The 72089-nt window shown below is 43.8% G+C and overlaps 1 pseudogene; it reads right to left on the minus strand.

The window, feature by feature from the left end:
- Nucleotides 1-4506: 4506 nt before the first annotated feature.
- Nucleotides 4507-38495, minus strand: LOC111963934 (phosphatidylinositol 3-kinase regulatory subunit alpha-like; annotated as a pseudogene).
- Nucleotides 38496-72089: the final 33594 nt, after the last annotated feature.

Here is a 72089-nt window from a genome sequence, read left to right on the forward strand (position 1 = left end):
TATGGCCTGCTGGCACGTCACTTGTAACAGTTAAGACCTCTTGTGTTAAAAGAGTGTGGATAAACTTGTTTCACAAAATGGTGGATCGCAGCCAATCTCTACTGGGTTGTGGTTTAAGATTGTGCTATGGATGGAACCATTGGTTTGTTAAAATAATGATTCACAAGACCATTTTGGTGGGTCAAGGCATTAATAAGTAAAGGAACACTGTGCTTATTGGGGTGCATGCACAAAATATCTTTAAATGAAGTAAGATCTGATAGAGGTACACCCATCTAGAACTGCATCACACCCCCTCTGCCTCTAGAACAGCCTGAATTATTCGGGGCATTCTACAAGGTATTAGAAACGTTCCACGGGGATGTTTGTCCATGCTGACGCGATGGCATTATGCAGTTGCTGCAGTTTAGACAGCGATACATTCTTGCTGCGAACAGCCTGTTCCATCTCATCCCAAAGATGCTCTATTGGGTTGAGCTCTGGGGACTGACCAGGTCTGGGGACTGACCAGGTCTGGGGACTGACCAGGCCACTCAAGTAAACTGAACTCGCTGTCATGTTCCAGGCGCTGTTTTTCCACTCCTCAATTGTCCAGTGTTGGTAATCACGTGACAACGAGCCACTTCTTCTTGTTTTTAGCTGATACGAGTGGGATCCGGCGTGGTCGTCTGCTGCAATAGCCCATCCGTGACAAGGATCAACAATGTGTGCGTTCCGAGATTACCGTTCTGCACACCACTGCCGTTATTTGTCTGTTTGTGGCCCGCCGGTAGCTTGCACGATTCTTGACATTTTCCTTCGACCTCTCATCAACCAGCTGTTTTCGCCCACAGGACTGCCGCTGACTGGATGTTTTTTGTTTGTCGCACCATTCTTGGTAAAWCCCTAGACCCTATTGTGTGTGAAAAGCCCAGGAAGGGGGCCATTTCTGAGATACTGGATCCGGCGCGCCTGGCACCGACTATAATATCACACTCAAAATCGCTTAGGTCACTTGTTTTGCCCATTCTAATGTTCACTCGAACAGTAACTGAATGCCTCAATGTCTGCCTGCTTTATATAACAAGCCATGGTCACGTGACTCACTGTGTGTAGGAGAAATCCAATTTTGTGAATGGGGTGGTGTACCTAATAAACTGTCCGGTGAGTGTATATGGGGCGGCAGGTAGCCTAGTYGTTAAGAGCGCTGAGACATTAATTGAAAGGTTGCTGGTTCGAATCCCTGAGCCTACTAACTGAAAATTATATCTGTGACCTTGAGCAAGGCACTTAACCCGAATTGCTCCTGTAAGTCGCTCTGGATAAGGGCATCTGCTAAATGACTAAATGTAAATGTATATTTAATTTAATAAAATTATAATTAACATCCTATTTCTGCAAGTAGACATGTATCGGTTAAAAGTAGGAACTGAAAAGTCCATTCTAGAATTAAGTGATATGTTAAAATAGCAAAAACCACATAGGKCTCTATAAATTCAATTACAGTGTGAATGTTCTCTGAGGGAACAAAGTGTTCTGTCTTATCACTGATGACATCAATGCTGTGCCATAATGCCACACCATTCAATTTGCATAACCTCAAAAAGACACCCAGCTGTACACAGTTCTGCAACTGAAAAGGAGCCTTTTGTCTTTCTTTTTTGTCTGGTATGGGTACATGGATGTCACAATGTGGAAAATTTGCTATTTACTTCAATAATAACACTGAAAAGTTTCACTTTTTTTAAACAAATGTTTATTTTCTTTAAACAAAGCCCAATACACGATTGAAGCAAAACTGGGGAATATTGGTAAATTGCAATCAACATTTCTGTAACAATCACCTCACAGGTGAATGTGTCAACTGAGGGAAAAAAGAAAAGTCTAACCCTCAAAATGGTGCAGGTTTTTCCAAAGAACAGAGTGTAGAACAAGACGACATTTTGGACAAATGTAAAACAAACAAGACCAGCCTGGGATCAAACTACATTTATACAACAAACTTGAAAAGGTATAAAGGTATACTGTAGTACAATGGTTATTTGTCCCAGAGGTGGCATAGTAGTTTGAATCCAAACTTGCTTTGTTTTAGCTGGTTCAGAAGTTATTGGCCTTGAGTGTACCAATGTGAGCAAAGCAAAAGAGAAACAGTTAACGTCAGATGTGCGAGAAAACGATTCATCTTAATGTGTAAAAATAAATTCCACATGATGATCATTTTGGTCATACACTGACGCAAAACTGTTACACAGTGTGAACACATCTCGTACACATTGCACTGACTATTTTGTGCGTTAAGTTTGTTTACGCCTCCCAGGGAGGCTCACAAAAGGTAATGGGGTCATACATGTTAGGGGGGGAAAAATGCATTGTTGTAAACAGAACCCACACCAAAAGGCACCGCTCCCGTTGCCCTGTTTAACACATGCATACTATTCCACCCAGAGAGAAGAAAATAAGTTTATCCAACATTGGCAACACTTCTTTCCCCCCGAATGAAACATATCTAATGCCTCTCTTTCTCTTCAACCTTTAAGTATACCATGAGATTTGTGGAAATTTACTCCCTGCAAATATACAGGTATAATAGTGGTGCCAGATTGAAACCTCTCACTAGCCATTTATGTCAAAGGGGAATTAAAAATACAATTTAATAGGTTAATCCTCACACTACACATTTATTTCATGTTTCTAATAGGGATAGATGATGTAGAGGGTTATATTTGACAACAATGCCAGCCAGTGTTGATTTAAACAAATTACTTTCAGGCGAGTAGGCCTACTTCTGAACGAAAATGTCACCAAACTAAAATAATTTGATTTAATTTTTGAATTGACTGGGCTTGGATGATAGTCTAATTCAAAGTTAATCATAATATTTTCTAATGAAAAATCCATACATGCTGACGGTGTAGTATAGATTAACACTAATTTAGACTCATGGACATTTACATCTTGGAAAAAAGTCAGGGTCGAAAAATAGTTTTGGGGAATGTGCAGCGGTGACACCAATGTTTACTAGTGGGTTGGCAGCTAAATTTGGGTACTTTCTCCAAGTAACAGAACCACTTGGTATACAATGTCGTATGAGAATAAGCAATCACAGACTATTTGAAATGAGTTGATCCACCTACGTAAACAACTCAAAAGATTTTCTGATACAGAAAAAATACAATGTGGACAATGCATAGGGGAAGATAAAATGTCTCCCAATTGATCTTTTTAATAACAATTTCCATCATTTCAAGACACCGATTTGCTGTGATTTCCTTGGGGAAAGGTTATATAACAAAATAAATCTATACTGTTGTTTCCATGGAGATGGTTGAAAAGGTGAGTACAACATGCACCATTATGATTGCAGTAATCAACAAATATTCCCATCATTCTAAAATGGCACCCTATTCCCTGTATACTATAAGGAATAGGGTGCCACATGGGATGCTACCGTTGTTTCGACAAAGACCTAAAAACACGTGGCTATGTTAGAAATATTTCTTGTGACTGAAGCAACTGTCAAATACTCAAAAAGGCTCTGCCTGAGAACATCAGTTTGAAGCAAAAAAAACTAATAAAATACTCATCTTTCCCCATCTTTATATCCGTTGCTGATAAAGTCATTTGTAATAAAGTATATGTTACTATTATTTACTTTCTTAAAAATCGGAAGCAGTTTTTACCGTGGCATTTTGACACAAAATATCCTCTTGGATATTTACATGGGAAATACACTTTCTCAAGCATTAATAACAAGCTTATATTATGGGTTTGCAACAGCATAAAAACAACTTTGTAGAAATAAGGGAGACACATAATTGCATAGCAGATTAGGACATAACTGAACAGTAACTGAGCTTTTTTTTTTGGTATGGTGCGGTAGGTTTGCTGTGTACTGACGTTCCCCTCTGTATATATACATAATGAAGTATTTCCATTTCAAGTCTGTTCATATTTTCACTCATCCACAGTAGAGAACAGTTTAGAGTCTCTGCACTGTAAGTCCATAGGAGTCTTTTCAAGAAAACGATTATACTTTGTCAAAAGTGCCATTTTGCTACATTTATCAGCTGATCCATGGTCTGCCACTGAACACTTACACGTGTGTTAGACACCCCCAACAGCTTTCAGATACTGTGAGTTTGTCACATGGACACACACTCACACACAGACACCCGCAGGGAGATAGACTTGAAAGTAAAAACGCAAGAAGGGGGAAAAGAAAAAGAAAAATTATGCACTCAAGTTTTATCTGCGTTTTGACATTCCAGCTGGTAAAGCTTTGAAAAGAACAAGCACCATTAGGAAAAGGCCTCCAATGTCCTCCGCTGGGGAGAGAGTTCAGCAGTTTCACCTCGACTCTGTGCTCCCACAATACGCACGAGAGACAAAACTACATTCAGGCTCTCGCCACTGCTCACAGTCAGTTCAGTCACTGAAATGTTTTCAGGCTTCGCTTTGCGTTAGTCTCTTTAGTCCTTTCCTCTCTCGTGAGTCAAAAGTCTGTTAGTAGGCAAGACACGGGCCTAGTTTTTATTTTTTATCTTTGTGTCCAAAGTCCGAGCACAATATATAAATATACATTTTTAGGAAAACAAGTCTCATGTTTTTGCCCAACTGAATGGCCAGGAGGGTCCTCACCGCTTCTGCTGTGCGTAGACGGGGTGCGCTAGCGTAACATTCAGAGAGTCATTGTGCTGGACCAGTGACGTGTGCTGATAGTGGAGGACCAGTTCTTTGAGCGAGTTGTACAGGTTGTAAGGTTCGGCGAAGCCAAACCCTGAGGGCGTCTTGTTGATGACACAGTGCTTCACCTCACCTTCCACACTGGAGAGGAGAGACGGAGAAGGAGAGAAACGTCAAGACAAATTCTATTAGGCCAGGTTGTACTTTTACGTTCCCAGCACTAGGGCACACCTGACTCTACGACGTGACTAATCATCAAGCCCTTGGTCACACAAGGTTCACTCTAGACATGGTTGAGCTGCAGTGTCTACACTGAAGGCTACACCAGTTCCTGTAAAGTCTACAGTCTCCGAATTTGTGTTTGCAGTGCCAACGACACTGTGCTGAACAGTGTAGAAGCAAACAGCTTGACTTCAGGTTGAGGTAAACAGAAAGGGTGTAGTGCAGCACAGTCTGATCCTTCAAGGGAACACTGTCAAGCTACAGCCGTACAAACGCTGAGGTAAATTATGTTGCATCAGTAACCAAATGCTGGTAGGATCAGTTCAGGATCAGGTAGATGCTTACATGACTATACTATAGTACGAAAGTAGAAGGAGTACAAGGTCTTTATACGTACACAACACTGCAGGCGTAGCATCCTGCCTTGCTGCTGTCTCGGACCAGGAATGTTCCGTCTCTCTTCCCCCGGAGGAGTGCCTCAGCCTGCAGCCGGTTGATGTTGCCCAGCTTCCAGGAGCGCTCGTCGTGGTGGGGGAGGTCCTCATCGTCATCCACCATAGAGTATTGACTGGAGAACATAGATGGACGGAGGGAGTTAGATACTTAAAGTTTGATATCGAATGGCAAACTATTTAACAATGGTGCGATGTGATTCCCCATTGCTTGTCCCATAACTTTGTCAACGTTAGATACCAGGATCATAAAATGTATGGAAGGTCAGTCTATAATACTCACTCTTCTGTGTTCTCGTTCTTGATTTCCAGCCACTCGTTGAGCTTCTTCTGCCTGACACCCTTCTGGGTCAACCACCTGGAACACGAGAACCATGACAAGACCGATTAGAGACTGGAAGTATTGAGACCTTTACAAGACATTCCCATCACCAGAAAAATAAAGTTAATTGATTTGAAACTAGGAGGTGATACTTACATGAGGTACTGGTCCCTGGTCTTGCGGAGCTGGATGAGGTCGGGCTTGATGCTGTTCATCCGTTTGTCGATCTCTCGGTAGTCAGCGGCCTGCTTCTTCAGATCCTCCTCCAGACGCCGCTTACTGTCCACGATCTCACTGATACGAGACTTCAGTTTCTCATAGTTGCCCATGATCCTGAGGAAAACAATAACTCAGTTATGAAGAATTAAGAAATTGATTAGATAAGAAAACAAAATGTCCAAATTGTATTTTTTTGGCAGTTTTTGGGGAGTCTAGATCAAGTCCTTACCTCTGGATCTCCTTGTCATTGCCTTCCCTCCTGAACTTCTCAATGTATTCTTTGCTGTACCGCTCTTGCGTTTGGCACTGCTCCTCGAAGATCTTGATGGTTTCGTTGAAGGCTTCGATCGCTGTCCTCTTCATTTGGATTTCCTGAGACGTCCTGGTGTACTCCTCGTAGAGGCGGTCGTACTCTCGATTTTTCTCCTGGTACTGCTGGTGGTACTCGTGGAGCTTCTTCCCCACAGCCTCGATGTTGTCCTCCTTCACCACCTGATCCTGAGGAGGGGAGGCGAAGAAATGGAGTAGAGCTGTAGATTGACACTGACTAATTTGCCAAGGCTTTTGAGCTATGACGCATTGTGTGAAAAGTAAATAAATAACGTTTATGATCATGCTGACGGTTACCTGCTGGTGTTTGGAGACGGGGAACTGCAGCTTGACGTCTAGCTTGGGGTTGTATTGGGCCAGCGACTCGTTGCGGTAGTGGTTGATGAGCTCCACCACTGAGTTGAAGGTCAGGGGGTCCGAAAAGCCGTACTTCCCATCCCGGTGGAATATCTTGATCAGCTTATTGTTACCCCCTTTTCTGTAAGTGGAGACCAATAGGGAGGGGGGACCAAATACAAATGAAATATTCAACAAACACTAGTTATAGAGGATGTGTGAAGTGAGTCTTTTTCGAGGGAAGGAAAAAGACTTACCTCAACGTGAGCGTGTAGTCGCCGTGCATCTTAGTGGAGGCATCACGGACCAAGAACGTACCGTCGGCCGTGTCCCTCAGCTTCTCGTTGACCTCCTCGCGGGAGATGTCTCCCCAGTACCATTCGCCGTCCTGCAGCGCCATGTTGTTGTTCATACCGTTGTTAGTGACAGCAGGGGCCGTGGGTTTGGGCGGCTTGGGAGGTAGGGCTGTATTGTTCGAGAGGGGAGAGAGATGGCTGCTTAGTTCATGTGATGATGAGACAGTCAATTGCCTAGTGCATTAAACAGGAGCATGCCGTTATCAGGAGTGTTGTCACTCCTGGCATAGTGTATATAATGTAATGCTAAGCCAGTATGCCAGGGGGGAGCTGAAAGGGGTTGTAGATAATATATATTACTCTATTTCTGCGAGTGGCAAATATTATTCCATTTGCTTAGTGGATGATTAAGAGAGAGCCATTTGAACCTGATCGAACGTCTGCGGCAGTTAGAACAGTGGGAGGATACTGCTTTCTCCCTCCAATCCTTTCCACTAGATTACATTGGGCTGAAATAATACCACTGCTCTCCAACATTGAGAGAGAGAGCAAGAGAGAAAGCACAAGCGAGAGAGAAAAAAAAAGAGCGAGTGAGTAAGGGAGAATGGATTACATTCAAGAAAAAAAGAGCCCCTTCACTCCCCTGTGTTGGGACCGAACCATAAATCGCAACAACGAGAAATCAACCCCATCTGTTGCCCCAATTACATCGTAAACAGATAATCTCTGCCTTTCTGCAAAACGGCCACAAAAAAAGGGAAAAAATTAATGACACTGCAAAATGTCAGACCTAAATGGAGCGCAGCTTTGAGCCTGCAGCTCAAATGCAAAAAGCTGTAAACCATTGCAGAATCATCCTGTAAATCCTATAACTCAGCCACATATCCACCAATATAACCGCCAATGAACCCACCAAGCTCCATTGACGAAAAAACCTCAGACATCACCACGTTGAACACATCCAGTCCCTTCTCTTCCAAATGGTTTCTTCTTAGCAACAGCATTCTCCCTAACGCAGATCCCCCATTCCTATTTCATGCTGCTAGCACTCAGAATCAATAAGCCCTAATCGCTGCATTGGAATGGTTAATCACACGAGTGACTCAGGCTCACTCGATATAGCTGCCACTCTTTCAGAGGAGCAGGCAGGAGGGAGCTGAGCTGAAATGGCAGAAGGCTATTTTTAAACCACTAGAGCTGCTTCACTCCCTTTGTTCCCCATCTGCCTGCTGTCCTGCTGCAGTGTACCTCAGACTTCAACGTAGCAGGAGAGACACCGAGCCATGGGCATAATATACATATTTATAACATGAGCCATATCCATGGCGATGGAATAATGTACGCAAATGTGCTGTTCCCTTTAGCTGTATTTCTCCAAAGCTGGATCTTTCCAACAGCCTACTGGTTGCAGCAGTGCCTAAATCCACGGATCCAGAAGAGGTGATCAGAGATGGCCAGAGGGTATGGCAATGCAAGCAGCAGTTTGGGCTGACAGCCAAGGTGACATTTCACCGCCACCAGAACTCACATTTGCCTTGGGATACTTCCTGCGCTGCTGCTGCTAGCCTTAGACCATCGTACCCCTGCCATACAATGTCTCAGCACGCATTGAGACAGACTTGTCATGCAACACCCAGCGCTAATGAGCTAAGTCAGTTTGCCTACCTGGAGGGTCCAGCTCTAGGTAAAATAAAGGTTCAGAACCGACGTCAAAATCGGGTCTCGGACAAGAGTCCTCCAAATCCTCCCATGTTTCAGAGACAGCCTTGTTGCACATTTGAATGATACAATCGTAATCCGTTCTGAATGGAACCCTGCTCTCTTCGTAAAACCACCTCAAAAACCCATTTTAAAAAGCCGTCTTTAAAGGCAGCTTGCCTGCTTCCTTGCTCAGTAATGTGTTACATCACTTACCACAGCCAATAGCGCGGGGGGGGACTGTCAACAACAACTCCTGCATCTTTCATTTCCTGAAAGCGATGATGTCATTTTGAAAGCTCACTGGCCTTTTCCCATTTTAAGTTGCTGCTGCTATCCCTCAACGTGCACAGTCCATGTAGTGCAAATCAGTGTCTATATAGACTAGAACACACACAGGCTAAAATAGCCCTATAATAATCTGTTTAAGTACACAGCATCCTTTCCAGATAGATCCGACTATAGCTGCTGCGAACATCTTCTCTTAGCTCTAACGCAGCTGGAGTGAAACGAATCTGCAGCCTTCTCTCTGTCTCTCCTGCTCTGTAGCTCTCAGCCCTCCCTCCCGCAGATTGCTCAATCCCTCCTCCCCGCACGTGTCGTGTACCGGTTTAGTCCAGCCCACTGTTGGCACAGAGACAAAACCAGATCTGCTGCTGCGGCACGTAGGCAGGCCAGGCTGAGCAGCTCCACTACACGTCCTAAAGCCTTTGCCCCGGTCACAGCCACCCACTTACCACCACCAGTCACCCGGAGGCTCCAAAATACACCAGTAATTCTCCGGGGGGGGGGGGGYMMWTTGGGYGGAAGAGGGGGGAATGGAGTCTTTCCAAAGGCAGCTTGGGAATGATGAAATAGGCCACTGACTGAAAGTATACCAGATAAAAGCTTATCGGAGTGATAAGGGGGACAGTTTAGCTTGGTATTACCTTTTTAAGGGCATGTGATCTCATTTAAAGAATAGCTAGCTACATGTACGCACTAAATTCAAGTAAAGAAAATCCTACAGTATTCAACTTGTGCTTCATATTCATGGGCTTATTTATTTTTGCTCGGTAGTAAATCATATTCCGATTGAGGCCTCTAAAATTGCCTCTGAAACGGTACAGTCTAAATGGAAAATGCTGCACTGTTGTCCCTAGATAAATCAGCGTGCTGTCCTGACCACACAGAAAGACAGCAGGGTGATATATGGGGCCTGTATGAACCAACAGCGTCTAAAAGTACAGCAGCGGAGAGCGCGCGAGCAATGGCTTGAGGAAAACCTGTTCTCTTGACAGCTCCAGGAGATTGGCCATAAAAAAAAAAACCTGTCAGTCTCGTTTCTGTCCCATAGCCTGCTCCACTGTTACCCAGCACATTTACTTTCCATTTTCTATCTGGCCTATTCATCTATCTAGCAAATTCATTGTCTCAAGGTTTTGCTGAAGCCCTTGCATTAGCAATAAACCCTTTAAACTTATCCAGTGTGTCAGATTTGCAACGATTCAAGATCTCAAACTTACGTTGCAAATTGTGCATGTTCTGGTATAAGGCACCAGTGGTGAGTCTTTGTTTAATTCTCCCAATAACGGTGTGTAAAATCCAAAGAGACAGAGCTCTAGATAGAAAACTCAAGTCCTTCTGAAAATGTCCATTCCGTGGCTTAAACAAGATTATTTTACTTTGGTTCTTAGAGAGGTGACGGTGCGTTCAGCGGTACTTAATGAAATCCAGGTAATCCGGTAACTCTCTGGCTTGGCTTGGAGGCAGGTGCTTGCCTGACTGCCTGGCTTGCTCCTTGATCTGACACGGGTGGTGTAACAGTGAGAGAGTGTGCCTCTCTGTACAGCTCCCCCTCCCCCTCTGCCTCCCCCCTCCCACCCTCCCTCTCTAAATGTTATGCCAGGCTGAGGAGGGCTGTGCGCGTGGGGACCGCTGGTTAAAGAGCAATTGCCTTCAAAAAGCAACGAAACCCTTTGAAAACGACCTATGTGACATCGATATGAGTCAGAAACCGTTATTCTAGTGTCAAAATTTACTTCAAGGTGTAAATAGGATAATTTTGGTCACAACAGGTATATGAAGGTTGGGCTGTGATTTGACGATTTATATTTGCCGACTAACATGGGGTGAACAGCTGCAGTGACTGCTCTATATCCAAAAGCATAGACAGTGAGACAGACCTGCCCAGTAGCCAGACTTTGTTTACATTGTTTACACATCGTGCATCTTTTAACGTGAGAAATACTGCACCCACCAAACACCTTAGTTAGATGTAAAATAGCTCAACTAAAACATCCTCCGCAAAATAGTCGAAATTAATTACAGATTTCTCGAGTTACATTAGATTCATTCAGGGGATTTTGAGGAATAGGAAATAGGCTACTTCCAAGACTGAAATGTCCTTTTTCTAATGAGCAACAGAAAAGCACACGTGCCAATCGCCGTGTTCAGTGGCTCTAATGACTGGCTGAGCTGCTGCCTTGCTGTTGACCCTGTCTGCCCACTCTGAAACCTGGCCCTAGTGCCGACCGAAGGGGGGGTGGGGGGGTGGTGGTGGGGGGGGGGGGTTCAGTCTTATGATTAACTCGCACAGGTTCAAATATTTGCTGAGCTGGGCACTTTGGGGCTGGGGGGGCGTGTGGAAGGAGCCAGCGGGGAGGGAGGGTTAGAAGGGTGAGGCAGAGGGGAGCAATGTGGGCCTAGGAAGTAGGAGCAGCCGCCGGGCTAACACTCCAATCTCCCCGACAGTGTCATTGCATCAATGATGTGTAAATAAATTCAGCAGTCAAACATTTTTTCAATATGTAATCCAAACATTTGTGAATGTGTGTGTAACAAAAGTTCAATATTTCGCTTTATTCTACTATTTCTGTCAAGTCGACACATACAATTTCATACGTGTTGGATAAATACACGTACGCGCCACACAGAATGCACTGAAACTGCAGCGCTCCATTGGAAATGAATGTACTTCTGGTGTACCAAAACACAATGACGCCGTCAGTCTGATCGTGGTGTAACAAGAGGTGCTCTGTGCAAAGGACCGAGTTTCCAGCCAACCAAATCTAAGTGGCCTTTGGCTGCTTACTTAAAATAGGCTCCCAGTAACTGGAGGAGGCACACAGACAGGCTATCATTCAGAGAAACACGTATTTGCAGACAGTATACATACCCACACTTCGTAGAAATCTCACACGTGCTCTCAAAAGATCCCCACGTACACACGTGGTGTTAAACTGAATGCCAAACTGCTCCCCTCCGAGTCCAATCTACCTGGCATGTAGCGTGTTTCACGAGTGTCGGTGCATAGTGTGTGTGTGTGTGGTGTGTGTGTGGGTTCGACACAGGAAGGGACCTGGCTGGTTCAGCGAAAGAGAAGTCAAAGCGTGCGGTGTTGAGTGTTCGTGCTCGTCCTTGCCACCAGCCCGCCCACCCTCCGCCGGCCATTTGCTCCTGCAGGTGCGAACTACAGACAGCAGCCCATGCGAGGTGGATGTTATAAATAGGCCCCGACAGATAATAAAACGTTTTAAAACAGTGACAGCCAGGCAATGGGCCCCCGGGCTGCCTAAAGGCTGTTTCAACAAGCAACTGTAAGAGCACAACCGTGCCACGCAACATTGTGCACTCCCACACCAGACTGCTAGTTTCTAGAGAACGCTAGCTTAGTCCACACCCCACCGATTATGTATATATAATAAATATATATTTATTTAATGGTTTTATTCCGTCACAACCTGAATTTATGAAATGTTAAAACTTTAGTTCTCAGTGCATATCTGGCCACGGTACAAAGTCTAACATAATTAATCGAGGGTTCTTCTGTGCACAGCACGTTTGATGGAATCTACCTAAAAACCTGATCTTTGATCTCAACAAGCCACTGATTTCCTGTTCAAAAGGGGAAGGTGGCTCTATCCTCGGCACCAGACCAAAAATGAACACAACCCCTTCTTACGCAACACAGTTTAAGATCCCATTATTGAGACACTACTATGGGTTAAAGGGACACTTTAGGATGTTGGCAATGAAGCATGTTATATGCTTCCCCAGAGTCACATGAACTTGTGGTTACCATTTTTGTGTCTCTGCATCAAGTATGAAGGATGTTAGAAGTAGATTTGCGAGCCAATGCTAACTAGCGTTAGCGCAACGACTGGAAGTCTATGGGTATCTAACTAACAGTTATGCAAATTGCAAAAACATTCAAGTGGTATCCACGAGTTCAACTGACTGGGAAGAAGATAAAGGGCTTCCCAATCCCTTTAACCCTGCAGCCTTAGTCTAAGATACAGTGCTTTCGGAAAGTATTCAGACCCCTTGACTTGTTTCACATTTTATTCAAAAACTTTATTTTATTCTAAAATTGATTCAAATGTTTTTCCCCCCTCATCAATCTATACACAATATCCTATAATGACAAAGCAAAAACAGGTTTATAGACATTTTTGCAAAAACAAAAAACAAACCTGAAACATCACATTTACATACGTATTCAGTCCCTTTACTCAGTACTTTGTTGAAGCACCTTTGGCAGCGATTACAGGCTTGACTCTTCTTGGGTATGACCCTACAAGCTTGGCACACCTGTATTTGGGGGAGTTTCTCCCATTCTGCTCTGCAGATCCTTTCAAGCTCTGTTAGATTGGATGGGGAGCATCACTGCACAGCTATTTTCAGGTCTCTCCAGAGATGTTCCATCGGGTTCAAGTCCGGGCTCTGGCTGGGCCACTCAAGGACATTCAGAGACCTGCATTGTCTTGGCTGTGTGATTAGGGTCGTAGTCCTGTTGGAAGGTGAACCTCCGCCTGAGTCTGAGGTCCTGAGCCATCTGGAGCAGGTTGTCATCAAGGATCTCTCTGTACTTTGCTCCGTTCATCTTTCCCTTGATCCTGACTAGTCTCCCAGTCCCTGCCTCTGAAAAACATCCCCACAGCATGATGCTGCCACCACCATGCTACACCGTAGGGATGGTTCTAGGTTTCCTCCAGAAGTGACGATTGGCATTCAGGCCAAAATAGTTCAATCTTGGTTTCATCAGAGAATCTTGCTTCTCATTGTCTGAGAGTCCTTTTGGTTCCTTTTGGCAAACGCCAAGCAGGCTGTCATGTGCCTTTTACAGAGGAGTGGCTTCCGTCTGGCCACTCTACCATAAAGGCCTGATTGGTGGAGTGCTGCAGAGATGGTTGTACTTCTGGAAGGTTCTCCCATCTCCAAAGAGGAACTCTAAAGCTCTGTCAGAGTGACTATTGGGTTCTTGGTCACCTCCCTGACCAAGGCCCTTCTCCCCCGATTGCTCAGTTTGACCGGGCGGCCAGCTCTAGGAAGAGACTTGGTGGTTCCTAAATTCTTCCATTTAAGAATGGAGGAGGCCACTGTGTTCTCTGGGATCTTGGTACCCTTCCCCAGATCTTTGCCTCGACACAATCCTGTCTCGGAACTCTACAGACAATTCATTCGACCTCGTGGCGTGGTTTTTTCTCTGACATGCACTGTCAACATTGGGATCTTATATAGACAGGTGTGTGCCCTTCCAAATCATGTCCAATCAAATGAATTTACCACAAGTGGACTCCAATCAAGTTGTTGAGACATCAAGGACGATCAATGGAAACAGGATGCACCAAAGGGTATGAATACTTATGTAAATAAGGTATCTGTGTTTATATTTAATACATGCGCAAAAATGTCCAAAATCTACTTTTTGCTTTGTCATTATGGGGTATTGATAAGGATTTGAAATTATTTAAATCAATTTTAGAACAAGACTGTAAAGTAACAAAATGTGGAAAAAGTCAAGGGGTCTGCATACCTTCGGAATACACTGTATATTTAGCAATTTGCATAACTGTTAGTTAGATACCATAGACTTCCAGTCATTGAGCTAATGGGAGTTAGCATTGGCTCGCGAAACTGCCTCTAACATACTGGACAGTCTCCACAAGCTCATCTGACTCCGGGGGAAGTAGATAAAGAGGCTCATTACCAAAATCTCAGGAGAATGCTTTGCAGGTTCCAACGCTAAGTATACACGAAGCAAACCAAATGCTAGGCTAGAACCAATGGAAAATAATGTGTTTAATAAAAGCTTTTAATATTAATATTTTAATATTGCTTTGTAGTCATTTGCCGTGGTATATCAAAAACAGCGTAGTGATATTTAAAATAGAAAAATGTTATAAAAATTGAAGTAGCGATTTTTGTTCCACAATAGCGACCTGTTTGTGCACAGTGCAGTGTGATTATGCAGTCTTAACTTTCTATAACACAGTACAGCACATGAACGTAAATCGCTTTCACAGAGGCAGGGATGGGCATTAGTTTCGCTTTAAATATAGAACTGAGATACAGAGACAGTCACTCTATAGCTCTGCATACACCCCCAACCAGAAGAGCATTCTACATGCTGAATAATAGAAGAGGAATGTGTGTTTTCTTACCTGGAGCAGCCTGGGCTTCTGTCCATTCGCTGGTCACAAGGGTCTCGATGATCTTGATGTGAGCATCTGGGCTGGACTCACAGCTGATGATGTGAACAAGTAGAAGAAGAGAAGAAAAAAGGACGAAATGAAAGTCAAATTGAGTCTGTGATTTTCCAGCCAGCTGACTGGCCCTGCTGCTCTGGTTAATCTGTGCTTGGTCTCTCTCTCTCCCTCTTTCTCTCGGTCTCTAACTGACGGGACTTCAAGCCTGGCTCCTATAATTGCTACATCACAGCTAGCAAATAGAAAAGCTTCCCAACCTAATCCTTTCACAGCCAGTCTGCGAGCGTGCGTGCACCAGTCAGTCAGTCAGTCAGTCAGCGAGCGTGCGCCAGTCAGTCAGTCAGTCAGTCAGTCAGTCAGTCAGTCAGTCAGCGAGCGTGCGCCAGTCAGTCAGCCAGCCTGCGCCAGCGCGTCGTCCAGACAGCGTCAGCCAGACAGCGTCAGCCAGACAGCGTCAGCGCGTCAGCCAGACAGCGTCAGCGCGTCAGCCAGACAGCGTCAGTCAGATCTGTCTGTGTGCCTGTCTGTCTCTTCCACCCACCTGGCAGCCTGCTGTCTGAAGAGCATCGAGGCTGAAGATCTCACCGAGCGTGCGGGAGCTGAGTAGGTTCTTGGGTGCATTGTGACACACCCGGGACCAGTGGCGCAACAGGCAGTGGGAAGGTGAGCCAGTACTGGGCCGGAAGGCTGGGTGCGCTGGCGATGTGACGCAGCTGCTGGGCACACTCCTCAGGGCTCTGCACCTCTGTGGACCAACACACAAACACACACACAACACACACACACACACACACACACAACACACACACACACACACACACACCACAACAGGTGTCAGAGAAGAAGGAATGTCACACTGACAAACCCTTCCAAAAGGTCCCCAGTTGTAGCTACAGAGGTGTGAGGTGAGCCGGCTTCCCTTCGACCAATGGGCTGGCGGGGGGGTGGGGGGGGAAGAGCTCTGTGTGCAGTAGTCGGGTTTGAAAACCACATTGAGATTGTGTGTGCTCGACAATGAGTGAGGAGTGCAAGGTACACTTGCAGATGATTGGCTAGCACTGAAATGTGGGAGATAAACCCTCAGGCTTATTTTAGTTGCTATTAACCACAGATATCCTGTTTCTGGCCGTGTGACAGAACGATAATCCAGCGAGCACTGAAGAACAGAACAAAGGGAGGGAGGGAGAAGGAGAGAACCCACGACAGATGTAGAGATACAGAGAAGGGAGGGACAGAGGTTCAGAAGTCGAGAGACAGAAGGCGAGKGAGAGAGAAACAGACAGACAACCCAAGACAGAGAGAGCGAACCTAAGAAATGGGGGAAGGGAAAAAGAGAGCGATAGAGAAAGGGATAGTGTGTCCTCTCTCTGTGTAAGGGCCAACGGGTGGATATTGACACTAGTTCTAAGTCCTCTGGGTTCCCTCTCCAATCTCAAAGTACAGAGTGTTCCATCGTCCGGCCAATGGAAGATTAGGTTAGGGCTGCTGTGTACCTTTAGGTTGGGGCACGGCCCACTGAAAGCCTATATTCAAATATTCGGCATGATTGCTGAGAGCTAAAACAAATTTCAACCTCTAACCAACATGTTGATTTTGACTCGACACACTTTCGAGTAAAACAGCAAGGAAACACTGGGTGCTATAGAATAATGGTTGTAATCATGTGGTGTATTCTGACGAGAGTGAATGGCAGTGTTTATAGTGTGTGTGTGTGTGTGTACCTTGGGCGGTGTGGACCAGCTGAGTGTAAATGGCTGGTAGGATGACAGGCTGGGGAAGGTCCTGCAGGTACCGACTCAGACCATCACACAACATCTGCAGGTCCATCTGGTCCAGGTCTGCTGAGGGAGGATCTGAACACAACACACACATTAGCTCAAGGTCTAACTGCTATATATATATATAAAAACACACTTTTTTTTAAATAAAAAGAGACGTTGAATTTGGGTGGAAATAAGTGAACAAGATGAATTCCGCTCACCAGTGTCAAAGCACTGTCTGACATCTAGTCCACCACCGGCTGTGAAGGTCCTGTACAGAGTTGGATTGTCCAGACCTACGCCAAATCAAGGAGCACATGATAAGCCACTAGCTAAAATCCAATTACTTTGATTCCTGGAAAGCGCATAGCTGACATGCAATTACTTTGATTCCTAGAAAGTCCATAAAAATCACTATGAAAACTATTCAGATTTAAGTAGAAAAACACATTAAAGGATATATATATATATATCTTTTAAAATGTTTTATTTAACCTTAATTTAACTACGCACGTCAGTAAAGAACAAATTCTTATTTACAATGACAGCCTAGGAACAGTGGGTTAACTGTCTTGTTCAGGGGCAGAAAGACAGATTTTTACCTTGTCAGCTCTGGGATTCGTTCTAGCAACCTATCGGTTACTAGGCAAACGCTCGAACCACTAGGCTACCTGCCTCTAACCACTAGGCTACCTGCCTCTAACCACTAGGCTACCTGCCTCTAACCACTAGGCTACCTGCCTCTAACCACTAGGCTACCTGCCTCTAACCACTAGGCTACCTGCCTCTAACCACTAGGCTACCTGCCTCTAACCACTAGGCTACCTGCCGCCCCAACAAATTGAAATCATATTGTTGATAAACAAGCAGTGAATCTTCTAGAATGCAAATATAGGCCATTTTCTGTATTAGTCCGGTGTGTACTGGCCGGCTCAGCTCACCTTTCTTCTCAATGGCCTCCAGCAGCCTGGCCAGCATGGGGGGAGCCGTCTCCGGGAGGGAAAACTGCTCCGTCAGGTCCAGTAGGGCTGAGCCTGGAAGACAAGAGAAGAAGAGAGGAATAGTGGTTCAGTATTTTAGTTTCTGTCATTTTCACTTAAAAAGGTCCTCTTCAGGATTCAATAGGTAACAACATGGTGAAGGCTAAGAGAAAGACAGACTGGGAGGTTATGAGTTGGAGGTTGGTTGGGGTCAATTTCATTTAAAACGTATCAGGAAGTGAATTGAAATTCAGTCTTTTTTTTATTTTTAAAATCGCCCAACCCTTGTTTAACCAAGCCCTTGTTGGTTATATGCAAGAGTCAATCTCTCCCACCCTCTAACAAGACACAAAGGGGTCCATTTTGGGCCTCCACACTTCAGTTCCACCACCAAGATGGCCTCCATCCCCACCCCTTGCCCTCAGGCAAGCTATTAATATAATAATCCCACTATGCCATGCGTTCACATGGTGGGCAGAGAGCGGCTGTGCCTTTCAAATGGGCAGGAAGGGCGATTTGGGACTGGAGCGCAACTTCAAAAAGGTATAGAGAAGACACCAGACCAAAGGAGTGGTGGAGAGACCAAACGGCAACCGTGCACAACCGACCGATTCAGGTTAGAGAGGTGCTGAGCAGTAGATACCATTAAGGTTACGCTGGGTTGGACCAAGCAAACACCCAGTGATATACATGAGGCAAGCCAGGTCTGAGGAAAGCCAGGTCTGAGCCAAGCCAGGTCTAGCCAGGTTTTTTTCTCTTCTTCTCATTAAATCTTAGCATTCAGGTGTGGTGGACATGAAAGGCTCCGGGGGCTGGCACAGATTTTATTTGGATTTGCAAAAAAGGTTATTTTTAAAAAGGGCACTTTTCTGAAAGGGCCAACTGTTCGAAGCTTTGAGTCTGCAGTTTCAAATGCAGACAACCATGAATGGAGACCCTTTTACATTTTCTTTTCCCCCTCTCTCTCTCTACCCTGAAATTGTTTAACTTTTTTGTAAACGGGCATGAAAGTGGGCATCTAGCATTGCCATCTACGGATACACGCCGGTCATTAGCCTGGAAACGTTCGCTCCCCCAGGAGGCTGCTTGCTAGGCTAAATAATTATCTGCCATATGTATTGCCATGTCCTCGTTTCACACCGGACACTGTGGAAAAACTCTGTCCGGTTGCGTGTGAACCGACTGGATCAGAAGAGAGAGAGACCTTTAACCACCAAACATGCTCTCCCGTGTAGGCTAGAGACAACTGTCATCTGGAAGACATTACTGTGTGGAACGCGCCACACGGACCAAAAAGAGGAGCGGTTTTCTCAGAAGCAGTGAACTTTGAGCTAATGGAACACCAGCGTTTCCCCAAATAGAGAGCTAGACATCCAGTGCCACCTCTGCACAGCTTGGAAGTGTAACCTTCCTACCCAGAGCGACATCCTACACTGCTGTCCCCCCTTTACTGCCAAAGCCCTACCAGCCTTGGCCTCCCGCTTCTGGGAAACTCACTTCACAATATGGGGCTAAATTTACACCTGGCCCCATCGCTACAAAAAGTCAATATGCAGGATAAAAAGCACAGCAACGCCAAGACACAATCATGTCCTAGTTCTACATGTATAGCAACATTAAAGCAGTCCTACATTACAGATAAGACTTGATTTACCTTTGTGATAACTACAATAAGATACATTGGGGTTCTTAACAAAAGGAGCAAAGTGAACTACCTAAAGTGAAATGCTAACTCTATGTTTATCTTTACATAGACACACACACTGATTTTAGCACAAATACCATACTTAACTTCTTGTGGATAGGGGGCAGCATTTTCACGTTTGGATGAAAAGCGTGCCCAGAGTAAACTGCCTCCTACTCAGTCCCAGATGCTAATATATGCATATTATTATTAGTATTGGATAGAAAACACTCTGAAGTTTCTAAAACTGTTTGAATCATGTCTGTGACTATAACATAACTTATTTGGCAGGCAAAACCCCGAGGACAAACCATTCAGATTTTTCAATGGGTTTCATTGGGAATCCAGATTTCTAAGGGACCTTCCTGCAGTTCCTATCGCTTCCACTGGATGTCAACAGTCTTTAGAAATTGGTTGAGGTTTTTCCTTTGAGAAATGAAGAAGTAGCCATGTTCAGAATGAGGCTCCAGTGAAGTGTACTGTTTGTTATAGGTACGTGACCAGAAAGCATGCTACACATTGTTTTCCTCCGGTATTGAACACAGATCATCCCGTCTTCAATTGTATCAATTATTTACGTAAAAAAATACCTAAAGTTGTATTACAAAAGTAGTTTGAAAAGTTTGGACAAAGCTTACAGGTAACTTTTGAGATATTTTGTAGTCACGTTGTGCAAGTTGGAATCTGTGTTTTTCTGGATCAAACGCACCAAATAAATGGACATTTTGGATATATATATCGACGGAATTAATCGAACAAAAGGACCATTTGTGATGTTTATGCGACATATTGGAGTGCCAACAGAAGAAGCTCGTCAAAGGTAAGGCATGAATTATATCTCTATTTCTGCGTTTTGTGTCGTGCCGGGAGGGTTGAAATATGATGGTCTGTGTTTGTTTGCTTGGGTGCTATCCCCAGATAATAGCATTGTTTGCTTTCGCCGTAAAGCATTTTTGAAATCTGACACGTTGGCTGGATTCACAACAAGTGTAGCTTTAATTTGGTATATTGAATGTGTGATTTCATGAAAGTTAAATTTTATAGTAATTTATTTGAATTTGGCGCTCTGCATTTTCACTGGATGTTGGCCAGGTGAGACGCTAGCGTCGCACATATGCCAGAGAGGTTAAGGCCCCCCCCCCCACCACCAATCGGTTGCGAGACATTCTGTCAAACGCAGCACTAGTGTCTGGGTCGTGTTTATTTACTTTATCCATAGCTGCCCTGTGAAGGGCAGGGGAGATAGAGTTGCCTCTCGGAACCATCTGGGCAACCTGATAGTTCCAACGCCGACGGGCCGGTGTCGAGTGACAGACCAAAATGGCCAAATAAATTGGGCTGATTAGTTGGTGATTAGAACAGATCAAATGGAGACCCACAGAGAGAGAACGACACACACACAGACAGAGAGAGAACGACACACAAAAAGACAGAGAGAGAACGACACACACACAGACAGAGAGAGAACGACACACACGCAGAGCGAGAGAGAGAACGACACACACGCAGAGCGAGAAGAGAGAGAGAGAGAGAGAGAACACACAGAGCGAGAGAGAGAGAGAGAGAGAGAGAGAAGAGAGACACACAGAGCGAGAGAGAGAAGAGAGAGAGAAGAACACACACAGAGCGAGAGACACGCAAGAGAGAGAAGCGGAGAGACAGCACAGAGCGAGAGAGAGCGAGGAGACACCGCACAGAGCGAGAGAGAGAGAGAGCGAGAGACACGCACAGAGCGAGAGAGAGACACGCAGAGAGCGAGAGAGAACACACAGAGAGCGAGAAAAGACACGCACAGAGAAGGCGGGGCGAGAAGACACACACACACACAGAGAGCGAAGAACACACACACACAACAGAGACGCGAGAGAGACACACACACACAAGAGAGCGCAGAGAGACACACCACAGCACACACACGAGATACGAGATGAGAGCACACACACACACACAGAGCCGAGAGAGACACACAACACACCAGAGAGCGAGAGAGACACACACACCACAACAAGAGCAGAGAGAGACACACACCACACAGAGAAGCGAGAGAGACACACACACACAGAGAGCGAGAAGAGAGAGAGAGACACACACACACAGAGCGAGAGAGAGAGACACACACACCACAGAGCGCGAGCAAAGGAGAGAAGAGAGAGAGACACACGACACACACAGAGCGAGAGAGAGAGAGAGAGACACACACACACACAGACAGAGCGAGAGAGAGAGACACACACACACACACAGAGCGAAGACGAGAGAGAGAGAAGACACACCACAGGAGCGAGAGGAGAGGAGAGGAGAGAGAGACACACACCAGAGCGAGAGGAGAAAGAGAGAGGAGAGAGAGCACACGACCACACACACGAGCGGAGAGAGAGAGAGAGACACACACACACAGCGACCAGGGACGAGAGAGGACACGACACACAGAGCGGAGGGAGAGAGAGAGACACAGCGCAGCAGAGGCGGAGAGAGAGAGAGAGCGAGCACACTACACAGAGCGGAGGAAGAGAGAGAGACACACAGCCAAAGAGCAAGAGAGCGAGACGACCAGAGAGGAGACACACACAAGGAGCGAGGGCGGGAGGGAGAGGGAGAGACGAGCACGAGGGCGAGCACAGCACAGGAGCGGGAGCGGAGGAGAGAGAGGAGCGAGCGAGGACACACACAGGAGCGGAGGGAGAGGAGGGGAGAACTGAGAGCGAGAGAGAGGCGAGCGCAGACACAGAAGCGCGAGGAGGAGAGGGAGAGCGGAGGGAGAGCGGAGCGAGGAGCGGAGGAGAGCCGAGAAGCCACGAGAGGCGAGAGAGAGCGAGGACGAGCGAGAGCGGCCGAGGGAGGAGAGACACACACACAGTGAGCGAGAGACACAAACAGAGCGAGAGCGAGAGAGAGAGAGAGAGAGAGCGAGAGAGAGAGAGAGCGAGAGAGAGCGAGACAGACACACAAACACAGAGTGAGAGAGAGACACACAAACACAGAGCGAGAGAGAGACACACAAACACAGAGCGAGAGAGAGACAGAGGGGGTGAGAACAAAAGAGAGAGAAAATATTTGCCCCCTTCTCTGGCCCCTTTGCTCTGCGGAAAGCTAACAGGGCATGCAAACATACAGGTAGGGTAAGTCCTTCTGCAGCTTTCACTGCTGTCTCTCCCACAGTTCCCAAAATGTTTTAAATGTTCTCTGCCCGCATTATTACAATGTTTGTGCACATAGCAGAAACCTTCACCCAGGCTTGAGACAATTACTCAAAGGGACCAGGGAAGTGCAAGTTTATGCAAAGACACACCGCAATAAAATGTTAATGTTTAAGAGTAGCAGCCTACAGCGGAATAGGTTATTCACGAAAGAACAAACTGTTTCCTCCTCTAATTCAGAAACACTTCAAATTCACCCCGGTCTTGCTTTCACTGCAGCGGAGGACTGTTCATCAGACAAACTGTTCTAACTTTCTCCCAATCTGAAAAGCTGGCTGCCCTGGCAACTTGAGAAGAGCAAGAGAGTGCTCGACAGAAAGCGAGAGAAAGGGGGGGACCCTTGAACGAGTCTCCACAAGCCTGCGCCTTTGGCAGGCCTCAACCTCCCAGGCCTCAGTCAGTCAGTCAACCACAGGTTGAGGCAGTCAACGCAGCTGCCATTGGTGTTGTGATACCCTGCAGGTTTAGGCTAGAGGGGAACAATCTCTCACCAGTTGAAAGGGTAGGTTTGAACTGCCGACATGACTGTGGCCAGACGACGGACTACATCCGGAAGAATAGTATCAGAAAGCTATTGGGTGAAATAGGCAGGTCAGTGTGGCTTATTAGTATACCATGCAGTGGTACACGAAAAACAGGCTATAGAACATGGAGTAGCCTTGAGCTTGGAAAAGTGAGACTATGTCCCCCTCTGCAGAGAGAAAAGAGCAACACATGCACTCAATGAGAGCCAATGAAAAGCCTGTTGCTACACTGGAGGCAAGAATCGAAAGGGGAAAAAAACGGAAAGAACAATCATTTGGCGCTTTGTGCAAAATAGTTGGTTCAACTGAAGGTTTATAATAAACAAGCAACAATGTACATCTTCACGACTCATTAGCTTCTGCCATGAAATGATCTGACAGATAATGACAAGAAACATTAACATCGCGGCCTATATTAAGAAACATTTTCTGTTTTAGGGACAACATCAATTAATTAAAATCAAAAACATTCCCATTATAATCTAACAAAATAACCAACCTTTGCTTAGCCAGTATGACAAACGTACCAGGGTAATTTAACAATGGGCAAAGCGGGAGGTGTCTGCAAGTCCACTTTAAAAACAGATACAGCTAGCAGGAGTGACATATTAGATTTAGTGGGAGCCACAGTATTAAATATGGGCTGTGGCATCAGCAGCAATAAGTCCCCTTTGGAACAATATATTACTCCACGAGCTCTCAACATGAGGCTGGCTTTCACGACACCCATGCATTTTATTGACATTTGGCTATTCCGCCAAATCTCTCCCTCGGTCCTTCCCTCTCTCCACATCTAGTCTTTCTCCTTCATTCCTTCTTTCGCTACCTCTCCCTCACAGCACCCACCTCCTCTCTCTCTCTACACCCCCCCCTCTCCGTCTCTCTAACCTGTGGCTAATCCTGCTGGCAGACATGCTACGCCTCCAGGAAGAACATTTGCCAATTCAGACTCCAGTCTCGGGAGGCGATCAAGTAATGAAAAGCACATGTGAGCCCTCTCACGCACACAGGGCCCATAAAAACAGGCGTTTTACTGGAATGGAGCAGGGCCAAGCGCAGTATGGTGAAGCATTAAAAAGAGAAATTCAATTACAATGTGGATAGATTTTATTGTTGCCCTAAAATTAAGTTCTATACATGTTTTTGTTGTTCCGTTGAACAGCGCGTGATTTTAGAGAGGTTGTGTTTGCTGTTGACTGTGATCAGCTCTCATTTGGACGGCTCGATATCCCCCTTCGCTTGACGGGTTGAAATGCCGAATAAACACACCCCATTGGTCTGACTTCTTACACATTCTAAGTCGTTTCTACCTTCACTGCCTGTCATTCTACTTGTCTGCAATAGGAGGAACACAAAACAACATATGCTACATTTAGCATCTAAACAAAATAATCAGAACAAAACTAAAAAACAGGGGAATCAAATGTGTAAAGTAGTCAACCAGAACGCTAACGGCACAGAAGACCCAGTGTGTGTGTGTGTGTGTGTGTGTGTGTGTGTGTGTGTGTGTGTGTGTGTGTACACGCGAGAGAAACAGCCGCCATTCGGTACCCATTCACCGCGTATCCATTTATTGTTCTGCCTGCATTGTGCCCAAGTTACTGCAATCAGCACTTAGTACAATTCCACTGATTCATCACAACGCCACAAATCAGTCTACCGTGCAGTCCCCCCCCCTCCTCCACCACCAGATGAGTGCCATTACCACCCCAACTACACCGCAGCTGCCATCGGCTCTATTGAGTTCCCACTACATTAGAACACACTGTCCCATTGGGTCTTTGACTTTAGCGGGGGTATGGCTATCTATCATAGGCTCGAGAAAGAGGAACAGAAAGGCAATATTTGAACATGGAGGAGCAGCAGCCCCCCCCCCCCACCCCCCTTCAGAAAGTGGCTCAGTATAGCAGATGTTCACCCGAGCACTAAAGAGGCCCCTGAAAAGGAGAACGCTCTATTATCTCAATCTCCAGCTATGCAGGCAGAGTGTACTCTCCCAGTCGTCACTGTCTCATTCCCCCCCTCTCATTCCTGACTCGCTCTCCCTGGTGGAGCTGCAATGGGACCAACTTTTGTACTATTTACCTTTTTACTGTTAGCAGCTGGATACAAGCCCCCTCTCTCTCTCTCCTAGATGTAAACGCTTCACTCTACTTTAACACTGTGCAGGCGTAGTCTCAGTGTGAAAGCTCCCTCTCCTTCTCTCACTCTCTTCATTTTTGTCTGCGTCAAACTCGGCCACCCTTGCCTCCTGCACTGCATTCACATGCATAACAGTTTGACCAACTACGCAGTTCCAAAACAACCAACACAGCACTCATCTGGGTTATTAAGCATTTTTGTCCAATTCTAGCTAATGACGTATAGTACCAGTCAAAAGTTTGGACACCTACTCACTCAAGGGTTTTTCTTTATTTTTACTATTTTCTACATTGTAGAATAATAGTGAGGACATCAAAACTACGGAAAAACACATATAGAATCATGTAGTAACCAAAAAAGTATTAAACAACTCAAAATATATTTTATATTTGAGATTCTTCAAAGTAGCCACCCTTTGCCTTGATGACAGCTTTGGACACTTGGCATTCTCTCAACCAGCTTCATGAGGTAGTTACCTGGAATGCATTTCAATTAACAGGTGTGCCTTGTTAAAAGTTAATTTGTGTAATTTCTTCCTTAATGCGTTTGAGGCAATCAGTTGTGTTGTGACAAGGTAGGGGTGGTATACAGAAGATAGTCCTATTTGGTAAAAGACCATGTCCATATTATGGCAATAACAGCTCAAATAAGCAAAGAGAAAAGACAGTCCATCATTACTTTAAGATATGGTCAGTCAATCCAGAACATTTCTTCAAGTGCAGCTGCAAAAACCATCAAGCGCTATGATGAACTGGCTCTCATGAGGGTTGCCACAGAAAAGGAAGACCCAGAGTTTCCTCTGCTGCAGAGGATAAGTTCATTAGAGTTACCAGCCTCAGAAATTGCAGTCCAAATAAATGCTTCAGAGTTCAAGTAACAGACACCTCAACATCAACTGTTCAGAGGAGACTGCGTGAATCAGGCCTTCATTTTATTTAACCTTTTTTTTTATCTAGGCAAGTATTCTTATTTTACAATAACAGCCTATCCCGGCCAAACCCTAACTACCCTGGGCCAATTGTGTGCCGCCCTATGGGACTCCCAACCGGTTGTGATACAGCACCAATGAAAATAAGAGACTTGCTTGGACCAAAAAACATGCGCAATGGACATTAGAACAGTGGAAATCTGTCCTTTGGTTTGATGAGTCCAAATTTTAGATTTTTGGTTCCCAACCGCTGTCTTTGTGAGACGCAGAGTCGGTGAACGGATGATCTCTGCATGTGAGGTTCCCACCGTGAAGCATGGAGGAGGTGGTATGATGGTGCTTTGCTGGTGACACTGTGTGATTTATTTAGAATTCAAGGCACACTTAACCAGCATGGCTACCATTGTTGGTTATTACTGCATTGTCGGAACTAGAATCACAAGCATTTCGCTACACTCGCATTAACATCTGCTAACCATGTGTATGTGACAAATAAAATTTGATTTGATTTACCACAGCATTCTGCAGCTATACGCCATCCCACCTGGTTTGAGCTTAGTGGGACTATCATTTGTTTTTCATCAGGACAATGACTCGACACCTCCTGGCTGTGTAAGGGCTATTTGACCAAGAAGGAGAGTGCTGGAGGGCTGCATCAGATGACCTGGCCTCCACAATCACCCGACCTCAACCCAATTGAGATCGTTTGGGATGAGTTGGACCGCTGAGTGAAGGAAAAGCAGCCAACAAGTGCTCAGTATATATGTGGGAAATCCTTCAAGACCGTTGGAAAAGCATTCCTCATGAAGCTGGTTGAGAAAATGCCAAGAGTGTGCAAAGGGTGGCTACATTGAAGAATCTGAAATATATTTTGATTTGTTCAACATTTTTTTGGTGACTACATGATTCCACGTGTGATATTTCATAGTTGATTTCTTCACTATTATTCTACAATATAGAAAATAGTAAAAATAAAGAAAACCCCTTGAATGAGTAGGTGTGTCTAAACGTTTGACTGGCACTGTATAAAAACTCTGGACTGCTGATGCTACATATTGGCCATTGAGAGGCTTTGAAGGCACCGGTCAGCGATATTGGCACTTCCTAATAAGAGCAGTCCTCCATAATAATTAATGGAATCCTACAGTATTTAAATACAAAATGTTTCAAGGACAGAATTACATGTATTGAAGTATTGTTTGTTGTAGTGTGGATAGTAACATTGGTAAATAAATAAATAAATAAACACTTAAGGAAAATGGCATTAAGGTGTCTAATATAAAACATTTTTCAAAAAGGAAACGTAGACAATGAATGCGTTTCAATAGCTTCCAAAATCGTACATTTTTTACACAATTGAGGAGTACCAAGATGGCTATGCGGTGGCTTCAACACCACCACCCCCCACCGTCCATCATCCAGGATTTATACACTTCAATGGTCTATACACTCTACAGAGACAGCATATACGGATCGTAGCGCAGTTTGCAAGGCTAGCTTGCTTGCAGTTTTTAGCCAGATAGCTAGCAAGCTGCTAGCGGAGTAACCTACAGCCTACTGGCAGGCACAAAACGAAGTAAAGCAAATCAAAACTAAAAACGTGATGCCGGAAGTAGGCTTTAGAAAAAGGGGGGGGGAAAGGCACGAGTTTGTGCCTAGAAGCGCACTGATAGAACAAAGGCTAAGAGAAAAGATGAGGTGACTTACGTCTGATAAACATTCATGTCAACATAAAATGCTACTGTTACAGCACGAGACTAGAGCAACATTTCGGTTACCTCCATTCCCTTCATGTTACAGTCGCATGAGAGGGAGAAAGTCTCCAAAGAATGACAAATATGTAGGCCTATGTTGGTAAGCTTCGGGAAATATAACGGCGTCAAAGATTTCCTTGAGCAAGACGGAGCACGTAGCCTACGTGCCTTGTTGAGGCTGATAAAAGCCAGAGTGAATCATAAGCGTTGAACTAAACCCTTCGGGCCTCTTTTACACTAGACTAGTGTGACGACACATACTATCTCCATGATACATATTTTGGCAGTGTACAGAGACAGATCTAAATCACATACCCGCCTCGAGTTGTACAATGTGAAGACAATGGCTGTCCAAAGCCACACGTCCCTGCAATAATTACCTTAATACCAGTGACGGCATTTTTGTTCTGTTAGCCAAATTGAAACTTAAGGCTTTTCAAAACGTGCACACGTTTGTGAATTGTTGCATTAATCAAGTGTGCAACACTATGTTCAATATGGTTTAAATGATAAGCTCCTGTATAGTTTGAAAACAAACAAAACCTTATTTTGTTTGTCTGTATAGGTGGGGCGACAGGTAGCCTAGTGGTTGGAGCGTGGGGCCATTAACCGAAAGGTTGCTAGATCGAATCCCCGAGCTCACAAGGTAAAAAGCTGTCATCATGCCACCGAACAAGGCGGTTAAACCCACTGTTCCTAGGTCGTCATTCTAAATAAGAATTTGTTCTTAACTGACTTGCCTAGTTAAATAAAAGGTTAAAAAAATATATATTTGCATACCATAAATACCATAATAGCTGCACACACACATCTGAAATAAAGTACATAAGACCATCCAGCAATCACACACGTTAAAATGTTGTCAATGGGATGTAACTGGAATGTGAGATTTCACAATTGAATTACGGTATAAATGGCATTAGGTAGGTAGGTTACAATCTTGTTATGGTATCAACGGGCGAACCAATTCAATCACAACAGTTGTCAGCACTCTTGTCTGCTGGTACCCACCACTACGCCAGTGGTGACAAAAGAAACTCAGAAATATGGCTGGTTCTGAACCAGAGAGACATTCTAGTCTGCCGTTTTGTCACGCAAGCTACAACTTCAGATGCTTAAAAAAACGGCCTCATCACCAGGATCAACCACTATTTAAAAATGTGTTACTAGGGTGGAGCCAACCAGCCAAAAAGAGTGAATGGAAGTTGTTAACTGAAAGTGACGCTTTCTTCATCTCAGTGGTTTTTAGGCTCAGAGTGGAGTTCCTCTTTGCTGGCTGGCTACATGCCCTCAGTTGAGAGGCCCAAGAAAGGAGCAGCAGCACGCTGGTGTTTTAAAAAGCCTTGGAGCTGGAATGAGCCGGAATGCTTCCCCAAGCCCAGTCCAGAGCCCCCCCCCTCCCCCCCGCTCTCACCACATCTGCTGCTCTGAAGTAAACCCCTGTGGCTCAGTGAGAGCACAGGCCTCTTTCCAAGCCTCCACTCTCCTCCCTCTTGCCCCCTTGCTCCCCCATCCGGGGCCGACTCCAGGAACATTATCAAAACATTAAAAAGAGGAGTAGGGTGAGAAGAAAAAAAAGCTGGAGAGAGAGAGAGCGGGGAGAGAGAGCAGATCTGCCAGATCCCCCAGTGCCAGGCAATAAATCAAACACTCTGAAGCAACAAGACTCTCTCCCTCCCGCCCAGAGCCCTCCTCAGAACCTCTCCCCCTTAGCCTCCCCAGGCCCCTCTCCTCTGCCCCCCAGCCAGCCTTCAGCTCTGATCACTCAGCTCACCAACAGCTTTCCCCAGCCTTCAGCCCCTTCCCTCCAGCCACTCTTCTCGCTCCCAGCATCAAGCTCTCTCTGCCTCTCCCCTCCTTTCCGTAACTGGGTCACAGAAACTTTCTTCTCTTAGTGCTACATTCACACTTGCTCTGGGCTCAGCGCTGCCACTCAACAGCTCAACCATTCAACACATGCCCCCTTCATTTGGCTCCTCGCTCACCCTGCTATCCCCAGCTAAAGAATTTCACAATCACACCACAAAGGACAAGGAATGGAAACCAGGCAACCAGAGCCTGTTTTATAGGTGAGCATAGAGGACTACCAAAGACAAAGAGCCCGCAAAGAACCCGCATAAAGGATACGGCGTCCTTAAGTGGCCATATAGAATTGTGTCGGTTTTGAGCGAAATGGCCTGGGTTGTTTGTTTTATAATAGCTCACTTGTTATTTTTTATGACGGTAGATAAATTATGTAATCATTGTAAAAAAGAACAAGACAATGGTGTGATATGTAATCTCGTTGACTCAAGGCTTTTCCACAACACAAAAATGACTCAAGTTATCTTTTGTGAATGGAATATCAAACCTCCCCCATACAAAAGGCCGGAGAGATTTTTCTTAAACAGGCAGCAACAAAAATCTCCCTAAAAATAAGCCCAATGCAAACAGACAAGCTTCCAGATCAGATCTGGGCCATATAATGCCCATGTAGATTAGTCAGCAGAATATAAACTATATACAGTGCCTTCGGAAAGTATTCAGACCACTTGACATTCCACATTTTGTTACGTTACAGCCTCATTCTAAAAATGTATTAAATACACCCCCCCCCCAATCGAAACACAATGCACCATAATGACAAAAGAAAAACAGGTTTTTAGAATTTTTGCTGACTTATAAAAAATTAAATACAGAAATATCACATTTACATACAGTATCAGTCAAAAGTTTGGACACCTACTCATTCAAGGATTGTTCTTTATTTTTTTACTATTTTCTACATTGTATTATTTGCATTATTTAAACCAAATTGAACATGTTTCATTATTTATTTGCGGCTAAATGTATTTTATTGATGTATTATATTAAGTTAAAATAAGTGTATCGGTTCCAACCGCCGTATCTTTGTGAGACGTAGAGTAGGTGAACGGATGATCTCTGCATGTGGTTCCCACCGAGAAGCATGGATAAGGAGGAGTGATGGTGTTGGGGTGCTTTGCTGGCGGCTGTCGATGATTGATTTAGACTTTAAGGCACACTTAAGCAGTATGGCTACCACAGCATTCTGCAGCGATACTTCATCCTATCTGGTTTGTGCTAGGTGGGACTATCAATTGTTTTTCAACAGGACAATGACCCGACACACCTCCAGGCTGTGTAAGTGCTATTTGGCCAAGAAGGAGAGTGATGGAGTGCTGCATCAGATGACCTGGCCTCCACCATGACCTTTCCTCTGGCTGGGCCAATCAAGGACATTCAGAGACTTCTCTCCTGCATTGTCTTGGCTGTATGCTCAGGGTTGTTGTCCTGTTGGAAGGTGAACCTTCCAACAGGTGTTAAGGTGAACCTTAACACCAGCCTGAGGTACTGAGCGCTCTGGAGCAGGTTTTCATCAAGGATCTCTGTACTTCGCTCCGTTCATCTTTGCCTCAATCCTGATTAGTCTCCCAGTCACTGAAGCATCCACAACATGATGAAAAACATCCACAACATGATGCTGCCACCACCATGCTTCACTGTAGGGATGGTGCCAGGTTTCCTCCAGATGTGACACTTGGCATTCAGGCAAAAGAGTTCGATATTGGTTTCATCAGACCAGAGAATCTTGTTTCTCATTGCCAAAAGGCATCTAAAGACTCTCAGACAAACTTCAAGCGGGCTGTCATGTGCCTTTAATTACTGAGGAGTGGCTTCAGTCTGGCCAATCTACCATAAAGGCCAGATTGGTGGAGTGCTGCTGAGATGGTTGTCCTACTGGAGATGGTTGTCCTACTTCTCCCATCTCCACAGAGGAACTCTAGAGCTTTGTTAGTGTGACCTTCGGGTTCTTGGTCACTTCCTGACCAACCCCAAATTTTATCCTACCCCAAATTTTGGACACCCCTTCAAAATTAGTTGATTTGGTTATTTCAGCCACACCCGTTGCTGGCAGGTCAATAAAATCCAGCACACAGCCATTCAATCTCCATAGACAAACATTGGCAGTAGAATGGCCTCACTGAAAAGCTCATTGACTTTCAACATGGCACCATCATAGGATGACAATTTTCCAACAATGCCCCGGTCAACTGTAAGTGGTGTTATTGTGAAGTGGAAACGTCTAGGAGCAACAGCAGCTCACCCGCGAAGTGGTAGGCCACAGAAGCTCACAGAACAGGACCACTGAGTGCTGAAGTGTGTAAAAATCATCTGAACTCATTTGCAACACTCACTACTGAGTTCCAAACTGCCTCTGGAAGCAACGTCGGCACAATAACTGTTTGTCGGGAGCTTCATGAAACAGGTTTCCATGGGCAAGCAGCCGCACACAAGCCTAAGATCACCATGCACAATGCCAAGCGTCGGCTGAGTGGTGTAAAGTTCGCCGCCATTGGAATCTGGAGCAGTGGAAACATGTTCTCAGGGGTGATGAATCACGCTTCACCATCTGGCTGTCCGACCGTCAAATCTGAGTTTGGCGGATGCCAGGAGAACGCTACCTGCCCCAATGCATAGTGCCAACGTTAAAGTTTGGTGGAGGAGGAATAATGGTCAGACTGTTTTTCCAGGTTCGGGCTCAGCCCCTTAGTTCCAGTGAAGGGAAATCTTAAAGCTACAGCATACAATGACATTCTAGACAATTCTGTGCTTCCAACTGTGGCAATAGTCATCCTGTTCCAGCATGACAATGCCCCCGTGCAAAAAGCAAGGTACATACAGAAATGGTTTGTCGAGATCGGTATGGAAGAACTTGACTGACCTGCGCAGAGTCCTGACCTCAACCCCATCAAACACCTTTGGGATGAATTGGAACGCAGACTGCGAGCCAGGCCTAATCTCCCAACATCAGTGACCAACCTCACTAATGCTCATGGCTGAATGTAAGCAAGTCCCTGCAGCAATGGTTCAAAATCTAGATGAAAGCATTCCCAGAAGAGAGGAAGCTGTTATAGCAGCAAAGGGAGGACCAACTCCATACTAATGCCTATGGTTTTGGAATTAGATGTTTAAAAAGGTGTCCACATATTTTTGGTAATGTAGTGTAGAATGACGGGTGCAAAAACATTACTTTGTGCCCAAAGGGAAATTTAATTTGATCTCTTTTCGATGCAGGCCAAGAGGAGTAACAAAGAGAAGTGCTCCAGAGGTCCAATTGGTGGGCTGGCACCAGGTGCTGCGCAGCAACACAACGCGCTGGGCGCTGGACCAGAGCCATGCACCATTGTCCTCCGGCCCTGGTTAGCATTCAGTGGGGCTACTGTGAGCACTGGCACTTGTTATCAAGGCTGACATTGTAGTCCCACCATGTAAACCGTCTTTCTCTGCTAGCGTTTGACTCTGGGCCAAAGTAACCACATGGACCAAACTGCATGGGCAAGTGCAAATGAGGTAACTGAAACAAAAAACTAAAAGCAAACAATGGCAACTGACTTGCTTGACCCTAGGCCTATTTCTTTTGAAATAAAGAAAGAGTCGAGACAATGGCTCACTTGCAAACATTGGCACATAGCCCGCTTACTACAATGATTGGTATAGCCTAGGAATCAACATTCCCAAACAATTTTTTTGTTGGAAACACAAACCACCTGGTTGAAAAAATATATATCAAACTCAACCGTTTATCCTTTCCAGTGATGAAAACGTGGATGTCTCATTGTATGGTGGGTTATGCAAAATGGGTAAATTTTTTGCACCTTTATCTCCTGAATGTTTTGACATTCTGGTCCAAATAGTAACTTTGACCACTTCTTCCATGGGCAAACATGTATGGAAAGTTGTTTAAATCAAAAGGAATACTATAAAAATGTGATAGAATTCAAAATGGATTTACCCGTAGGCTACTTTTCCATGTTCTTCAACATGAACTGACAAGCTGCTACTACTAGAAATCGTTTGCCTAAATCTTTTAACCTGACAACTACAACAAAAACAGTAGCTAAATGGAATGGATGTCCTGTTCTGATTAAAATCATTGAGGGAAATTAGAGTTCAATCAAGAGGCATTCAGCCATGGCATTGTAAACATTCGTTTGGTTAGCTAGATAGCTAACGTTAGCATAACTACCAATGAGCGGAGCTCATTAAAATAATATCCAGCGTGTAGAATAATACCCAAACATACAAAGGAGGATATTCAATTTTTCTACCTTTGTACCTATTGAGGATACATCACCATGAAGAGAACTACATTGATAATTATGGATTTCTGTATAGTACAAATCACAGACAACTGATGTTAATATAATTCTGTTACCTGGTGATAATCCACTTCACTTACTGTAGTTACATTTTTTTCTAACTCAAGATGTCATATCATAGCTTACACCCCATTCTTTCTGCAGACATCACACTTCATTTGGGGTGGATATTTAACCTCTAAAAGTCTAGGCCGTTGGGGTGGTTCTACTAAGCGAACAAGGAATTATATTAAGATGGTCATACCATGGATCACTTAGCTATTTGATTTAGAAATATAAGACCCCTTTAGGTATAACATATATATACAGTGCATTCAGAAAGTATTCGGACGCCTTGACTTTTACCACATTTTGTTACATTACAGCCTTATTCTAAAAATGAATAAATACACCCCCCACCCCCCCATCAATCTACACAATATCCCATAATGACAAAGTGAAATCCGTTTTTAAAAAATGTTTGCAAATGTACAAAAAATATAAAACAGAAACACTCCATTTACAGAAGTATTCAGACCCTTTGCTATGAGACTCAAAATTGAGTGAACATGCATCCTGTTTCCATTGATCATTCTTGATATGTTGCTACAACTTGATTGGAGTCCACCTGTGGTAAATTCAATTGATGGGACATGATTTAGAAAGGCACAAACCGGTCTATATAAAAGGTCCCACAGTTGACAGTGCATGTCAGAGAAAAAACCAAGCAACGATGTCGAAGGAATTGTCCATTGAGCTCCGAGACAGGATTGTGTCGAGGCACAGATCTGGGGAAAGGTAACAAAACATTTCTGCAGCATTGAAGGTCAGAGAACACAGTGTCCACCATCATTCTTAAATGGAAGAAGTTAGGTACCACCAAGACTCTTCCTAGAGCTGGCCGCCCGGCCAAAACGAGCAATCGGGTGAGAAGAGCTTTGGTCAGGGAGGTGACCAAAAACCGGAGGGTCACTCTAACAGAGCTCTAGAGTTCCACTGTGGAGATGGGAGAACTTGCCAGAAGGACAACCATCTCTTCAACACTCCACCAATCAGGCATTTATGGTAGTAGCCAGACGGAAGACACTCCTCAGTAAAAAAAGCACATGACAGCTCATTTGGGAGTTTAGCCAAAAGGCACCTAAAGGACTCTGACCATGAGAAACAGGATTATCTGGTCTGATGAAACCAAGATTGAACTCTTTGGCCTAAATGCCAAGTGTCACATCTGGAGGAAACCTGGCACCATTCCTACAGTGAAGCATGGTGGTGGCAGCATCATGCTGTGAGGATTTTTTTCAGTGCAGGGACTGGGAGACTAGTCAGGATCGAGGGAAAGATGAATGGAGCAAAGTACAGAGAGATTCTTGATGAAAACCTACTCCAGAGCGCTCAGGATCTCAGGCTGGGGCAAAGGTTCACCTTCCAACGACACTAAGCACACAGCCAAGATAATGCAGTAGTGGCTTTCAGACAAGTCTCTGAATGTCCGAGAGTGGCCCAGCCAGAGCCAGAACCCAATCAAACATCTCTGGAGAGACCTGAAAATAGCTGTGCAGCGACGCTCCCTATCCAACCTGACAGAGCTTGAGAGGATCTGCAGAGAAGAATGGGAGAAACTCCCACAAATACAGGTGTGCCAAGCTTGTAGCGTCATACCCAAGAAGACAAGGCTGTAACCGCTACCAAATGTGCTTCAACAAAGTACTGAGTAAAGGGTCTGAATACTTATGGAAAAGGTCTACACTTGTTGTATTCGGCACGTGACAAATACAATTTGATAAAATAAAAAAAATGATTATAACTTGTTGTTATAATGTCTAAAACCCTGTTTTTTCTTTGTCATTATGGGGTATTGTGTGTAAGGGGAAAAAATGAACAATTTAATCAGTTTTAGAATAAGGCTGTAACATAACAAAATGTGGAAAAAGTCAAGGGGTCTGAATACTTTCCTAATGCACTGTATACCACTGAGGGATGATTGAACACTCAATTTAGGGGTAGGGTTTTCGCAAAGTAGCCTAACATCTGGATTTGCTTTGTGGGTGAAAAGGTATCTTAGATTAAATCTAACAAAAGGGTTTGTAAGGGGTGATGTATCTAAAAACTCATTGGTCATGTTACGAAGAGATTAGTCTGTATGAAATACGAACCATTCCACCACCGCAGGGTTTACATGTCAGCTTGGCTGCAAACCAATGGTGGATTAGTCTTTGGAATGTCATTGTGTTTTCAGCAACTGGCTGTTAATGCAGGAGAAAAGCTTGGCTTAACTGCGTGGGGCCCTACTCAATCAAAACCTGTGGGTGTGGGGGGCATGTAAAAAAATATATATATTTTCTTTTAAATCCCCATGTGGTTTGAAATTGTTTAATCGCTTCTGTTTTTTTTTTACACTGAACATTGTTTGTACAGTACTAAACAAAACAATCACAACTGCATCCCAATACCAGGTCCCAGAAACATGGTATTGGGGTTTGGTTGAAGAAGGCAGACTGTTAATAACTCACCTTGTTCATCACCAGAGTCAGCCTTGGAAGAGCCCGGGGCCACGGGTAAGGGTCTGGGGGGTCTCGGCTTGGGAGTGGGAGGAGAGATCCTCTTCTTCCCAATGAACTCCACATATGTCCCAGGGAAGTCCCCCTTTTCCTGAGTGGTTTCATTGAAGCCAGGCAGCCAGCCAATGTCCTCGGGCCTTTCCTCCAGGCCATCGCTGTACCCGAGGGCACCCAGGGCCCCTTTGGTCACTGTTAAGATGTCCCCCACATGGAGGTTAATGTCCTCCTCTCTCTCCTTCTTGTAGTCGTAAAGTGCCCTGTACTGATATCCTTCCGCAGCCATCGTGATTACTTTTTTTCACGGGGCTGTTATTTCTTTAGAAAATAAACACTGTGTGAATAACTTGTTCGGGCAGGTCCCCCCAATCGGTTACTCCTCGTTTTTCTGAGAATGTTTTAACTGAGCAAACACACTTCGGACAAAAAAGAAAAACACAACACGTATTGAACGTTCTAGTCCTCAATAGTTCTCTGATTGATTATGTTTTTTTAACTTGTCTTTAGGTCATTCTCAAAAGCACCCCTATGGTGCCTCCGGCAGTGTGTTTCCATCAGTATATGGCCTGCAGCAGTAGCCTTGAGAATGTACCCCTGACCTGCAATACAGAGCAGAAGAAGCCATTTGCAACATGTTGCGTAAGACAATACTTTATTATCAAGTACAGCTTAGTGGTGGTGGCTACATTTACAAGAAAAGAACCAGCAACAATACCCAATACTGTCATATGGTGGTTTCCTCACTAGTGACAATATGATTTGTTCTGCTGAATAAACCCAATATTCAAACAAACAGTGGTTGAATGAGCACCAAAATATAAGTTATAAACTAACTAATTAAAAAGTGTACGTTTACATAATGTCTGAGATGGAACGCAAACAGACAAAGTAGTTAGATAAAAAATCATTTTGTTCATGCTTTTCATCCATGATGAATGCCAATAAAACACGATCGCGTATGCACCAGTCACGTAGCTACAATGTAACGCTACAACAAGCAATACAAATGCAGCTTTGGTAAACTAGCTAGCTAGTTAACGTTATATTGTTGCACTCTATAGCAGCACAGTACTAGCTAGTTACTGTAACTACCTAACGCCAACTAGTGCTAGCTTCACCACAGACAATGGGCTTTAGGCTCAAATGACGCCTGACATGTTGACAGCTAATTGGTAAATTAACATTAAGTAATCTGAAGTATTCACGTTATGTCTAACATTGTAAGGCGTGATGATGAGTAACGACGTTTGCATGAATAACGTAACATTTCATTATTAACGTTACTAACGTTAGTTAGCTGTGTTGCATGGTTGACGACGAGCAATCGAAATGTCTAACGTTAGCTAGCAAGTTCAGTTATCTAACTTTAACAATATAACGTTATACGCTAAGCCAAAATTAAATACACATAATTCGTTGCAAGTAAAGCGATACGAGATAGTATTCAATGATGACGGTAGCACAGTATTTAGCCTGTATGCATTGCTAACGTGCTAGCCTACATCATGGCTAGCTAGCTAAACATACTAAGCACACAGCTTGAAACGAGAACGACTCACATGCATGAAGAGTGCCCAGATGAATCCTCCTTCCTTCCCGTGTGCCCACACAATTCCACTCCTATCCCTAAAATATACCTCGTTACGTTAGCCAGACAAAGCCAAAAGTCTCTGGAAGTACCGATAAAGTTGTCGATCAATCGACCAAATTAGTCCAGGACTTAAAAGGTGGGTTTTAATCTTCTTTGCTATAGCTCCGATTTGTACTCTGTCGATATACGAGAGCAAGTTTACGTACAAATTTCAGCGAGGTTCCGTGCTATTCCGAGAGGCATGTCAGTGGCGTGACCATAGTGGTGAGTAGGAGGAGTCTTCTTCTTCTTCGGTGGGGTTTAACGGCGGTTGGCATCCAATGCCCATTACCGCCCCCAACTGGACTACAGTATAAATCCATTATACTTTGTGATACAAAATGGGGAAAGGGGAAAAGGAAAAAAACACCCTTCCAACCCGTCACTCATTAAAACCAGTGGTGTGTATTCATAGATGCCAAGGAAATCCAGACTTCCCCCAAAAATGGACAAAAAATAAATACAAAATACATATAAAATAATATCTTAATAATAAAATATTTAGTCTCTGTGTTTTCCTTCAATTTGCAAGAGGCTGAATGTATCTCACTGGAGAAACATCAGTGAGTGAAACAGCCCCCCCCAAAAAAAAACAGTGTCAAGGGAAGCCAGTTTGGATTTGGCTTCACACCAATCACATAACATCAAGCCAAACGTCATTGACAGAAAAAAATCGTGAATTGTTGCATCTCGTTTTGTTGTTGTCCTCCGGAGATTAGCTAGCTAGCTAAAATTGTCCCTTTCCAAAATTTGCCATGGAAGGAGATAGAGATTTAGACTTGTGGTTTTACTTAATTTTCCTTGCTGGACAATGATTATAACAGCGGTTCTGATAAAACCATAAATTCATACATTGTGCATCTGGCCTGAGAGGATGGAGTTTCAATATGTAGCTAGATGTAGTAGGCTAATAACTAGCTGGCCTGGCGCATCGTTTCCCATGAAAGGAAGTTAGGCTATCGAGCAAGCATTTTAGCCAGGTAGACTAGGACAACAAAATCTAAAAGCGTGAACCATTTCGTCAACATGATAGATAGGAGGGCGGCATTAGCATTTCTCTGCAAGTAGGATGAGTCAACATGTTTTTTCTACTTACACACACACACACACACACACACACACACACACACACACACACACACACACACACACACACACACACACACACACACACACACACACACACACACACACACACACACACACACACACACACACACACACACACACACACACACACACACACACACACACACACACACACACACACACACACACACACACAGAAATCAGTACTATGAACAGCCACATGATATTTAGCTTATGTTGATTGGACTAAATTGTTTTTGGAATCTTTTAGTCTAATACATTGACAACTAAGCATAGGGGATTTGATGATGTTGAAATGTTGAAGTTGAAATGGTGCTGGACTAGTGGAGCTAGCTCCTGTTTTTTTTGCGATTTGGGGTAACTCTCCGGTGTTCTAAATCAATAGTTGTTTAGTAGTCCGAAAATGTTGAAAACATTAACTTGATTGACCATGCTTTAGGTCATTTAACTGTTTGCTACGTGCAATATGCTTTGTGGACTCCACTGGACAGATGTTGCTTTCCGGTTTTGTGATGAAACAAAGGTGTGTTTGAATTTATTTTGCCACTGTGTCTTCTTATTATCTCGGCCTTAGGCCTATACTGTATATCACGGTGGCAAGGCATATGAACTAACAGGTTATAGAGCAAACAAAGCAACACATATTGTAGGTTCTAATATGGCTTTAATTTTCTGGCTTGGCTTCGTCAGTGATTTTACCCACGCACCACTACTGCTAAAAACCCACTACCCCATTCCATTACTTTGACCCTATCTGCTCCTGCACCGTCCTGGAAGAACGGGATACCACCACTCAACACACCCTGTAACTCTTTCAAAGCCAAATTTCATACACCCAAGTACTTCTCTGCAGCATCCACCACAACATCTATTTTCTGTGATTCATGTTCCATTTCTGCGTTACAGTTGATAACCATTGCTATGAACACTAAGAAGCCAACCTTACTGAAACATACTGTATCACTCGTTGGCCTATCCCTTACTGCTGGCACAGATCTACTTCCCACAGGGATCCTCTTAGGACCCCTCACCCTTGACCAATCCTCCTCTACTTTCTTCACTGCCTCAGCATATGACGCCTTTTGCACTACTCTGACTCTGGCATCCTCAACCTGCCTCACTCACACCGGACACTTCCAATCCCCAACAACATGGGTACCCCTACATTTGACACGCACAACTTTTTCCACCGAAACTACACAATCCTCTGTCCCAAGCCCTTCTACACACTTCCCACATCTTGGAAACTCCCTCCTACACATTGCTGCCACATGACCATAAACGTGGCAACTGAAACACCTCAGTGGATTACGGCACAAAAGCTCAAAAAGGATAACTGATATATCCTAACATGACTTTGTCGGGAAAAGACTCAGGACAGACTGTGAGGAGGAGTCTACCTTGTCTGGAAGCGACTTCACACCATTTATTTTCTGTACTCGGGGTTCACTTAAACATCGTTTTAAGATTTGTTTTACTATTGACAGTTACAGCTGATTTCGGGATTATATATTGATTTGCTCTCTTTAAATATAAGTATTCTAATTTATTCGTTTCAGTCTCTGAATTGTTTTATCAAACTTTTCGCTTCCAGCTCCTGATATCAGGGCATTAAAAACGACAATCTGTCACCTGAGTTAGCCTAGTGCGCATAAGGCCCAAGCTCGATACTTTTGAGGAGATGGGAAACTACAGTGGAATCGTATTAATGGCCATTGTGTACGAAGCCCATGCGTTGTCATTGGGCCACGCTGCGCATTCTGGATGATTCTGTGACAAGGAGAGCTCTTCTTCAAGTAGAGAATGGTAGTGAATTTTGTGAACAAGAAGAACAACATTACAAATCTTTTCCCGAGATTCTAATAAAATAGGCAAGTTTCTCAACTAATGTAGAGTTCAAAACAACTGGGAACTCGGAAATTTCCGACTTCAGATGTCTGTGCTTTCAAGACAACTGGGAACTTGAAAAAAACTATTTCCAACTCGGAAAATCGTTTTGAATGGTCATCCACCTCAGAATTCCTCTTTCTAGAGCTCTGACTTTCCAACATGAAGATCACTGACGTCATGATTTGACCTAGTTTTATCCTGAGTTCCCAGTTGTCTTGAACGTACCATAATACCCTGACTTTGAGAAAGGAATATGTGACGATTAGCTTAACAACCACGTGACGTATCATAACAACGTGAATGCGACAGTCTGCTGGGTGGGGCGTTAAAATTTCCTTCATTCATTGCCCAATAGGATTCCTATCTCCTCCTTTCTCTAGTGTCTCTGGCTGAACTATGCTAGTTTTCGTCCTCCTTGCCAAACTTCATAAATATTGTAACCTTAACTTGAAAACTCCTTAGCTAGTTCCTCTAGGTCACCAGGCTGCTCTTTATGTCGCACACCTGTCACCATCGTTATGCGCATTAGCTCATAATGACACTCACCTGGACTCCATCACTTCCTTGATTACCTGCCCTGTATATGTCACTCCCCTTTGTTTTTTCCCCAGTCGTCATTGTTTCTGTTCCTGTTTCATGTCAGTGCGCTGTTTGTTACGTGTTTCATTTATTAATTAAATTTACTCACTCCCTGAACTTGCTTCCCGACTCTCAGAGTGCAGCGTTACAACATTGGGGTGGCAGCCTAGTGTTTAGAGCGTTGGGCCAGTAACCGAAAGGTTGCTGGATCGAATCCCTGAGCTGACAAGGTAAAAATCAGTTTACCCACTGTTCCCCGGTAGGCTGTCATTGTAAATAAGAATCTGTCCTTAACTGGCTTGCCTAGTTAAATATATATTTTTTTATTAAATGCAATGAATGGCTAAATTACTTCTGGACAAAAATGGTCCATGGAGGTCCTCCTCACCACCCAATAATGATTCTAATGCCGCGTTCAAAACAACTGGGAACTAGTAAATCTAACATGCTGACCAGACCGGACACGTCGCGTGCGCGAGCGTTGCAAAATTAATTTAGAAATCCATGTTATTCAATTATTGCACCCACACTACTCGCGCGCCAACGAGCGTCTGTGACGCCAAGGGCTAAAATAGAACTCATGCCTATTTCTGACACAGATCGCTCTGAAAGTCCTGCCTCTCCCATCTCCTCATTAGTTTATAGAAGCAGGTACCCACGTGCCTTCTCCTCATTGGTTATACCCACTGGGTGATTGAAAGATGAACTGTTTTGCCGGTAGTCGTGGTAATACAATGAAAGTTTAGATGCGATCACCATATAAGTTAAACGATAAAAATGCCTGGAAGGAGGAGAGATGACTAGAAACGATCCGGTTGGCCGTTTTATGTGTGTCACACCCTGGCCTTAGTTATCTTTGTGTTCATTATTATTTTAGTCAGGTCAGGGTGTGACATCATGAAGTATGTGTTTTTGTATTGTCTAGGGGGTTGTATGGTTTAGAGGGTTAAGGAGTATAGATGGTTTAGTGTTGTGTGTAGTTGTCTAGGAAAGTCTATGGTTGCCTGAATGGGTTCCCAATTAGAGACAGCTGGTTACTGTTGTCTCTGATTGGGAGCCATATTTAAGACAGCCATAGGCTTTAGCTGTTGTGGGTCATTGTATATGTCTAGTCTATGMCGAARGTAAGTAGTTTGTGTGTYCACTTGCGTTTGTAGTTTCACGGTCGTTTGTTGTTTTGTTAGTTTGAATAAGTGTTTCGTGTTCTGTCTTCAATATAATAAAAAGAAGATGTATTCATATCATGCTGCGCCTTGGTCCTCTCACTCATATCAAGACGATCGTGACAATGTGTGGATTAATTGTCGGAGTAGAGGTCCTTGTGCATTTCAGGTAAAATAACAACTCAATGTTTATATCCCAGGACAAATTAGCTAGCAACAGCAAGCTAGCTAAATAGGACAAATTAATGTTTGCTAGCAAGTGCTAGATTGCCATACATGTTTAATGCTTTTCGACCTGTCCCCAAATTAATGTAATTGGTTCAGAGTTTGTTTTGATATTTTAACCTGCATGTCGGGATCGTGTAATAACCCTGGGTTTATAAGCGCGGAAATCGACTCTGCCGCACGAGCATGCTTTTACGGCACAGTCGATAGCGCACCGGACCTCGGGCTAGAAGGTCGAGGGTTCGAGACCTGCTCCCTGCTGTTTCATTACATTGGTGTCAGAAGTGATCAGACCTTGCATCCACGACAGTGCGTGTGCTTGGCCGGTGAGCGCGTTCCTGTAAGACGTAGAGTCGCAAGCTAGCACGAGGACGCGCTCTTTGAAAGGAGGTAGTAGTGTAACGACCCTGGGTTTATAAGCTCGGAAATCGACTCTGCCGCACGAGCATGCTTTTGCGGCACAGTCGATAGCGCGCCGGACTTCGGGCTAGAAGGTCGAGGGTTCGAGACCTGCTCCCTGCTGTTTCATTACAGTATGCATGATAGCGCACGATTGCGCACGCGCGCAGCCGGTTTGGGTTCCGTGTTAGACTTCAGTGCGTTTTTAGACACCTGGGAACTTAGGGAAAAAACAATTAACACTTTTTTGGGGGGGAACGGTCATTCAACTCGGAATTCCATGTTGAGAACTTGGGTATCTTTCTAGAGCTGCAACTTTCCCGACCTGAAGGTAACTGACGTCATGATTTGACCTAGTTTTTATTCTAAGTTCCCAGTTGTCTTGAAAGCACCATCATTCCTAACTATATTGGTGTGACACTGGCACGTCAATCAAAATACGGCATCATCAAACCAGAGACTTCCTGCCCCCCCTGGGTAACATACAAAGAGCTTGGACTGTGAGTGGTTATTGAGATTGTTCCTTTGCACTCAAGGATAACCGCCATAAGAGATGTACATAACTTCATGTGAACAGGTTAACGTTTCTTACTATCCAGTGTCATATTGTCTGTCCATGACACTATATACCCAAATAACGAATGAGAATACCTGGTAATGTTTATTTTCAGGTTATTTGGCTTTCTGCGTTTTAATAAGCTTACAGTGATAATAATTTGTTTTCAAATAAGCTGCCTAGAGGCTACTTAATTGGTCCCAGCTGCAGAAGAGAACTAGCTACATTATGGTATGAAAACCACTCCCATTGTAGCTGATGCATAGGAGTGCCAAAGAGGTCCATGGAAACTTTGTTTCAAAACTCTGTGCAGTGCTGTGAAGCACATTAGGGCTACATGATTAGCCTATTTACCATATACTGTACATATTTGTTTTTATTTATTTTTCTAAATCCTATTGAGATTAAATATATTTTACAAGGTTGTCCCAAGAAGGCAGCAACTTCGGGAAGTGAAGTGACATCTAGTTTTCAAGAGGATTTTTTTCTGAGGGGGATCTCCTATACCTTTACACTGAAATAAATACATGTGTTAAGCTCAATTCAAAAGGTCACTTTCCTCCTAGTACACATTTAATTGCTCAGAATTTCATTAAACCTAAGTGGTCTCATCCTAAATTATAAGCATACATTCATGTTTTATTTTTCCAAGAAATAGGAGAGGCTTCTGGAGAACTAGAGAAAAATCATGAATTGAATTTATTGTAAAAAAAAACAAAAAAACATTATAGAAGCATCTTGGTTTACAACATACCAACAGAGGGGACTTTCCAGAGCCCTTTTCTTGCTGCTTTCTCCGAACGATAAAGAGCTTTTGAGGGAATGTTCTTGAAAATGTAGGTTTTAATGCACTTTAATTGTGTCAGACTTTATTCATCAGAATGATTCGATTTCATGGAAATCTAAGGGACCACAAATTCAATCAAAAGTGCTGGGCTGCTGCCTGCACGATTCATAACGGAGCCTTTCATAAACAGGAACACACTTAATTATATTCATCCACATCTGTAGCATTTGAATAGGCTATATTGTGAATACATAGTGTCTCCTCTATTCATTGATGCACTTCATAACATTGATATAGCAGCCTAACAAAGGTTCATCACAGATTGTGCATCATAAATTGAGAATTCCTGTGTCATAGCCTAATAAAATACAACTTGAAAAAGTGAGTCTCTCCTTCAGATACAGTGTTCATCAAATTAGCAAACAAGGAAAACTCCAAGGTGCTAGCTACCTATATGTATTTAATGGTACATTAATTGAAAAGCAGCAGAGCCCCTACTTCAATTCCATTCTTCCCAATCAGTCAGTTTCCAATATGAAGTTCACAGAAATCTTTCAGAGTACACAATCCCAGGCGTATGACTGTGAATGTGGGTGCCCTAATTATGGGGAGGCTGGGCCGATAGAAATCCCATGGCAAGTATAGGCCTACTGTCCAGGAAGCACTAAAGGAGCTGTAAGCAGCTTTGTGCAGGAATAGGCCCCTAAAGTGGTCTCCAGTCTCCCAAGCATCAATGCACGCCACCTTTCAGATATAAGGAAGCCCAAGAGGAGACGTAGTAAACATGAGAAGGGTCATAATATCAGCCAAGGAATGGTGGAGCCTATGTTGAAATTGCAAATAGGAATGCTTGGAAGGTTTAAGGACGACATTTCAATCTTCTCCCAAAGCACAGGGTTTGTGGAAATGAAAAGGTATTTTCTTTTTTTTTAAGGTTTATCATATGAACCTTGTTCAAACCTTCTTGACTTACTGTGTGTGATTGTTGTGAATTGGTCATCTATTTGACTGGAATCATCTCTGGAGGTTCACTCTTATCTTATTTATCCATAACAATCATTGCTCTTTATAGATGCCTTTGCCATTTGCAATCCAAGTCATCTCAAATTCCCTCTTAGTTATTTCATGTGATTGACCGGGGTCCATTTAAGCACTTACAAATGCGTAACATAAAGTACGAATTGGAATTTGTAACATATCATACAAATTGCAATTATATATATATATTTTTTAGCAGGATGTAACATATCATACGAAATGGATGACGTTGTACACAATTGTGCACAATTTTCGGGCCCCCGTTTTGGCTTATGAGACCATACTTTCAAAACTACTGTCTGAAATGATACAAAACCTTTATAATGCATCTTTAACTCTATGATCCAAATATACAAATATTGAATTAAATGATTACACACTGTACATACAGTCATACCAAATCTAATATTTCCTCCCCTTTCTGAGATGAAAGGGAAATATACAGTAGAGAAGCATTGATGGGACTTGGAGTTCTGTTGCCGACGATGATGGAAAATTATATTTCAACCACAAGACCATATAATCCCTACATTCACCCACCCATGATTAAACAATGGATCATGCAGGCTCTGGGCTGGCTATCCATCAGCTATTGTATATACTGTAGGTTCTCTTAACTGTTCCATAACAGAAAATGAATAGGAAAGACTGAATTTATGAAAGTCAACAGGTATTATTGTTTAGTGCTGTGAGGATGCTGGAAATGTCTGCTATAGATGTTGGTTAGTAGAGCAGATAGATAGATAGATAGTGGCTGTGCCTGTGATCGCCACTCAGTACTACTGACGGTTGTTGATCTTAGATTAAGATGGGCCTACTAAAGTTTACAGAGCCACTAAAAGACAATTATGCAATTGGGATACTATCTCCTAATGTCAGAGTTTGTAACATTTAACCAGATGCTACATAGCACAGTATCCAGTCTCCAAAAGTAAAGACTGTAAAATATGCCATGGACCTTCAAAAGTACTAGGCCTATTATTGTATTGATATTGACAAATTATTACATTTTAGTCAAATAAAGTCCTAAATAAAGTCCTAACTACACAAATATCAAATTTCAGCCCTAAATACTGAACTGTTAAAATGTTATACTGTCAGGTTTTTTGTATTTTTTAAATTAATTTGAACCATATATTATAAGCATTGCTTCCTTCCGTTAGTGTACCAAACGCTGACCAAAACCCAGCTGGTATTTCTTGGGCCTGTAGGGAAGTCCATTCATAAAGCAGTATGCTCACAATGAGCCTGACACAGTGGACAAAATGGGGAACATCTCAGTTCTTAATGGACACGCCACTGACATTGGCTTCTGTCTGACAGCTGCACGAAGGAACATGACTTTCTGTTACATAAAGAGGTTATTCAAATGTGTGCTAACCGACAACACCGGCTGAGGGTTAAGACAGAAACACAATAAAAACGTTCCACCTTGTGCAAACAGTGCAAGTTGTACAGCTTTGTATACCATCTATAAAAGCACCAAATTGGCCAAGGTTATGTCTTATGTAATGATATTTCTTGAGAGAGGAAAATTGTAATACATTTTATTCAATTAGCTATGTATTTTTATAGTGGAGAGATAGAGCACAGACAGGTTTGGTTTACAGACCAATTAATCATACAGTTCTGTTTTGGTACAAGTCCCGACCTGAGGGTATTTAGCTTTATGGAGCATACCAACCTGTCATTATATCATCATCTCAACATTAGCGCTCTGATACAATGACATCTCCACCTCTCTCCTAACTGAAAAAGTGGTCACTGCAACTGTTTGGTTGGTTGGTTCAAAGCTAAATGTTACACTGGGTTGGTTCAAAGCTAAATATTACACTTATTACACTCCTTAGAGCAACAACTCTCCTCTTAACTACCTGCTCACTGGAAAGAGACGTTTCAAACCATTTCCAGACGTCTCAGTGAAGCAAATGCTTTACACTCTAATTCAGGTCAGTCAAATCAAAAACTCCAGTCTCTATCCACTGGGTACAGATGTCAATTCAACGTCTATTCCACATTAGTTCAACGTAACAACATTGATTCAACCAGTGTGTGCCCAGTGGGTAAGTCTCTGAATTCAAATGCAGTATTCCAGAGAGCAAATTCCTAGTCTCCATGTTTTATTAAAAGCTGCATGTCTTTCAGCTCTTAAACACATTCTCTTCAGGTCAATGACCTCCCCCAGATCCCTGAACCACATTTCAGATGTAGGACGCTGCAGTACTGCAGAACACTGTCTCCAGACTTAGACTAGCTCCTACGTTTGCACAATCTGCCTCTAAGCCAATAGTGTTACAAAATCCATCAGTTTTTCTCATCACCTGTCAGATTTGCACTGGATGTGACAAAAATGGCCCCCAATAGATTAAGTTAGAGATACAGTATCTCGAAAGTGTGAAAGTTTAAAAGTAACCTCAGTGATGATACATTTATGACAATAGTATGAACTCTGAAATTTATTTTATTGACATGGACTTTGGAACAACTTTCCAATACTGGCAGTTTGCCATACTGTTTTTTGTTTTCAAGACAGAATATACAGCCTATTAGTTTGTTGCTACAGTCTGTATAGGACTATAAGCGTGACAAAATCGAGGAAAAGTTCCTTTTATGATGACTGAATGGATGGATTTGAAGTGATGCCTTTTGTTTACCCCTCACTACCACATATGATTAACTATAATCGACCAAAACAGTTGCCCCGTCCCTTTGCTCCCCCCTATCTTCTAAAAGCCTTTCTGCATATGTACACTGCTCAAAAGAATAAAGGGAACACTTAAACAACACAATGTAACTCCAAGTCAATCATACTTCTGTGAAATCAAACTGTCCACTTAGGAAGCAACACTGATTGACAATAAATTTCACATGCTGTTGTGCAAATGGAATAGGCAAAAGGTGGATAATTATGAGGCATCTAGCCATAGAGCACCCGCTTATTGATTTATGCCCGAACAACTAGGACGTGGTTTGTAGACGGCGCGTAGGTGACCTTAGACTGATGAGATGTTCGTAGATGCTCTCTCCGTCGCGCTAGATGTGCTACTTTCTTGGTCACTTTGAATGCTGGCGGTGCTTTCACTCTAGTGGTAGCATGAGACGGAGTCTACAACCCACACAAGTGGCTCAGGTAGTGCAGCTCATCCAGGATGGCACATCAATGCGAGCTGTGGCAAGAAGGTTTGCTGTGTCTGTCAGCGTAGTGTCCAGAGCATGGAGGCGCTACCAGGAGACAGGCCAGTACATCAGAGAACGTGGAGGAGGCCGTAGGAGGGCAACAACCCAGCAGCAGGACCGCTACTCCGCCTTTGTGCAAGGAGGAGCACTGCCAGAGCCCTGCAAAATGACCTCCAGCAGGCCACAAATGTGCATGTGTCTGCTCAAACGGTCAGAAACAGACACCATTAGGGTGGTATGAGGGCCCGACGTCCACAGGTGGGGGTTGTGCTTACAGCCCAACACCGTGCAGGACGTTTGTCATTTGCCAGAGAACACCAAGATTGGCAAATTCGCCACTGGCGCCCTGTGCTCTTCACAGATGAAAGCAGGTTCACACGCACATGTGACAGACGTGACAGAGTCTGGAGACGCCGTGGAGAACGTTCTGCTTCCTGCAACATCCTCCAGCATGACCGGTTTGGCGGTGGGTCAGTCATGGTGTGGGGTGGCATTTCTTTGGGGGGCGCACAGCACTCCATGTGCTCACCAGAGGTAGCCTGACTGCCATTAGGTACCGAGATGAGATCCTCAGCCCCTTGTGAGACCATATGCTGGTGCGGTTGGCCTGGGTTCTTTCTAATGCAAGACAATGCTAGACTCATGTGGCTGGAGTGTGTCAGCAGTTCCTGCAAGAGGAAGGCATTGATGCTATGGACTGGCCGCCCGTTCCACAGATCTGAATCCAATTGAGCACATCTGGGACAACATGTCTCGCTCCATCCACCAACGCCACGTTGCACCACAGACTGTCCAGGAGTTGGTGGATGCTTTAGTCCAGGTCTGGGAGGAGATCCCTCAGGAGACCATCCGCCACCTCATCAGGAGCATGCCCAGGCGTTGTAGGGAGGTCATACAGGCACGTGGAGGCCACACACACTACTGAGCCTCATTTTGACTTGTTTTAAGGACATTACATCAAAGTTGGATCAGCCTGTAGTGTGGTTTTCCACTTTAATTTTGAGTGTGATCCAAATCCAGACCTCCATGGGTTGATAAATTTGATTTCCATTGATAATTTTTGTGTGATTTTGTAGTCAGCACATTCAACTATGTAAAGAAAAAAGTATTTAATAAGAATYTTTCATTCATTCAGATCTAGGATGTGTTATTTTAGTGTTCCCTTTATTTTTTTGAGCAGTGTATATTGCCAGCATTAAAACACACTAAAGCCAGGCACATTTTTCAAACACTTTCACATTGTTTATTTTTTCCTCGGCAGCTACGCTATTTATCTCTTTTGAATTCTAATGAAGCCCTATGTATAAGAACTAGTCGTTTAGGAGGGCATTCAATATAGCTTTTCATTCAGGCCCTATCCCACTCTCTTTTTGTGGGATCTTTGAAGCTTGTAGAAATCAGTTCCCATTTACAGAATATTTCTGTTGGCAGATGTGTATCATATTGGCTTCAGATGTAGTAACACTATTACTCAAGACTAAAGCCATAGAGAGGAACTACTGTGTGTTCCTAAACTGCTTTTGCCTCATATATATTTCTATAATCATGGCCAACGGACGGGTGAAACATTCCCAGGGGCATATTTGTGATGCATTTCACTGACAACATTGTCAACCATGTCTTTTCACATCACTTTACACAGCTTGGTCAGATTTGCCATGGTTGGGCCCAGAACCTGTGCATTACCATGGCATACCATAAATGCCCCATCAGACTGGGTGACTTTCATACCAGCACTTTTTATTTTGGTAATGAAGGATATTGAAATGTACAGTAAGTGCTTTCAGACCTCCAACTGTCACAGGGTATTCAACGACGCTCTCAAAGTAGGCCACAGCAATATGCTGCCACAATCTGCAAGTCGCCTCACGTACCTGCTTTCAATACTTTGATTCTAATTTTGATGAGTACGATTAGTTTAAGTGTTATTACTGAATGTCAATCAAACACAACACATAAGGTAACAAATTAAGAATTGAGCGTCTAACAGCCCTGTAGGAAAAATAAGATTATTTGAACAAAATATTGGCTGGTGTTGTTATACAGTAGGTTGGAATCACATCGTTGGCAGAATGTAAGCTTAAATGCATATTTGTATGTTGTTTACAGTATACACATTATATTTGACAGATATGGCTCAAAATGTTGATCAATAAGACCTTTTTTCACTTCAGGTGCATTATAATAAATAAAAGATAACGTGCAGGGTTCACCCAGAAAATGCATGCCTTATTTATTTTTAAATGCATAGCTTAAAAGCGCTGAGAAGCTGAGCATTTTCACACGGCCAATCCTATAAGGCACATTGACAAAAGACTCATATGAAATGCATCACTCACCAATGCATATCAAAACCCCAACATGGAGAGAAAGAGAACAGTTCTCCATATGCTTCCTTCCACAACTGAAACTTCTCCAACATATAAACCGGTTCACCTTGCTGCTGCATTATCTCCAACACCCCTGCTGACTATATGAACATTTACATTTAGGCAAAGCATCCATGATTACTGGCCGTTGTTCATGTGAGGGAGCCATTGTTCATTGAACTGTGGCAGAGGTCATGGTTGATACACCTCAGAGCATTGTGACAGTAAAAACACAATCAGGCATCTATTGGTATTTTACTGGTTTGTCATAGTGAGTGTCACTTTTGAGCTGTGCATTTAGTTGACGTTTAAAATATAAGCAGTAGACATAATGAAGATTTTCTACTTTCACACTTACTATATAACTTGCATGGTGAACCTCGACACACAGCATTATAGTATTTCGTTGTGAATTACAGGTGATCCCATAAGAGTTAGGGTCAATTCGAATGTAAAATTCCAATTAAATTCTTGAATTTACTCATGAAGTGAATAATTTACATTGAATTCAATTCGAATATAAACACTTTAAGTTATGGAATTGGAATAAGACTGTTTAGAATTGGAATTCTAAAAATATTTTGTCTATGGATTTGAATTTTTTTTTGTCTATGGAATTGACTGCAGGATTTGTTTTAAATAATGTGAATGTATTCATATATTTCTAGTATAGCTAGGCTTTCTGAATAGTGACATGATTAGCCTCAAAGTCTGATGGAAATTAATTGAAATATGTGAAATTGTTGGGGATAATATTGAATTGGGAATTAAATTCTTGGAAATGACCTAACATTGGAATTAAGAGGAATTGAGTTATCTGTGAATTCAATTATTGACCTGGAATTTGAATTTAATTAAATGGAATTTATAGGGAGAGAGAATTTAATTTGTGGAATTAACCCCAACCCTTGATCCCAATGATATGCACCATCTCAGTAACACCTTACATTACATTGTTTATGCCCATGTAGTAACACTAATAAAACTAGTAACAACATTGCATTAACATGTGAGGGACTGTTTTTGTGTAATAACCTAAAGCACTAATTACCATGCAGTTGAAAAGCTATTTCTAAGTAACGTAAAAACAATGTTATCACTGTAGTAATCTCCATAGGTTGAAGAGGAACTTAAAAAATACAACACATTACCAAAATCTCTTTAAAGACCTGTTTCAAAAAAGCAGTAATCAAACACTTGTTATATACCATACATTATATATATATATATATACATAGTCCCACAGAAAACATTGATGTGCAGTATGTTTATGAGTAGCATTTGTTTTTACACTGTGGTGTACAGTCCAAAATAAAAATGTCAGATATAGTGCCACAAGCCTGTGCAGGTCCGTGCATGTCGCAACAGAGCTCCACAAACAGCCAGAATTCCCATTAGTCTTCCCCACACATCAAAATCATCAAAAGAAAAGCAGTATAGTTCTTCTATGCCTGTAAAGAGGCTCACAATAGACACAAGGCTATAAATTGAGGCACTCCTGGCCTGAAAGGGCTCTTTGACTGTAGACAGACTGGCTGGAGCTCTCTGCTAGTCTCAATTAATCTCCTCTAGCCTGAGGAGCTCCCCAGCAAAGCTGGTCTCCATGCCTGACAACCAAAAATAGCGTAGATATGCACTATCGATTCGCTTTAATAATTAAACTGTTACTAGACAGAATCACTCTCTCCACTGGGATTCTCTGCCTCTAACCCTATTACAGGGGCTGAGTCACTGGCGTACTGGTGCTCTTCCATGCCGTCCCTAGGAGGGGTGCGTCATTGAGTCACTGACGTGATCTTCCTGTCTGGGTTGTGCCGTGGCGGAGATCTTTGTGGGCTATACTCGGCCTTGTCTCAGGATGGTAAGTTGGTGGTTGAAGATATCCTTCTAGTGGTGTGGGGGCTGTGCTTTGGCAAAGTGGGTGGGGTTTTATCCTGCCTGTTTGGCCCTGTCTGGGGGTATCATCAGATAGGGCCACAGTGTCTCCTGACCCCTCCTGTCTCAGCCTCCAGTATTTATGCTGCAGTAGTTTATGTCGGGGGGCTAGGGTCAGTCTGTTATATCTGGAGTACTTCTCCTGTCTTATCCGGTGTCTTGTGTGAATTTAAATATGCTCTCTCTAATTCTCTCTTTCTCTCTTTCTTTCTCTCTCTCGGAGGACCTGGGCCCTAGGACCATGCCTCAGGACTACCTGGCATGATGACTCCTTGCTGTCCCCAGTCCACCTGGCCGTGCTGCTGCTCCAGTTTCAACTGTTCTGCCTGCGGCTATGGAACCCTGACCTGTTCACTGGGTGCACATTTGAACATCTTGGCCATGTTCTGTTATAATCTCCACCCGGCACAGCCAGAAGAGGACTGGCAACCCCTCATAGCCTGGTTCCTCTCTAGGTTTCTTCCTAGGTTTTGGCCTTTCTAGGGAGTTTTTCCTAGCCACCGTGCTTCTACACCTGCATTGCTTGCTGTTTGGGGTTTTAGGCTGGGTTTCTGTACAGCACTTTGAGATATCAGCTGATGTAAGAAGGGCTATATAAATACATTTGATTTGATTTGACCAGACAACTTGAAAGGTTGATAAAAGTTTGATTTGTGTCACCTTTGTATTAGCATTCCATAGCGTGAGGGAGAGTCACCTTTCTCTCCACTGTGTTATTTACTGGGTCTAATTTCATGTACAACAATTTGGAAAATCCTCTTCAAATTCCTCGGTGCAGACTATAAGTACAGGGGTGTGGCAAAGTAGAAGGTCCATTCAAATGAAGACATAACAATTATTAACTATTGCTTTGTTGAATATGGCATGGCATGTGACTTAACTTAAAGTCTATGGACTGTGAAGCCTTTGACAACAGGCAGCTTCAAATTTGAGTTAGACAAACATGAATATCAGTTAAATCGAGGGCAGAATGAACAACAGAGACAAAACGCAAATATGAACAATTATTCAAATAGTTTGAGGAATTTTACGTCATTTAGCAGACGCTCTTATCCAGAGCGACTTACAAATTGGAAAGTTCATACATATTCATCCTGGTCCCCCCGTGGGGAATGAACCCACAACCCTGGCATTGCAAGTGCCATGCTCTACCAACTGAGCCACACGGGACCTCATCTCTGATGAATGGTCCTCAGAGCCAGATGCTTTGATGGCAGAAGGAGAGGAGATTTAGCAACACTTGGAGAACAATAGAATTCAATAAAATAGCGTATTTATTTCTAAAAGTAGAGCCAATGTGTTTCGGCATTTGCCCCTCATCACCTGCTGGGAGTAAGGATTTCCAATGACCGGCCTTATCTGGTGGGGTAACTTTTGCTGTAACACAGCAAGTAAGAGAATGTGGGTAAGTTTGGCATATAAATACATCCCAATATGTATGCTCATTGGTTGAGAGAGAGGAAGGTGATCATTTCAAGAGGGTGCCCATAGGTTAAACAGCATTGTGAGGATTGTGCATTATTGTGCCAGGCTCATGGGCTATAAAATGATCAGCCGAAATTGTTGCAACCCCTATTACTAGCCTGTTCAACCTCTCTTTCGTATCGTCTAAAATCCACAAAGATTGGAATGCTGCCGCGGTCATCTCCCTCTTCAAAGGGGGAGACACTCTAGACTCAAACTGCTACAGACAAATATCTATCCTACCCTGCCTTTCTAAGGTCTTCGAAAGCCAAGTTAACAAACAGATCACTGACCATTTCGAATCCCACCGTACCTTCTCCGCTATGCAATCTGGCTTCCGAGCTGGTCATAGGTGCACCTCAGCCACGCTCAAGGTCCTAAACAATATCATAACCGCCATCGATAAGAGACAATACTGTGCAGCTGTATTCATCAACCTGGCCAAGGCTTTCGACTCAATCATCACATTCTTATCGGCAGACTCAACAGCCTTGGTATCTCAAATGACTGCCTCGCCTGGTTCACCAACTACTTCTCAGACAGAGTTCAGTGTGTCAAATCGGAGGGCCTGTTGTCCGGACCTCTGGCAGTCTCTATGGGGGTGCCACAGGGTTAAATTCTCGGGCCGACTCTCTTCTCTGTATACACCAATGATGTCGCTCTTGCTGCTGGTGATTCTCTGATCCACCTCTACGCAGACGACACCATTCTGTATACATCTGGCCCTTCTTTGGACACTGTGTTAACTAACCTCCAGACGAGCTTCAATGCCATTCAACTCTCCTTCCTTGGCCTCCAACTGCTCTTAATGCATGCTCTTCAACCGATCGCTGCCCGCACCTGCCCGCCTGGCCAGCATCACTACTCTGGATGGTTCTGACTTAGAATATGTGGACAACTACAAATACCTAGGTGTCTGGTTAGACTGTAAACTCTCCTTCCAGGCTCACATTAAGCATCTCCAATCCAAAATTAAATCTAGATTCGGCTTCCTATTTCGCAACAAAGCATCCTTCACTCATGCTGCCAAACATACCCTCGTAAAACTGACTATCCTGCCGATCCTTGACTTTGGCGATGTCATTTACAAAATAGCCTCCAACACTCTACACAGCAAATTGGATGCAGTCAATCACAGTGCCATCCGTTTAGTCAACAAAGCCCCATATACTACCCACCACTGCGACCTGTATGCTATCGTTGGCTGGCCCTCACTTTATATTCGTCGCCAAACCCACTGGATCCAGGTCATCTATAAGTCTTTGCTAGGTAAAGCCCCACCTTATCTCAGCTCACTGGTCACCATAGCAGCACCCACACGTACAAGCGCTTCAGCAGGTATATTTCACTGGGCACCCCCAAAGCCAATTCCTCCTTTGGCCGCCTTTCCTTCCAGTTCTCTGCTGCCAATGACTGGAAAAATTTGCAAAAATCACTGAAGCTGGAGACCCATATTTCCCTCACTAACTTTAAGCTCCAGCTGTCAGAGCAGCTCACAGATCACTGCACCTGTACATAGCCCATCTGTAAATATCCCATCCAACTACCTCATCCCCATAGGGATATCTTTTTTTGTTGTTTGTGTACAACTGCTTTGCTTTATCTTGGCCAGGTCGCAGTTGTAAATGAGAACTTGTTCTCAACTAGCCTACCTGGTTAAATAAAGGTTAAATAATAAAAATAATAAAAATAAGGTAAATAGGTGAATAATATTCCACATGTGGCTAATAGAAAACAGGTGAGTCATGGTGCTATGCTGATTATGATCATGTTTGTAAACACCTAAACATATACTGTGCATTCCCACTATGCACATTGCTTCCTCTTCTATGTGAATTTTATTGTGCTTACTGAAAGAAATAAAGTGAGCTATCCATTCAGACCAGCCTTACTTATTGAACCTGCGTTATCAACGTCATAAGAACATCAATCTTACTCTGGTATATTGATGTGAAATGTTATTCTGTGTGCACGCACCAGCAATTTAGCATAAGTGCTCACTCTCACGTCTACTTATGAACAAAAACAATATAGAAGTGTTTGTTTGGAATTTCTAATCAATGAAAGCTCACATAACAAATACTTAAGCCCCGTTTCCATTGGCACCTTGAAGTCCCGTGATGGGCTGGCCTTGGTGGGCTAGCTCGACATGCGCTTTCCACTGCCTTCAGATATGAGAAATTATGCCATGTTACTAGGTAGCCAATATGTGACTGTGCGGCTGGCTTCGCTAATGTTGCTAGCTAGCTAGAACGATGTTGAAGAATTGTATTCACCCTCACCATGATGTAACTAACGTTACCCCAGACCCCAGACGTCGCTAGCATAACCGGATAGCTAAATAGCTTAATTCCTACCTTGCTAGCCATGGCATTGGATATTAGCGAGCTAGCTAACCAGACGACAGGTTTGATATGATGTAGCTTTCTATACGACCTGGCCAACTAAAACCCATGCTTGCTCACGTTAGCTAGCTAACGTAAACTCACCCCATTCCGTACAAATGTGCGCAACCGCAACATTCAAACGAGGCTACAAAGAAAACTAATGGGACTGTAGCGACTGTGTTGACTTCAAAATCGGGGGTGTGAACTAGGTTTCTATTCAAGCGTTGATCGACATGGTAATGGCTCTATAGTATTGGAGAAAAGTTGAAAAAACGGACCCTCCGTTACATCGTGACGTGTCATGTCGTAACGTACAGCACGCATAAAGCAACTATTTCTGTCTTACAATCTCTCTCCACCAGGTGTAGCACTTCTCTCATCGTTTAAAAACAAGAAATGGACAGTGGCGGGGGTAAGGGGGGATACCTAGTCATTTTTTGCGTCATCATTGCATGCGATCATCATTCTCAATGCCGCTGTTTACTTCTAAGATCACTTTAGCACCCCCCTAAAAACCCGATTCAAATTCGACACAAACCTTCAAATAGGTATGTAATGACACATTACATAAACTCTTTATAGTGTTTTATTTAAATTTTTAGAGGCGATAAGATGATAAGTTGGACAGATCGAGTGAAAAAAAGCAATTTTCCCACACAACCTCTCTCCTTCTCACTATCACGCATTAGTTTCGCTTCCCCACCTGCCATTTTTAAAAAGACCCGACGGGGCTCATTGCCTGCTTGAATTATGCAGAAATGGGCAGCGTTTAGGTCATGTAATTGATCATGTTGGAAAGGGGAGAAATTGTGCTTTACAATGGTATTGACATTACAGTTGATCTGGAAGTATTACATTTTTGGGGCGCTAAAATAAGGGCAATTGTACGGACCAAGGCGATGTACGAGTTTACGTGAGTTTGCGTTAGCTTGTTTCAACTCTGATTTTCTAGCGAACACGTTAGGTCGCTAACATTCGAGGGCTGACTGTTCTCATGAAAGTTTGTGTTGTGCAAAAAATGAATGAAAGATTCAGCTATGGTGGTAATTCGTGTCATGTCTAACTACCTCAGGCCCAGACGAGCTAGCTGAACGTGGTGTGAGCATCCAGCAGTGATCAGCTGGTGGTTGCATAGTAACGGCGTCATCAGCCCGAATTCTAATCGAGCTGGCTGGCACCAATCTGGGCTGCGCGATCCTGGGTTTCCCTCGAACCAGCTCGAATGTGAGAATTTCATTCGAGCCATCTCGAATTTCGCCCTAATTTTAGGTGCCAGTGGAAACGTGGCTTTAGATACTTTTCTGTCCCACAGTGCTGCAATACAGGAGAGTTCAATGTGAATTTTAAACCTGCAATAGACATTGTTGTCAACCATTGTAAGAAGTGTGTAAGTATAAGTGTGCAAAGCTAAACAGTTTTGTTCAGTAAGTCTCTCCATGTGAGGACTGGAGCTTTGGTTTTCTAAATACGTTTGTAATCCAAGGAGGTCTGTGGTTGCTGATATTAAAAGTTTCAGCTTCCTTGCTGAACCAAAACTCTTGTTACTGTGTGTGTGTGTGTGTGTGTGTGTGTGTGTGTGTATGTTTGTGTTTCTCAATTGCCACGCATAATAAGCCCTTGAAACATGTTGCAATAAAGCTCCATATTTTCTATCAAAAAGGGAATGATGAAAACAGCCATTTCAAACAAGCAAGAGGATGAAAAGGAGCTAGAGGTTTGTTTGATGCCAGATGTTCAGCTTCCCTCACAAGCTTGTAACTTCCACCTTCTGTCTTGGATTTATGGGGCTTCTCGAACAAAGACCTTTAACATAATTTATGGATTACAGTAATGAATTGGAGTGGAGCTTGCTGGGAAAATATTTTGCCAAAACACTGGAGTGTAAAATACATAATGCCTCTGGTTCAAGTTCAAGGATGATTGGATTTCAATGTCGAACTCTACAGTAGTAAAATATGAATAGAAGGCAAATCCTAATTATGTGAACAAAAGGCAAAGGTACTGTACATGGGTCCAAAAATGCTTGAATATCATTCAATAACCAAGTCCTAACTGATTCACTCATATCAACTTATTGTATAAAGATCCAAATGTTGAATTGTAATGATCCAAATGTAAAACTTCATTCAGCAAATTTTTTACTGGAGTCTGGATATCTGGTTTGAGTCTACTAAAAATAGTGCCTGCGTTTATGCTGCTGCTTCCAGCCTCAGCAGAGCTCCTTCCCAGCCCATGTGCGTGCCACTGCTTCTCCCTCCCCAGGCAATTCCTCTGAGATCTATGACCTCTCCAATGATCACAGCCTCGCTCTGCCTTTTCCCCTCGCTCCCCCCCCTCATTCTCCTTCCACGCCACAGTAGCACTGGCCTGTCTGGAATGCCTGTTAAAGGGGCGGCGGTGAAGGCGGGGGGAGGGGAGAAAAAGACAGAGGAGAAAAGAAGATTGAGTATGCCTCCTCCACCATCTTTACTAGCCTCTCAGAGAAAGAGGCTATGACATGTCATGTAAACAGCGCAGGGGCGAAAGTGGGCCATGCCATATGTGGAGGTGCTGCACCAATGTACACAGGTGAAGGTCGCGATGGAGTGAAGCTGGCTACTTAACTAGCGTCAGCGCTGGATTTTGGACCCCTCTGGTTGATCTGTGGAGAGGAGAGGGGGGTGACCTAGTTTCATGGTGACATGTTTATGTCTGATGAGCACAGTCCAGTGATTTCTCCAGCAGAGAGAGATTGCAACTTTGCTGTAGGGCCCTCTCTCTCATTTGGAGTGCTGGGGCTCCCCAACCCCGTTCCAGGAGACCAGACATGGAGACGTGGAGATGATTCCTGATGGAAGCGACTCAGACACTCCTCCTTCTCTTCTGCTTCTCATCCACACTTCTCTTCTCCCCTCTTCTTCTTTCTTTCATGTCACTCACTATAGTATCCCCCCCCCAACCGACCCCTCCTCTCTGCACAATCCTTTTGGTGGATCATGGGCATTTTCTGCAGTTTGCTATTACTGCCCATGAACTTGAAGAAGGCTTTTGGACTCTGTCTGATTTGAAATGCAGAGGACTACAACAATAGTTTTGGAGAAAAGGCTTTGATTAGTATAAATCAATTGTTCCCCATCTATGTCTCAAAACACTAAGAACTTGACAATAGCAATGACTGTGTCTGATTTTCCAAATTTTGTGTTGTATTTTACTGGCATTTACCTACAATTCGCCTTTTTTCTGGCAATACTTACATACGATAGTCTGGTATTCTCTCAGGGCTCATGTGCTTTTCTTTATTATATTTGAGTGTCAGGCCAGGCATACTGCAGGCAAATCCCATTCCTACAGCAGCAACCTCCCCTGGCAATGGATTCAAACCCAGAGGGAGGTAGCTAGAGCGCATGCTCTGACAGACACATTTCTGTGAGGAGGTTTAGGTTCAAACTGTTGTGAACTTTAAAGTCATGTGGATAACATGCCAAATTCCCCTTTAGTAAATCCATTGATATGGCCTCATAATAAATACATAGATATTGACCCAGTATGTTCTGTTTGTAGGTTTTTACATAAACAGTGTAACTCCTCATTATTGTCCCTCATCAAATCTCTCAACACAAAATTAGTAACGATGAATAATAACCAAAAAATGACTGACTAGTAATTGTAATCAGAGAGATCAAGTCATTTGTGGTCATAAATCTGAGTTCAGGAGTTCAAGACTTGAAATGATGATTAAGTACAGGACAGCCTATAAGCATGAACTATATTTGATGATGTCCGTGTCCACGTGTGAAGAAGAATAAGCCAGAAGGCTGGTTCCCTCGTTAAGTGTATTCATTCTGCACATTAAAGCCTTGGAGGAGGGAGAGAGGCTGTTCTCAGATCTGTAATTACAAGCAACTCTGAGGCTACTCATTGTGTGCTTTGTGTAACCTAGACAACAGGATAATCAAATATGTCTTAGATGCAAGTAAATACACCCTTGCTTTGCGAAGTGGAATCTTGTTCGMCATGTTTTTGCCACGACTGAAAAGCTTCCTGTGAGGTAAGAGAATCGTTCACAGCAAGGCAATTGAGTTGGTTGGAGTCCAAGAGGCCCAACCCACTTGGAGAGCTCTGCCCCTCTACTGCCCCTCTACTGCTCTCTCTATGCCCTATGTCATACCATTACTCAAAGACAAGGAAGTACAGTTTGTTACAAGTCAGGCTTTCCCCGTTGACATTAATAACACCGTTATGAAAACCACAGTCGGGGATACGTCGCTTGTGGCGAAGCTAAACTTCCAAGTTATTTTCCACAAATGTAATAATATCCTTGTATTGTACATGGATACTACCCATCATCCTTGTTTGTGTGGAGAGCCTCTGTAGTCTATGGCTTAGCAGGGTGGAACTCTAGTCTATTTAAATGGCATGTCTTGTAAGGAATAGCCAACACAATTAAACTCCTGGGTCAAACGTACTTGACATTCACCAATTTGTTTCATTTTGACCTATGAAAATCCTTTACAGTAGCTGCTTGTTAACTAAGGTACAGCACTGGCTTCCAGGGAAATGTGTCAGTCTTAAGATAATGCCAGAGTCAGTAGAGGTCAGCTGACTTATTAGCTTTGGGTAGAGGGGAATATCCTCAGCCTGGTCTCATAGACTAGGCGTAACATAGTAAATGTAAATCCGGTTCACTCAAATTAGTTGGATATATTCAGTTTGGTATGGTTACATAAGACAAAAGGTTACTTAAGGCAAAAATGAAAGTAGGGTGGTAGGTCGAGGTGGCACATAACAAGAAAGTCTAGCAACCCAAAGGTTGTGAAGCCCAGTGTACGGTATGTGCATAATATACTGTACATTCTCCACTAAGACTGCCATGCAGGGTTGTTCATCTTGTTGAATGTTTTTTTTCATTTACTGTAATGGTAAGTACAGAAAAACCCCCGTAAAGTTTTCAGAGGAGACTAGCACGACTTCCTTAAAAATTCACATTGCTGTCATAAATAACATTGGCAGCCTGCCTTGCAATGGTCGGGGCTTCTCATTCTAATGTCAGTTTCAGCTGAAAATGAATGAGGTTTTCTGTGCCAATATCTCCATGCATAATATAGACTGATGCAAGACAGTGCAAATAGGATTGAATGTACAGTACCAGTCAAAAGTTTGCACACACCTACTCATTTCAGAGTTTTTCTTTATTTTCTTTATTTTTTCACTATTATTCTACATTGTAGAATAATGGTGAAGACATCAAAACTATGAAATAACACATATGGAATCATGTAGTAAGAAAGAAAGTGTTAATCAAATCAAAATATATTTTACATTTCTTTAAAGTAGCCAAATTTTGCCTTGATGACAGCTTTGCACACTCTTGGCATTCACTCAACCAGCTTCACCTGGAATGCTTTTCCAACAGTTTTGAAGGAGTTCCCACATATGCTGAGTACTTGTTGGCTGCTTTTCCTTCAGTCTGTAGTCCAACTCATCCCAAACCATCTCAATTGGGTTGAGGTTGGGTGAATGTGAAGGCCAGGTCATCTGATGCAGCCCTCCATCACTCTCCTTCTTGGTCAAATAGCCCTTACACAGCCTGGAGGTGTGTTGGGTCATTGTCCTGTTGAAAAACAAATGATAGTCCCACTAAGCGCAAACCAGATGGGATGGCGTGTCGCTGCAGAATGCTGTGGTAGCCATGCTGGTTAAGTGTGCCTTGAATTCTAAATAAATCATCGACAGTGTCACCAGCAAAGCACCCCAACACCATCACACCTCCTCCTCAATGCTTCACGGTGGGAACCACACATGCAGAGATCATCCGTTTACCTACTCTGCGTCTCACAAAGACACAGCAGTTGGTAACAAAAATCTAAAATTTGGACTCAGCAGACCAAAAGAGATTTCCACCGGTCTAATGTCCATTCCTCGTGTTTCTTGGCCCAAGCAAGTCTCGTCTTCTTATTGGTGTCTTTCAGTAGTGGTTTGGTTTGCAACAATTCGACCATGAAGGCCTGATTCACACGGTCTCCTCTGAACAGTTGATGTTGAGATGTGTCTGTTACTTGAACTCTGTGAAGCATTTATTTGGGCTGCAATTTTTGAGGCTGTTAACTCTAATGAACTTATCCTCTGCAGCAGAGGTAACTGGGTCTTCCTTTCCTGTGGCGGTCCTCTGGAGACACAGTTTTATCATAGCGCTTGATGGTTTTTGTGACTGCACTTGAAGAAACTTTCAAAGTTCTTGACATTTTCCGGATTGACTGACCTTCATGTCTTAAAGTAATGATGGACTGTTGTTTCTCTTTGCTCATTTGAGCTGTTCTTGCCATATGGACTTGGTCTTTTACCAAATAGGGCTATCTTCTGTATACCACCTCTACCTTGTCACAACACAACTGATTGGCTCAAATGCATTAAGAAGGAAAGAAATTCCACACATTAACTTTTAACAGGACACACCTGTTAATTGAAATGCATTCCAGGTGACTACCTCATGAAGTTGGTTGAGAGAATGCCAAGAGTGTGCAAAGATGTCATCAAGGCAAAGGGTGGCTACTTTGAAGAATCTCAAAGTGTCACGTGTGCTCCCTCTCTGGCCTCTAGGTCATCAGGCCACCATGCCTCATTATGGCACACACCTGTCACCTTCGTTACGCCCACCTCTGTGTCATCAGACTCACCTGGACTCCATCACCTTCCTGATCACCTTCCCTATATATGTCACACCCTTTGGTTCCTTCCCCAGACATTATTGTTTCTGTTCCAGTGTTAAGTCTGTGCGTTGTTCGTGTTTCGTTTTATGTTACGTTTATTTATTAAAAACACTCACTCCCTGAACTTGCTTCCCGACTCTCAACGTACATCGTTATACAAAGAAACAATATTTTGATTTGTTTAACACTTTTTTGGTTACTACATGACTCCTTATGTGTTATTTCATAGTTTTGATGTCTTTGAGAGCAAAGAGCCTGTCCTCGTTTCACCCCGTCTTTAAATGACATCTAAGCAGTCTTTTCACAGACATCCCAGACCCAAAGCTACTGCCAGGTAAAACGCACACATATGTATATACCTCCACCCTCAGCGGTGTCGAAAAGAAATGGAAGCATCTGGTGTTTTAGGGGAAAAGCAGAGAGGAAGGCAAAGCCGGAAACCCAGATGCTTCCGGTTTCTGTGACCCCGCTCAGGCGTTTCTTTTACACCTGCTATGTTAGATAACCTCGCCTATAGCCTCGTTGCGAACCAGGCTTCCCTACTCCAAGGGAGGCGTGGGAACAACGTGATTTTGGCGATATGGCAGCACGAGACTACTTTACCTCTAACCTGATCTGCATAGCTAATAAGTGGCTTAGCTTGAATGGCCTGACATGACACACAGTGTTTCCGCTCGTTTCCTAAATTCCACACAAAAGCTCATTGGAGGAGGTCCGAGGGATGGACCTTGGATCCTCTCCTCCAATGTGCTTTGAGAAGAATTCAGGAAACAAGGTGTCACGTTCGTTGTAATAAATGTCGGCCCAAAATGCAGCGCGATATGGTTTCCACATAATTTATTAAAGTGAAAACTTAGAACAAAACAAATAAAGAAACAAACAACGAACCGTGACTACCGAGATGCTACGTGCACTAACTCAAAACAATATCCCATAAACACAGGTGGGAAAAACAGCTACTTAAATATGATCCCCAACTAGAGACAACGATTACCAGCTGCCTCTAATTGGGAATCATACACAATCACCAACATATAAAAACAAACCTAGAACCACACATATAAATAATAAACTAGACTAACCCCCTAGTCACACCCTGACCTACTCTACCATAGAAAATGGTCAGGACGTGACAGTAACACCCCCCCCCCCCCCAAAGGTGCGGACTCCGGCCACAAAACCTGAAACCAAAAGGGAGGGTTAGGGGGGGTGTCTAGTGTCGGTGGCGGCTCTGGTGCAGGACGAAGAACCCTCTCATCCCGCGGATCCGCCAGCATCGGAGGCGGCTCTGGTGCGGGATGAAGAACCCGCTCAGCTCGTGGATCCAGCCATGGACCCGGGCTGAACACTGTGCCTAGACTGGACCTCGGTGTCAAGGAAAGCTCCTGCCATGGAGTGGGACTGGACACCAGATCTGGACTGAGCACCGGCGCAGGAGAAGGCTCCGGCCATGGAGCTGGACTGGACGCTGTGCATGGACTGGGCACAAACGCAGAAGAAGACTCTGGCCTTGGAGCTGGACGCCGTGCTTAGACTGGGCATCGGCGCAGGGGAAGGCTCCGGCCATGGAGCTGGACTGGACAGCGTGGACAGTCTCAGGAGGTTCCGGATCGTGGACCTTCTCAGGAGGTTCCGGACCGTGGACCGTCGTTGGAGGTTCCGGACTGTGGACCGTCGTTGGAGGTTCCGGACTGTGGACCGTCGTTGGAGGTTCCTGACTGTGGACCGTCGTTGGAGGTTCCGGACTGTGGACCGTCGTCGGAGGTTCCGGACTGTGGAACTGTCGCCAGAAGTTCCGGACTGTGGAACTGTCGCCGGAAGCTCTGGACTGTGGAACTGTCGCCGGAAGCTCTGGACTGGGAACCGTCGACCGAAGCTCTAGACTGGGAACTGTCGCCGGAAGCTCTGGGCTGGGGATCATCGCAGGAAGCCTGGTGCGTGGGGCCGGCACTGGTGGTACCGGGCTGGTGACACGCACCTCAGGGTGAGCGCGAAGAGCAGGCACACAGGACGTACCGGACTGTGGAGGCGCACTTGAAGGAGAGTGCGAGGAGCAGGCACAGGACGTACCGGACTGGGGACACGCACTTCAGGGAGAGTGCGAGGAGGAGACACATGACGTACCGGACTGGAGATGCGCACTTGAGGCCAGAAGCGTGGAACCGGCACAGGTTGCACCAGACTGCTAACCGGATCCTCTGGTCGGATGTCGAGCAGAACACACTTGCACAACATCTCTCTCATCTCACTCTCTTTCAATTTCGCCATTGCCTCCCTGACAGTCTCTGGCTCTTCCCTCTGCTCAGTCGCCAGCTCCATGTCCCCCCCCCAAAACAAAAACTTGGGGTTGTCCTTGGGCTTTCTGTAGCTGCGAACCCTGTCGTCATCGCTGTCCTCCATTATCTCCTTCCAATGTTCAGAATTCCTTCACCTGGTGAACACGCTGCTTGGTCCTGGTTTGATGGGATATTCTGTCACGTTCGTTGTAAGAAATGTCGGACCAAGCTGCAGCGCGATATGGTTTCCACATAATTTATTAATGTGAAAACTTAGAACAAAACAAATAAAGAAACAAACAACGAACCGTGACTACAAAGATTCTACATGCACTAACTCAAAAACAATATCCCATAAACACAGGTGAAAAAAAGCTACCTAAATATGATCCCCAATTAGAGACAACGATTACCAGCTGCCTCTAATTGGGAATCATACACAATCACCAACATATAAAAACAAACCTAGAACCCCACATAGAAATAATGAACTAGACTAACCCCCCAGTCACGCCCTGACCTACTCTACCTTAGAAAATAAGGACTCTCTATGGTCAGGACGTGACACAAGGATGGAGGAGCAAAGATTTGACAGCTAGTCACTTTGTCAGACACAGCCAGAGAGAAGGGAGGGAGGGTAAGTACATATACTGCACTGTTCTGCTAGACCCCGAGCCAAAGATCCAGCCCAGCTATTTCTCACCTCCGTTCTAACTTCGTCAGCAACACACAGGGAGGTGAACAAACTGCCGATTTGAATTACATACAGAGGGCTAGAAGTTCTGGCTGAAAATTTTATTTCCTGGTAGAGTCTCATGCCTCTGTGTCACTGAGACTGTGGATCAGTCCACAGCATTTAACCCCTCTAGCGAGCTTTATGCAGAGACACTGACTATTTGCCCTTACTAGTGTCCTGCCAAAATCATTAAGTGAAGACAGACAACATTGTTTATACACAGATATTGTTCATACACATTCCTTTCTAGTGTATTGAAGAGTGTGCTTAAGGCAGGCACTACTTAGGCAGGCTCACACTTACACTTGGTTATGCAGATCATGATTTGAACTGATTTATATTTGAAATAGACAGATTAAGATACTATGTACCACAATCTGTTCAATGCTTCTCTGTATAGGTAAGTTTGATAGTATGAACCTGCCTGAGGGAAACTAGTGGTAAGTACACTAGAGAGAATGAACAGTCTGTATACCAACAAATGTGTTTGTCCTGAAAGTGTATTGGTCGATTCAGTAAACATTGTGAAATCTGTTCAGAATCCTGTTCCTGAAACATCTGGATGGCTTTTTCTCCATGAATGATTATGTTGAAGATGACATAACTATATTAAACATTATAGAAGCTTTCCACATACAAATATTTGTTGTTCTGATGTGATTAATTAGGAGCATCCAGATGCTGCACTTCATGAATGTATGAATTATTGATAAACATGCACCTGTAAGAAACTGACTGTTAGAACTGTTAAGGATCCATGGATTGATGAGGATTTGAAAAACTGTATGGTTGAAAGAGATGGGGCAAAAGGAGTGGCTAATAAGTCTGGCTGCACATCTGACTGGCTTACTTACTGCACATTTATCACGTTTCAGGTAAGACCCAGATGCAGACAACGTCAAAGTAACAACAGTTTTTTAATTGAACAGAGGCAGGCAAAAAGCAGGTCCAGGGCAGACAAAAGTCAGTAATCCAGATAGGTGGGGCAAAGGTACAGGACGGCAGGCAGGCAGGCTCAGGGTCAGGGCAGGCAGAATAGTCAACATCAGGAAAACTAGGAAACATGAAAAATCGAGAGACAGGAGTCGAGGTAAAAACGCTGTTAGGCTTGACGAAACAAAATGAACTGGCAACAGACAAACAGAGAACACAGGTATAAATACACAGGGGATAATGGAGAAGATGGGCGACACCTGGAGGGGATGGAGACAATGACAAAGACAGGTGAAACAGATCAGGGTGTGACAATTTTTTTAAATTACTTCTGTGATGGCGTCGACAGAGATGGTCGCCTCGCTTTGAGTCCTGAGGAAACTATTCAGTATTTGTTTTTTAATGTATTATTTCTTACAATGTTACCCCAGGAAATCTTAAGTCTTATTACATACAGCCGGGAAGAACTATTGGATATAAGAGCAACGTCAATTTACAAACATCACGACCAGGAATACAACTTTCCAGATGCGGATCCTCTGTTTGGACCACCACCCAGGACAATGGATCTAATTCCAGTAGTCGACCTAAAACAACGGCGAAGCAGAAGGGGCAGATGAAGCAGACACCTGATCAGGCTCCGTAGACGTGCACATCGCCCACCGCTCCCGAGTATACTACTAGCCAATGTCCAGTCTCTTGACAACAAGGTAGACGAAATTCGAGCAAGAGTTGCCTTCCAGAGAGACATCAGAGATTGTTACATTCTCCGTTTCACAGAAACATGGTTCTCTCTGGATATGTTGTCGGAATCGGTTCAGCCACCGGGCTTCTTTATGCATCGTGCCGACAGAGATAAACACCTCTCTGGAAAGAGGAAGGGCGGAGGTGTATGCTTCATGATTAACGACTCATGGTGTAATCATAACAACATACAGGAACTCAAGTCCTTCTGCTCATCCAACCTAGAATTCCTTACAATCAAATGCTGGCCATTTTACCTACCAAGAGAATTCTCGGCATTCCCCCTCGGCATTCCCCCTCAAGCAGACACCAAGATGACCATCAAGAAACTTCACTGGACTATATGCAAACTGGAAACCATATATCCTGAGGGTGCATTTATTGTAGCTGGGGATTTTAACAAAGCAAATTTGAGAACAAGGCTACCTAAATTCTACCAGCATATTGATTGCGCTACGCACAGGGGCAATACCCTCAACCACTGCTACTCTAACTTCCGCGATGCATACAAAGCCCTCCCCCACCCTCCCTTCGGCAAATCTGACCACGACGCCATCTTGCTCCACCATCTTATAGGCAGAAGCTCAAACAGGATGCATCAGTGACGAGAACCATTCAACGCTGGTCCGACCAATCGGAAGCCACGCTTCAGGCCACGCTTGTTTTGATCACGCGGACTGGAATATGTTCCAGTCAGCGTCAGAGAACAACATCGACCTATACGCTGACTCGGTGAGTGCGTTTATAAAGAAGTGCATTGGAGAAGTTGTACCCACTGACTATTATTAAAAACCTACCCTAACCAGAAACCGTGGATGGATGGCGGCATTCGTGCAAATCTGAAAGAGCGATCCACCGCATTTAACCATGGAAAGAGGTCTGGGAATATGACTGAATATAAACAATGTACAGTGGCTTGCGAAAGTATTCACCCCTTGGCATTTTTCCTATTTTGTTGCCTTACAACCTGGAATTAAAATTGTTTTTTGGGGGGTTTGCATCATTTGAATTACACAACCTGCCTACCACATTGAAGATCCAAAATAAAAAAAATTGTGAAACAAACAAGAGATAAGACAAAAAAACTGAAAACTTGAGCATGCATAACTATTCACCCCCCAAAGTGAATACTTTGTAGAGCCACCTTTTGCAGCAATTACAGCTGCAAGTCTCTTTGGGTATGTCTATATTAGCTTGGCACATCTAGCCACTGGAATATTTGCCCATTCTTTAAGGCAAAACTGTTCCAGCTCCTTCAAGTTGGATGGGTTCAGCTGGTGTACAGCAATCTTTAAGTCACACCATAGATTCTCAATTGGATTGAGGTCTGGGCTTTGACTAGGCCATTCCAAGACATTTAAATGTTTCCCCTTAAACCATTCAAGTGTTGCTTTAGCAGTATGCTTAGGGTCATTGTCCTGCTGGAAGGTGAACCTCCGTCCCAGTCTCAACTCTCTTTGAAGAGGGGGATGACCGCGGCAGCTTTCCAATCCTTGGGGATCTCAGATGATACGAAGGAGAGGTTGAACAGACTGGTAATAAGGGTTGCAACAATGGCGGAAGATCATTTTAGAAAGAGAGGGTCCAGATTGTCTAGCCCAGCTGATTTGTATGGGTCCAGGTTTTSCAGCTCTTTCAGAACATCTGCTCTCTTGATTTGGGTGAAGGAGAAGCTGGGGAGGTTTGGGCAATTTGCTGCAGGACAAGTAGCTGCAGGGGGTGCGGAGCTGTTGGCCGTGGTTGGGGTAGCCAGGAGGATAGCATGGATAGCCGTAGAGAAATGCTTATTGAAATTCTCGATTATCGAGGATTTATTGGTGGTGACAGTGTTTCCTAGCCTCAGTGCAGTGGGCAGCTGGGAGGAGGTGCTCTTATTCTCCATGGGTTTTACAGTGTCCCAAAACTTTTTGGAGTTAGAGCTACAGGATGCAAATTTCTGTTTGAAAAAGCTAGCCTTTGCTTTCCTAACTGACTGCGTGTATTGGTTCCTGACTTCCCTGAAAAGTTGTATATGATATAAAAAATGATGGGAAATTGTTTTGGAGTACTTATGCGCAGAAAGACAAATTCAACTCCATTTTTCATTGGATCAAATGGCTTATTTATCACAAAACCATTTGATGTTGCCAATTATTTTAATGATTATTTCATTGCCAAAGTGTGCAAACTTAGGCAGGAAATGTCAACAACGAACAGAGAGCAATTGTATTCATGCATAAATAAACTATGAAAGAAAAGCATTGCAAGTTTCAATTTTGCAAAGTTAGTGTGGGAGAGGTGGGGAAATTATTGTTATCGATCAATAATGACAAACCTCCTGGCATTGACAACTTAGATGGAAAGCTACTGAGGATGGTAGCTGACTCTATAGCCACTCCTATCTGTCATATTTTTAATCTGAGCCTAGAGAAAAGTCCTCAGGCCTGGAGAGAAGCCAAAGTAATTTCGCTACCCAAGAGTGGTAAAGGGGCCTTTACTGGTTCTAACAGCAAACCTATAAGATTGCTGCCAGCTCTTAGCAAACTTTTGGAAAAAATTGTGTTTGGCCAAAAACAATGCTATTTCTCTGTAAACAAATTAACAGACTTTCAGCATGCTTATGGAGAAGGGCACTCAACAAGTACTGCACTGACACAAATTACTGATGATTGGTTGAACATTTTTTATAAGAAGAAGATTGTGGGAGCTGTACTGTTAGATTTCAGTGCAGCCTTTGATATTATTAACAATTTTTTTATGTATTTTTTATTTAACCTTTATTTAACTAGGCAAGTCAGTTAAGAACAAATTCTTATTTACAATGACAGACGAGGAACAGTGGGTTAACTGCCTTGTTCAGGGGCAGAATGACACATTTTTACCGTGTCAGTTCAGGGATTCAATCTAGTAACCTTTCGGTTACTGGCCCAATGCTCTAACCGCTAGGCTACTTGCCGCCCCAACCTGTTGTTAAAACAACGTATGTGTTATGGCTTTTCAACCACCTCCATATCGTGGATTTAGAGCTATCTATCTCATAGAACTCAAAGGGTTTTCTTTAATGGAAGCTTCTCTAATGTCAAACATGTAAAGTGGGGTGTACCGCAGGGCAGCTCTCTAGGCCCTCCACTCTTTTCTATAATTACCAATGACCTGCCACTGGCTTTAAACACAGCATGTATGTCCATTTATGCTGATGATTCAACCATATACGCATCAGCAACCACAGCTAATGAAGTCACTGAAACGGTTAACAGAGTTGCAGCCTGTTTTGGAATGGGTGGCCAGTAATAAACTGGTCCTAAACATCTCTAAAACTAAGAGCATTGTATTTGGTACAAATCATTCCCTAAGT

Source organism: Salvelinus sp. IW2-2015, linkage group LG5 (assembly GCF_002910315.2).
Source record: "Salvelinus sp. IW2-2015 linkage group LG5, ASM291031v2, whole genome shotgun sequence".
NCBI classification, from domain to species: Eukaryota; Metazoa; Chordata; class Actinopteri; order Salmoniformes; family Salmonidae; genus Salvelinus; species Salvelinus sp. IW2-2015.